The following is a 72089-nucleotide window of genomic DNA, read 5'->3' as shown; positions in this document are numbered from 1 at the left end:
GAGATGGACAGTTAGATCTCTTTCTCCTCTACTTTCTCTATCTCTATATTTCTTCCGTTTTTCTTGCTGAAATTTGTTGTTTTATAGATCTGTTTTTGTATGCCAAATAATAATAAAGATTGATTATGCTGTGAAAATACAGAGAGGACAAAGAATTTGAGTAACGTGGGTATGTGAGAGAAGAGAGTAGAGGTGACAATGGCGGAGAAATAGAGATTTAGGGCGGGAGAAGATTTATGAAACGTAGGTTTGTGGGAGAAGAGGGTAAAGTGTATGGAAGAAGAGAGAGAAAAGCTGGTCAGAGGAGATATACGCTAATTAGGTGAGAGAAAATATAAAAAATGAGAGAAAAATATTTTGTAGCATATATGATTTTAATTGTAGGATGAAACTATATTTAGAATTTTTGCTATAAACTATAAAAGGTATTTATAGGATGTAATATTTTAAAATGGTATTTATTTAATATAAATAAGGTACTAACCTATTCTATAGGTGGTAAAATTTCCTAATTAATATTCTAGTACCTGCCACTACATATGCATTTTCATTGCAGCCATGTATCTTCACGAAAATTTAAATTTCCGACTGCAACTCTCTTCCTTCACCCATTTAAAACTCTTCTTTGTATATCTTTTTACCTCAAATTGGACATCTATTTCACTTAAATAATGCCGAATAATTGTCATCACCATCAGAAGAAACAGCGATTGACAGGCCAACAACTGCAGGGGCGGATTTAGGGGCGGAAGGGTGTTCACCCGAATTCCCTTCACCGAAAAATTATACGGTATATATAAGGTAAAATCTGTTTTTTTATCTCTATGTATCATGTTTTGAATTCCTTAACATAACCTAAAAGCTTAGCTTAGTGGTCAAGGGAGTTCAAAATTTTTGTAATGTCATTGGTTCCGCGTCCAACATAACCTCCCTACTATCTCAGACAAACTTCAAGCATCCTCTCGATAAACCAAAATTAGACCACATTGAGGGTAGAAGCTATTAAACAGGACTAGGGAAACAAATGGCAGATATAAAGTCATGCTATGCTAGAAGATACAACTTTTATCAGTTTAATAGTTGTACGCAAAGTGTTACTTTTTGAATAAAGTTAGAAGATACAACTTCTATTAGTTTAGTAATTTATCCTAGCGTCATTCAGTGAATCGGTTTATTTGAACTGCGGACAGAGGTGATTCCAGGATTTAAATTTTATAGGTTCAAATTTGAAGATTCTTAGCACTGAACCTATTATATTATTTTAATTTTAATAAATTTTACATATATATATATTTATGCTCCGTGTCGGAAATTATGGATTCAATTGAATCCGTATTATATGATTATCACCTCTGAGCAACTAGCAAAGAGGTTCTTTGGGTCTTGAATCTCCTTTCTTACATTTATCGTCTATCATTTAATATAAACTTGAGCATTCTTTTAGCTTACCGCTTGTTTAAATTGATCTTTACTTTGTACAAAACCATCAAATCCTACTTATTTCACGCCTTTTACAAACAATGGACCAAGTGAGACAACCATAGTATGTACTACTAAGTCAATTGGTAGTCTTTTTATTTTATATATATTTTATATATTATTAGGAACACAAAAAAGTAAATTCTCTTAATAATCAAGCATTCCATACAGTCTGCAGTACATCAATTGGTAGTCCTTTTTTTTTTAAAGTCAATAATTTAAAACTCCACGTCAGTGTCAAAAAATATGTATACGTTGCGAATATGACTCAACCCGGCCTTGATTTATTGAATATATGTGCAATTAAACATGGCAGTAGAAAAGGCAGTCGCGTTGCGAATATGACTCAACCCGACCTTGATTTATTGAATATATGTCAGTGCAATTAAACATGGCAATGGTAAAGAGAAAAATAATAACCTCAGAAGCAATAGTACATCAGAAGTGCCCCTCCTCTCCTGAACTGCAACTCTTCAATTTCTCTGTCATTTGTTTAACCATTTTATGCCGCGGAGAAGGCTAACAAACACAAGAACCTGATGCCATAGTCGCACAAGATGGCTCAGGAAACTACAACACAAAAAAGGGTGCGCAATCTCGGCAGCACCAAACAACAATATTGAAAAATACTACATCAAAATTCAAGGAACTTTGAGCTTTCCATAAACTCAACGAATCCTTTTCAATCTATCAAATGGTCGATACAAATTACAAAGTTGCATATACCATTTGATAGATCGAATAATATGGATTAAGTTTAAGGGAGAGTTGTAAGTTCTTTGTTTTATTCTGCAGTATTTTCCTCTACTGTTGTTTGGTGCTGCAAGATTGTACATATTATTGAATTGAAGTTTCCGAGCCATATTGAGAGACTATTTCATGAAGTCAACTTTCTTGTTGCAAGTTGCAATTTACCTGCACAATTATAAATCTGGTTATTCAAGCCAACTTTATACTGTAAATAAAGATTAATTCAGATCAACAACATTGAACAATCAATAATCTCTTGAGAGAGTGGCAATTGATTAAAGACAGAGCTAACCTGGTACGTAGCCTTAATATCACAGCCATAAAACTGCCTTCAGCTTCAGCTTTCAAGAATGAAGTAGTGAAGATTTTAGCTTCAGTATAATGATTTTATAATCTTTAGTTGCCGTGTACATTAGTAAACACTATAACTTTACCAGTTTCGTGTCAATATCAAAATTCCAGGAAAAGCCCAATTTTTCTGTTAGAGAATTATTTCAGCGATTAATTCAAATAGAATTATGTGCAGTGTATAACTCACTTCTGACCGTTAGTTGTCACGTGAGGGACACATGCATATATACCTACCAATTATTGAGACTTGATATACATGTATACGTATTTTCGTTAACGATTTAACTTACACATACTTAATTGTCCACATTACCACTGTATTTAAGCTATAGTATGTTATTTTCACATAGGGGTTTCAATATCTATTTTATATACATAAGAAGAAAAAAATTGCCATTGTACATACAATATGATTTTTCAGCAAAGAAGGTTTGGATGAATCCCTTCCGCCCCTCTAGCTCGACCTCTGTTCTATAACCTGATTTATGTCAAAAATAATTCATTGTCAGTGTATAGAAGTTAAAAGTTTTTCAAAAAGAAGAATACACTTCCTAGAAAATTAGCATCCTTTATTGTTTATTCTAGGAGCTAAATTATCTACTTGTTAAGGGATAATAATGTTCATTCAGAAAGTAGTAAGGTGTTATAAAACGTGAGAAACATAAGAATAAGAGAGGTAAATTTTAAAATTAAATTTATGTTCTGTTCGTAAAAATATTGGTTTTATGCAACTAAAATTTTGCACTACCATAAAATATTGGTTTTACTTCTTTTTCAATATTGGTTATATGACATTTACTTCTTTTGTATGGACAAGAAATTAAACCCATTTGAATTTTATTGCTTTTTTCGTTTATTTTACTATTTTTGCATGGAACATGTATTTATGACATTAACTTTTTCTGTATGTACAAGAAATTAAACCCACTTTAATTCTATTTCTACTTTATGTTTGTTTTACTATTTTTACATGGAACTTCATTATTTAACAGTGTACTAAAATAGTAAAATACTCCATTTTAAGATAAAGTTAATTCTTATGATGGAACTATATCTCCAACCGAAATTTGTTAGGAATAAAAAACTACTTATTCTGCGCTCTTTCTTGTAGTGTTTTGGTGCATTTTTGGATTCATAAATAGCTTCTATTTCAAATTATGAACAAAATCTTCCGCTTGATTTGATAAGTTCACATCAGTCGTTAGATCAATTGCGTTACACTGCTAGAAATCCGGAAAAAAACGACCACAAAAAGCGATCAAAGTTGGTCGCTTACAGGTCAAAAAGCAACCAAAAAACGTCCACAATGGCTTGGTCACTATTTTGCTGGCCCCTTTACCTTAGAGACCAATTATTCCGGGTAAACAATATACCGACCAACTTTGGTCGCTTTAATATTTTAATAATATAAATTTAGCGACCAAAATTGGTCTCTATATTTAAATTACATTTTTATTTATTTATTACTAATCAAAATATAGCGACCAACTTTGATCTATAAACCAAATATTATATTTTAAAATCTAGAAAATAGCGACCAAAGTTGATCATTTTTTTTAAATTTTTTTAAACATAAGCGACCAAAATTGGTCGCTAATTGCAAGAATTTAATTATTTTTTAAACATAAGCGACCAAAATTGGTCGCTATTTTTCAGAAATTATTTTTTTAATAGAATAGCGACCAAAGTTGGTCGCTTTTTAAGAAATCTGGGTTAATTAGAGACCAACCTTGGTTGCTATTGCCCAGAAAATATTTTTTTTATATAGAAAAGCGACCAAAGTTGGTCGCATTTCTGGGTATAATTTTGGCAGAAACTGCCTGTTTTGGCAACTACACCACCTGCTGCCAGCATATCAAATTCCCTATTACAAGCAACAACAACAATAATACTAACAACAACAACACAACAACAACAACACAACAACAACATTAACAACAACATTAAAACCAACAAAGTATAAAGTTCAATAGAACTAACACATTAAGCTAACAAAACTAAGTTAATGCTTATTACAAGCACATTCGAAAACTAGTTCTATTGTCTAGTTCAAAGTATATAAAGTACTCAAGGAGTGTTCTTTCAGCATCCTCGTCCGAAGTTGGATTGCCTCACCCGACTCATTAGGTGGTTGACTGTGTATGAATTGCTCCCGTCAGCTGTGAAGCGACCCTATAAGAAAATTACATTGAATTAGTATTTCAAAATTTATATAAAAGTAAATCAAAATACTTAATGAAAAGTAAAAAACTTATATGTATAGTCGAGGCTCAGCCCTCGACCCACCTTTCTGGATCAGTCTCTTTCTTCTTCTTTACAATACGAGTCTCACTGAATAGCTCATCTTGCTTCATTGGCATCATAAAGCTATCTGGTGGCTTTGGTGATTATCCTCGTAGTACTATTACTTGGGATGAACTTGGATACCGAGAATTACTTGGATACAATACCTGACAGGATGTGTCTTTGATCAATTGTTGTTCTCATTAGCGACAATGTATGAGAAGGCAATGGCATGTGTGTCACGACTCAGATTTTCCACCCTCGGGAGTCGTGATGGCGCCTACTCGTAGAAGCTAGGCAAGCCGCGCAAATGAAGAATCACTAACCCTTTCATTTACCCCTTTTTAATAATTGAGATTGACATGTAACCAATATTGAATATTAATGATAAATAAAACAAGCGGAAGACTTAAACTGATAAAATAACCAAAGCCGGTACTACAATGCCAATATACGTCTCTACCCGAAATCCGGTATCACAATATCACGGACTATATATGAGTACTACATACAGGTGTCTGAAAAAGGAAATACAGTCTGTCTCTGATACAAGTGAAAACAGAGCACATAATAGGATAGAAGAGAACGCCGGACCTGCGGACGCCTGCAGGACTACCTCGGGGTCTCTAGCTGGATTGAAGGCAACACCCAAATGCTATGGTCCAAGAGATGTTCCGGGATCTGCACATAGTGCAGAGTGTAATATCATCACAATCCGACCTCATGTGCTGGTAAGTGCTAGCCTAACCTCGGCGAAGTAGTGACGAGGCTAGGACCAAACTACCACATGATCCTGCACAGTTATATAATATACAACGGAAAATAAAATAGAAATAAACAAATAAAGATGTGAGGGGGGTACATGCTGCGGGGTGTATCAATATCAACAGTAAATTAAGAGTAACGATATAAGGACATCTTAGAATTCACGGAAAAACAACAAGAAACTGGTATCCAATATAAAACACTTTGTATCAACAATTATTGCGGTGCACAAGCCGATCCCAATATATATAACAACACTGTTGCGGCGTGCAACCCGATCCCAAAATATAATATTGTTGCGGCGTGCAACCCGATCCACATATAATATTGTTGCGGCGTGCAATCTGATCCACATATAATATTGTTGCGGCGTGCAATCTGATCCACATATAATATTATTGCGGCGTGCAACCCGATCCACATATAATGTTGTTGCGGCGTGCAACACGATCCATATATACAATTAACAACAATCATAACAAGAGTCCCGGCAAGGGATCGATAAGGAACTATACTATCCCGGCAAGGGAATCGACAGTATAAGTAACTACGTCCCGGTAAGGGAGAAACAGCTATGACCAAACTTGTTTCAACATCTAACTACCTCAGCTAACACCAATACTCAGTCATAATTAATTTCCACGAGAATATTCATAATTCTTGCTCAATACAGAGAATCATCAACTTAAGAGTCCGTAGTATTATTTTAGAACACAATAAATATCAATTTAAGACTCACGGTCATGCTCGACACCAACGTATAGATACTCGTCACCATGCCTATACATCGTGCTCAACAAAACGCAAGTAGCAAATAAGATACAACTCCTAATCCCTCAAGCTAAGGTTAGACCAAACACTTACCTCGAACTTCCACGGCCAACTCAAGCCTCAAACACCGCTTTTCCTATTGAATTTGGCTCCAAATCAATCGTATCTAGACACAATCGACTTAATAACATCAATAAACGCTAAAAAAACCAATTCCAATGCTTAATTATAGCTTTCCCATCATTCTTCCCAAAAAGTCAAAAATTGACCCCGGGCCCGCTTGGTCAAAACACGAGGTTCGGACCAAAACCCGATCACCCATTCACCCATGAGCCCGAATATATAATTAGTTCCAAAATGCGACCCCAAAACAAGGTCTAAATCACAATTATACAAAAAGTCCTAACTCTACCCAAATCCCTAATTTTCTACCCTTAAGAACATGATTTAAGCCTAGAAATCCAATGGGTGTTAATGGAAATTGAAGAAAATGAGTCTAAGATTACATACCTAAGGATTGGTGGTGAAATTCTCTTTCAAAAATCGCCCAATTTGGAGTTGAGAAGAAGAAGTTATGAAACTTTGATTAAGTCCTCAATGTGCTGGTTTCTGCTTAAAATCGCTGGACAGGCCTTCATCGCGTTCGCGATAGGCCTGTCACGTTCGCGATGTGTTAGGCCTCAGCTATCTTCGCGTTCGCGACATTGGGCTCGCGTTCGCAGCTCTTCGACCCCTCGAGCCTTCGCGTTTGCGGGCCAGTGGCCGCGTTCGCGTAGAATAAATGAGAATCCCCTCCCCCAGGCCCATTGTCTTACACATTCGCGAGTGCTTGGATGCGTTAGCGAAGGGTATCCCCCCTCTGCCTCGCGTTCGCATCTCAGGCTTCGCGTTCATGAAGAAGGAATCTGGCACCTGGGAGATTTGCCTTACGCGTTCGCGAGTGGGACCACGCAAACGCGAAGAACAAAACCCTGGGCACTGAATAGCCAAAAACCTGCAACTTTTTATGAGTTGAAAACTTTCCGAAACCCATCCGAAACTCACCCGAGCCCTCAGGGCTCAAGCCAAACATGCGCACTAACTCAAAAACATCATATGAACTTATCCGTGCGATCAAATCGCCAAAATAACCCCTTAAACAACGAATTAAACCTCAAAATCAATGAAATACTTCAAAACTTCTTAAAACATCAAATTTTGCATTTAAGGTCCGAATCACGTCAAATGACATCCGTTTCTTACAAAATTTCACAGACTTATCTTATTGCACATATAAGACTTGTATCGGGCTCCGGAACCAGAATACAGGCCCGATACCATCAATTTCTAAAGTGGGCATAGGCAATGACCTTGCCATCCTGCATCAACATTGCAGCAAGTCCAATACGAGATGCATCACAATAAACCGTATAAGGCCCTGAACCTGTGGGCAAAAGCAACACCGGTGCCGTAGTCAGAGCTGTCTTGAGCTTCTAAAAGCTCGCCTCACACTCGTCCGACCATCTAAATTGGGCACCCTTCTGGGTCAACCTGGTCATCGGGGCTGCGATAGATGAAAACCCCTCCACGAACCAACGATAGTAGCCTGCCAATCCCAAAATAATCCAGATCTCAGTAGCCGATACTGGTCTAGGCCAGTTCTTGACTTCCTCAATCTTCTTCGGATCAACCTGAATACCCTCTGCTGATACAGCATAACCCAGGAAGGCAACTGAACTCAACCAGAACTCACACTTTGAAAACTTAGCATACAACTGACTATCCCTCAGAGTCTGAAGAACCACCCTGAGGTGCTGCTCGTGCTCCTCCCGGCTACGGGAGTATATCAAGATATCATCAATGAAGACTATCACGAACGAATCCAAGTAAGGCCTAAACACACGGTTCATCAAATCCATAAAAGCTGTTGGGGCATTTGTCAACTCGAATGACATCACCAAAAACTCATAATGCCCGTACCAAGTGTGGAAAGCTGTCTTAGGGACATCGGATGCCCTAATTCGCAACTGATGGTAGCCAGCTCTCAAGTCTATCTTTGAGAATACCTTGGCACCCTAAAGCTGATCAAACAAATCATCAATCCTCGGCAACAAATACTTATTCTTGATTGTAACCTTGTTCAGCTATCGATAATCTATACACATTCGCATCGATCCATCCTTCTTCTTAACAAACAACACCGACGCACCTCAAGGCGAAACACTGGGTCTAATGAAACTCTTCTCAAGCAAGTCTTACAACTGCTCCTTCAACTCTTTCAACTCATGCGGGGCCATACGATACAACAGAATAGAAATGGGCTGAGTGCCCGGAGCCAAATCAATGAAAAAGTCAATATCCATGTCGGAAGGCATACCCAGCAGGTCTGAAGGAAATATCTCAGGGAACTCATGAACAACAGGCATAGAATCAATAGAAGGAACCTCGGCACTAGAATCACGAAATATGCCAAATAGGCCAAACACCCCTTCTCGACCATACGCCGAGCCTTCACATAAGAGATGACACTACGGGTATAATTACCAAGAGTCCCTCTCCACTCTAAATGAGGTAAACCCGGTAAGGCTAAGGTCACAATCTTGGCATGACAGTCCAAGATGGTGTGGTAAGGTGTTAACCAGTCCATCCCCAATATGACATCGAAATCAAACATGTCCAGAAGCAACAAATCTACACGAGTCTCAAAACTCCCAATCACAACTATGCAAGAGCGATGGACTAGATCTACCATAATAGAATTACCCACTGGTGTGGACACATATACAAGGGCACTAAGGAATCACTAGAATGACCAGATACGGTGCAAAATAAGATGACACATAGGAGTACGTAGACCCTATATCAAATAAAACTGAAGCATCTCGGCCACAAACCAGAACAGTACCTGTGATAACTGCGTCGGAAGCCTCAGCCTCAGCCTTGTCTAGAAGAGCATAACATCGGGGCTAGGCCCCACCACCCTGGACTACATCTTTGGGATGGCCTGCAGCTGGCTGGCCTCCACCTCTAGCGGTCTGAGCTCCACCTCTGGTACCTCTACCTCCACTTCTAGCACCTCTACCCCCACCTCTAGCTGGATGGGCGGGCTGTGGAACACCTGGTTCCTGAACTATAGCACAGGAACCCTGCTGATGCGACTGAGTACCCACTAATCTCAGACAAGCCCTCCTGATATGACCATACTCACCACACTCAAAACATCCCCCTGAGTGTTGCGGCTGAGGAAATTGAGACTGACCCTGGCGACTTGAATAACCACCCCGAAAACTCTGGAGCGATGGTGCACTGATAGGAGCTGGTGGTGCACTGTAAGACTGCTAATCAGAATACTGCATGTGAGAACCACAACCACCTGAAGGGCTGTGAGAAACCTGAAGTGTTGACTGAAAGGGCCTATGAGGATGACCTCTACTATATGAATCCCTACCTCTAGACGAAGCACCACTGAATCTGCCTGAATGATGAGGCCTCTTGTCCGACCCATGACCACCTCCCTGCAACAGAACCATCTCCACTCTCCTGTCCACATTAGCCGCCTCCTGGAAAGAAATCTCACTCCCTGTCTCCCTAGCCATCTAAAGACGAATCGGTTGAATAAGTCCATCAATGAACCTCCTCACCCTCTCTCTCTCTCGGTGGGAAGTATGATAAGAGCATGACGAGCCAAGTTGATGAATCTGGTCTCATACTGGGTAACAGTCATAGAACCCTGGTGGAGACGCTCAAACTGCCTCCGATAGGCCTCTTTCTGAGTGATGGGGAGAAACTTCTCCAGAAATAGATGAGTAAACCGCTCCTAAGTCAAAGCTGGTGATCCAGCTGGTCTAGCCAAGCAATAATCTCTCCACCAAGTCTTGGCAGATCGAGACAAGCGAAAAGTAGCAAAATTGACCCATTAGTCTCAACTATCCCCATGTTCCTGAGAACCTCGTGACAGTTGTCTAGATAATCCTGGGGATCCTCAGAAGATGCGCCACTGAAAGTAGTAGTGAAGAGCTTGGTGAACCTGTCCAATCTCCACAAAGCATCGGCAGACATAGCTGCTCCATCACTGGTCTAAGATACCACACCCAGCTGAACCGCTCCAACTGGCTGAGCTGCTGGAGTCTGAAACTGGGGATCCATCTGCTCCGGAGTGCGAGTTGCAGGAGTCTGGGCTCCTCCTCCAGCCTGAGAGACGGCTGGTGCTACAGGAAGCAATCCTACCCAAGTGACACTCTCCATAAGGCCCACTACATGGACAAGAGCATCCTGGAGTACCGGGGTAGCAATAAACCCCTCTGGGACCTGACCTGGCCCCACCGGAACTGCTGGGACCGGAACCTAATCATCAAAATCAACCTGAGGCTCCACCGCTGGTGCTGCTGCTCTGGACTGAGCTCTGCCACTACCTCGGCCTCTAGCACGGCCTCGGACTCGCCCTCTACCCCTCATGGGAGCTTCTGTTGGAGGCTCAAATTACTGATCGATGGATGAGGAAGTGCATGTTCTTGCCATCTTCAAAAGAACGGAGTAGAAATTCAATTAACATTGAGAAACCAAACCGCACGACAAGAAAAGAACAAATGTGAAGTTTTCCTAACTCTGTAGCCTTTGGGGGATAAATACAAACATCTCCATATCGATCCCTCAGACTCTACTAAGCTTGACCGTGAATTGTGAGACCTATGTAATCTAGAGCTCTGATACCAACTTATCACGACCCGGATTTCCCACCCTAGGGAGACGTGATGGCGCCTACTCATAGAAGTTAGGCAAGCCACGCAAATGAAGAATCACTAACCCTTTCATTTACCCCTTTTTTAATAATTGAGATTAACAGGTAACCAATATTGAATATTAATGATAAATAAAACAAGTAGAAGATTTAAACTGATAAAATAACCAAAGTCGTTACTACAATGCCAATATACATCTCTACTCGGAATCTGGTGTCACAATATCATAGACTATATATGAGTACTACATATAGGTGTCTGAAAAAGGAAATACAATATACCTCCGATACAAGTGAAAATAGAGCACATAATAGGATATAAGAGAACGCCGGGCCTACGGACGCCTGCAGGACAACCTCGGGATCTCTAGCTGGACTGAAGGCAGCCACCTAAATGCTATGGTCCAAGAGCTGCTCCGGGATCTGCACATAGTGCAGATTGTAGTATCAACACAATCCGACCCCATGTGCTGGTAACTGCCTAGCATAACCTCGGCGAAGTAGTGACGAGGCTAGGACCAGACTACCATATGTTCCTACGCAGTTATATAATATACAGTAGAAAATAAAACAGAAATAAACAAATAAAGATGAGAGGGGGGTACATGCTGCGGGGTGTATCAATATCAACAGTAAATCAAGAGTAACGACATAAGGACAACTTAGAATTCACAACAAAACAACAAGAAACTGGTATCCAATCTATAAACACTTTGTATCAACAATTGTTACGGCACGCAACCCGATCCCAGTATATATAACAACACTGTTGCGGTGTGCAACCCGATCCCAATATATAATATTGTTGCGGCGTGCAACCCGATCCACATATAATATTATTGCGGCGTGCAACCCGATCCACATATAATGTTGTTGCGGCGTGCAACCCGATCCACATATACAATTAACAACAATCATAACAAGAGTCCCGACAAGGGAACGATAAGGAACTACACTATTCCGGCAAGGGAATTGACAGCATAAGTAACTACGTCCCGGCAAGGGAGAAATATCTATGACCAAACTTGTTTCAACATCTAACTACCTCAACTAACACCCATACTAAGTCATAAGTAATTTCCACGAGAATATTCATAATTCTTGCTCAATACAGAGAATCATCAACTTAAGCATCCACATAATAATTTAAGAACACAATAAATATCAATTTAAGGCTCACGGTCATGCTTGACACCAACGTATAGATACTTGTCACCATGCCTATACGTTGTACTCAACAAGAAGCAAGTAGGAAATAGGACACAACTCCTAATCCCTCAAGCTAAGGTTAGACCAAACACTTACCTCGAACTTCCACAGCCAACTCAAGCCTCAAACACCACTTTTCCTTTTGAATTCAGCTCCAAATTAATCGTATCTAGACATAATCGACTTAATAACATCAATAAACGCTAAACAATCCAATTCCAATGCTTAATTATAGCTTTCCCATCATTCTTCCCAAAAAGTCAAAAATTGACCTCGGGCCCTCTTGGTAAAAACATGAGGTTCGGACCAAAACCAGATCACCAATTCACCCACGAGCCCGAATATACAATTAGTTCCAAAATTTGACCCCAAAACGAGGTCTAAATCACAATTATACAAAAGCCCTAACTCTACCCAAATCCCTAATTTTCTACCCTTAAGAACATGATTTAAGCCTAGAAATCTAATGGGTGTTAATGGAAATTTAAGAAAATGAGTCTAAGATTACATACCTAAGGATTGGTGGTGAAATTCTCTTTCAAAAATCGCCCAATTTGGAGTTGAGAAGAAGAAGTTATGAAATTTTGATTAAGAGATGTGCTGGTTTCTAAAATTTTGATTATGAAATTCTCTTAATTTTGATTAAGAGATGTGTGTTAGGCCTCAGTGACCTTCGCATTCGCGACATTGGGCTCGCGTTCGCGGAGCTTTGACCCCTCGGGCCTTTGCGTTCGCGGGCCAGTGGCCGTGTTCGCGTAGAATAAATGAGAATCCCCTCCCCTATGCCCATTGCCTTACGCGTTCGCGAGTGCTTTGACGCGTTCGCGAAGGGTATCCCCCCTCAGCTTCGCGTTCGCGTCTTAGGCTTCGCATTCATGAAGAAGAAATCTGGCACCTGGGATATTTGCCTTACGCGTTCGCAGTGGGACCACGCGAATGCGAAGAACACAATCCTTGTGCACTGAACAACCAAAAACCTGCAACTTTTTATGAGTTCCAAACTTTCTGAAACCGATCTGAAACTCACCCGAGCCCTCCGGGCTCTAAACTAAACATACGTACTAACTCAAAAATATCATATGAATTTATCTATGTGATCAAATCGCCAAAATAACCCCTTAAACAATGAATTAAACCTCAAAATCAATGAAATACTTCAAAACTTCTTAAAACATCAAATTTTGCATTTAAGGTACGAATCACGTCAAATGACATTCGTTTCTTACAAAATTTCATAGATTTATCTTATTGCACATATAAGACATGTACCGGGCTTCGGAATCAGAATACAGACCCGATACCATCAATTTCTAAATGCATTTTATTTCCAAAACTCATAGAAATCTTCAGAAAATATTTTTTTCAAAAAAATTCATTTCTCGGGCTTGGGACCTCGGAATTCGATTCCGGGCATACGCCCAAGTCCCATATTTTCCACGGACCTCTAGGACCATCAAATCATGGGTCCAGGTCCGTTTACCCAGAATTTTGACCGAAGTCAACTTAAATGCATTTTAAGTCAAAATTTCAATATTTATCATAGATTTTTCACATAATAGCTTTCAGGCTACGCGTCCGGACTGCGCACGCAAATTGAGGTGATATTGAAAGAGGTCTTTAAGGCCTCAGAACGCAAAATTCATTTTAAAAACAAGTGATGACCTTTTGGGTCATCACAATGTGTTTCAAACAGTGATGGTGTAGGTAGGAATTTAACATTTCCTAACCAGATAAAAGAAGAGGTTATAGATGAATTCTCTACTTCATTTTCCAAGAGGAAAAGAAGTTTAATTGAGTGTGACACGGTTGATAGTAATGAAAAGTTGTCCGTTGCTCATGACATTCACATAAAACGGGGATCATAAGACTCTGTGATGACAAAGACGAAAGGAAGTTTCATTCTCAACTTTCTTCCAAGTCTGATCAGTACAAGCTTAATGGGATTGATGATATTTCTTCGGATTCAGACAATGATTTGAGTGACAAAAGTATGGAAATGCTAATCAAAAGAATTAAAGGTAAAATGTTTTTCTTGGAAGAGAAGGATGCTGAACTCCGCATGAACGTGATATGTGCACTTTATAGGCAGCAGATTTCTCTAAACTTCTCTTCCTTAGAGAAGCGTTTTACCTTTAATTCTTTTGATTAGCATTTCCATACTTTTGTCACTCAAATCATTGTCTGAATCAGAAGAAATATCACCAATCCCATTAAGCTTGTACAGATCAGACTTGGAAGAAAGTTGAGAATAAAACTTCCTTTCGTCTTTGTCATCACAGATATCCCCGTTTTATGGGAACTGCCATGAGCAACCGACATCTTTCCATTACCATCAACCTTATCACTCTCAATTAAACTTCTTTTCCTCTTGGAAAATGAAGTAAAGAATTCCTCTATAACCTCGTCTTTTATCTTCTTAGGAAATGTTAAATTCCTACCTACATTATCACTGTTTGAAACACATGCCATTGCCTTCTCATCATCATTGTCGCTAATGAGATCAACAATTAAAGACCCACTCTGCTAGGTACTGTATCTAAATTATTCTTGGTGGAAGTTCCATTGCATGTCTAATAAAGTCATCAACCCCTTCTACAAAATCCTCCAGTAATCCTCGCCGATTAGGATAATTCCTATTGTACATCCAAGTATGATGTCCATATATACAAATAAAACAAGAACAAATTAATTTAGTTAATTCATATCCTAATCGTTTTTAGTTAATTAATTCCATATCCTAAAGGTTCAACTCATATCCTAAAAAGTTAAATTCATATCCTAAAATTTCAATTTATAAACTAAAATTCCAATACATAAACTAAAAGTCCAATTCATATCCTAAAAATCCAATTCATATCCTAAAGGCTCAATTCATATCCTAAAAGTTCAATTCGTACACAAAAATTTTAATTCATATCCTAAAGGTTCAATTCATATCCTAAATTTCAATTCATATACACAAAAGTTCAATTCATATCCTAAAATTTCAATTTATAAACTAAAATTCCAATACATAAACTAAAAGTCCAATTCATATCCTAAAGGTTCAATTCATATCCTAAAGGCTCAAGTCATATCCTAAAGGTTCAATTCATATCCTAAAGGCTCAATTCATATCCTAAAAGTTCAATTCATATACAAAAATTTCAATTCATATCCACAAAAGTTCAATTCATATCCTAAAATTATAATTTATAAACTAAAATTCCAATACAAAAACTAAAAGTCCAATTCATATCCTAAAGGTTCAATTCATATCCTAAAAGCTCAATTCATATCCTAAAAGTTCAATTCATACACAAAAATTTCAATTCATATCCTAAAGGCTCAATTCATATCATAAAAGTTCAATTCATACACAAAAATTTCAATTCATATCCTAAAGGTTCAATTCATATCCTAAAATTTGAATTCATATCCATAAAAGTTCAATTCATATCCTAAAATTTCAATTTATAAACTAAAATTCCAATACATAAACTAAAAGTCCAATTCATATCCTAAAGGATCAATTCATTTCCTAAAGGCTCAATTCATATCCTAAAAGTTCAATTCACATATAAAATTTCAATTCATATCCTAAAGGTTCAATTCATATCCTAAATTTCAATTCATATCCACAAAAGTTCTATTCATATCCTAAAAGTTCAATTTATATCCTAAAAGTCCAATTCATATCCTAAAGGTTCAATTCATATCCTAAAATTTCAATTCATATTAACAAAAGTTCATTTCATATCCTAAAACTTCAATTTATAAACTTAAATTTCAATACATAAATTAAAAGTCCAATTCATATCCTAAAGGCTCAATTCATATCCTAAAAGTTCAATTCATATCCTAAAGGCTCAGTTCATATCCCAAAAGTTCAATTCATACACAAACATTTCAATTCATATCCTAAAATTTCAATTCATATCCACAAAAGTTCAATTCATATCCTAAAATTTCAAATCATAAACTAAAATTCCAATACATAAACTAAAAGTCCAATTCATATCCAAAAAGTTCAATTCATAAATTAAAAGTTCAAATCATAAACTAAAATTCCAATGTATAAACTAAAAGTCCAATTCATATCCTAAAAGTCAAATTCATAATCTAAAAGTTCAATTCATATCCTAAAAGTCCAATACATATCCTAAAGGTTCAATTCATATCCTAAACCCTAGATTCTAACTAAACTATCAATATAATACAAAGTATAATTCAAATCTAACTAAACTAAATTCAACACTAATTAAACTAATTAGTTAATAAAATTAATTAACAAAGCTAACTAAAACAAGACCTAAACCCTAATCCTCAATAAAATATAATGTCCAAAGAATTTAAACACTAATTCATATCCTTAAATTACAATATTGAAATAATTGAAACAAAAACTAGAAATAACAAAGATTCAAGGTTATAATTCAAACCTAGGTTTTTTTAAGTGGAGAAGGAGAGAAAGGGGCAGCGGCAGCTCCGGCGGTGGCTCAGGCGATCACAGTGGAGGCGCGGGGTGAGGGGACTGATTTGTGTGAGGGAAATAGAGAAGGGGAGGGGAATGTGTTGAGAGAGAGTTGGGGAAATTTTGTTTTAGAAAATAAGATAATGGGAGGGGGAAACCCGTTTTTGAGTCTGGATTTACGAAAAGTGACCAACGTTGGCCGCTATTTTTGGTAGCTAATTAAGTTTTGATTGTTTAACCAAAATAGCGACCAACGTTGGTCGTTATTTTTTGACTGTTTGACCAAAATAGCGACCAACGTTGGTCGCTATTTCTAAAAAAAAATAACTTTTTTTCTATTTTGGTTTTTAAATATTATAAGCTATAAAAACAATCTTAGTAGCTATAAATATTTATTTTATTTAACTACAATTATTATAAATAATTAAAAACTATAAGCATAATCTTTAAAAAAATTATATTAACTAGGTAATTTCTTTTAATAGATTATAATAGCATGTATGTAAAGGAATTTTTAAGTTATATTTAAGTATATGAGTAATTTCATACACACGCATAAACTATAATGTAATTGATGATCAATCTTATACATTACTACGTACGAATAATTAATGAATTGATAAACCAATATAATATTATTATATATATATATGTATATGTATATATATATATATATATATATATATATATATATATATATATATATATATATATATATATATATATATATATATATATTGTCACGACCCCTGTTCGCCCTCCGTGAACCATCATGACGACACCTAGTCTCTACGACTAGGTAAGCCTAATTTACGGAAGGAAAACCAAAATTTGCGGAAGTAAACAATTTAAAACAGAAATAAAGTAGTAACAATATAAAAATGTGCCGCTCGGCTTACACCATGTTTAACTCTCAATACTAATACATAAATTCAAGACCTGGAAACCCACGAATCACAAGCTAAGATCAATACTACATAGCTCTAACTCCAGAATGTCTAATAAGAACAGAAAAGTACAGAAGGGTTAAGTACTAAAAGCAGGAATGAGAAGGGACTTCTCGGTCTGCGGACGCGACAAATATACCTCAAATCTCTAGAGCAGTCGCCTCCTCAAGGATGATAGGCCTGAGTAGCGGAACCTGGATTTGCACATGAAAAACATGCGCAGAAGGGGCATAAGTACACCACAGCGGTACTCAGTAAGTGCCAAGCCTAACCTCGGTTGGGTAGTGACGAGGAAGGTCAGAGCCCTACTAAGATTAAATAAATATAAAGATGACAGGATAAGATAAGCAGTACAATTGAGAATCTACAGAAAGAATCTACAAAGGATAATAAGAGTACAATAACGAAAATAGAGATGAAGGCAAACCTCAAGGAAGTACCACTCATAACAAGGATGATAACCGGGAATCTCTTGGTATCTTGAGGATCTCTTGGTATCCTCAATATATACTAGGGATCTCTTGGTATCCTCAATATATGGTAGGGATCTCTTGGTATCCCGAGGATCTCTTGGTATCCTCAATATACATGCCAGGGATCTCTTGGTATCCCGCACCTCTGTTCAGATCATAAATATGTACAGGGGATTTCCCGGGATGCTGTCCCGTAGTCCCAAAGTAAAAACACACAGCGACAATACAAGAATACCCAATTAAGCTAAATTTCGTACCGAGTAAACATTTAATTCTAGCCTAACATGCTTCACATAATGCAATTAAGATAGTTTAAGCAAATAGGCAACTAAGTCAACTAAACATGCTTTTCTAAACTAGCAACAAGCTAAATTCACAAGTAGAATAAAACAAGAAAAAGAACTCAATTGAAATACTTAAGGAAAAACTTGATTTTTCAACAATTAGCTCACGTACGCTCTCGTCACCTCACGTACAAGGCATTTTAATTATTAAATATCTTATATCCTAAGGGGAAAGTCCCCCACACAAGGTTAAACAAGCCACTTACCTCGAACCAACTCAAAATCAACCCGACACCACGTCTTTGCCACGAGTACTCGACTCCAAATAGCCCAAATCTATTAAATTCAATTGCATGATGTAAATAACACTTCAAGTAACTGATTCTACAATTAAAGTCTAAGCTAATATGTGAAATTATGTAAAATGACCAAAATGGCCCTCGGGTCCATGTCTCGGAATCGGGTGAAATTTACATTTTCAGAAACCTCATACTCTCACGAGTCTATACATAACAAGAACACTGAAATCGGAGTCCAAATGGCCCCTCAAATCCTCATTTAAAGGCCTCTTAAACTCAAGCCCTAATTAACCATTTTTCCCAAATTTCTCACCACTAATTAGGTCTTTAATCACATAAAAATGAGTTATGAAGTCAAGGATGTTACCTCCAAGCAATTCCCCTTTGGTTTCCTCAAAAATCTCTCTCAAAAGCTTCAAACCCAGATGGAAATGGTGAACGAATAGCTCAAAATCGCAAAGGCAACTATTTATATGTTCTGCCCAACGATTCCTGCATTTGCGGCCCTGTGGTCCCGCTTCTGCGGAAACTACGTCGGATCTGCGACTTTTATTTAAATGCCAGCTTCCACATCTGCGGAACTCTAACTACATGAGCGGTTGCGCTTCTGCGAACATTTCACCGCATCTGCGGCTCCTGAGGAATTCCCAAATTCCGCTTCTATAGTCTCTACGACACTTCTGCAGCTCCGCATCTGCGGTCCCCAAACCACATATGTGAAAATACCAGAAGTAGCAAAAAATACAATAGCTACAACATGTTCCTCAATTTCTCGTTAACCATTCGAAATCACCCCAAGGCCCCTGGGACCTCAACCAAAAGCACAAATGTCACCTAATACCTTATTCAAACTTGTACCAATCCTTAAAATACTTAAAACAACATCAAAACCTCTAAACCTCGAATTAACCAAGGATTTAAGCCTAAGAACTCCAAATTTCCTCAAAATACGCTTTCGATCAAAAAGTTTATCAAACCTCGTCCGAATGACCTGAAATTTTGCACACACGTCGCATTAAACAATACGGAGCTACTACAACTTCCAGAATTCCATTCCGACCCTCGGATCAAAATCTCATTATCGACCCGGAAACTTCAAAAATTCAACTTTCGGCATTTCAAGCCTAATTAGCTACGGACCTCCAAAACACAATCTGAACACGCTCCTAACCCCGGAATCACCCAACAGAGCTAATAGAATCATTAGATTTCCATTCCGAGGTCATCTTCACACTGTTCTGACTACGAACAATTTTCCAACACTTAAGCTCTCATTTAGGGACTAAGTCCCAAAACTCTCCAAAACTCAAAACCGAACATTCCGGCAAATCGAAATAGTAGAAATAAACTTGGGGAAAGCAGTTAATAGGGGATTAGGACGTTAATTCTTAAGACGACCGGCCGGGTCGTCACATCCTCCTACACTTAAACCTTCGTTCGTCCTCGAACGAGCATAGAGACATACCTGAGTAGTGAAAAGATAAGGGTAACGACTGCGCATATCCTGCTTGGTCTCCCAGGTCGCCTCCTCGACCGGCTGGCCCAACACTGAACCTTTACTGATGCAATGTTCTTTGAACTCAACTTTCTAACCTTCCTGTCCAATATTGCCACTGGCTCCTCAACATAAGATAAATCCTTGTCCAATTGGACTGAATTGAAATCCAACGCGTGCGACGGATCACCGTGGTACCTCCGGAGCATCGAAATATGAAACACCGGATGAACTCCTACCAAGCTGGGAGGTAAGGCAAGCTCATAAGCAACCTCCCCAACACGACTCAATATCTCAAAAGGGCCAATAAACCTCGAACTCAACTTCCCTTTCTTCCCAAATCTCATGACGCCCTTCATAGGCGAAACTCGAAGTAGAACCCGCTCTCCAACCATATAGGAAACATCACTAACCTTCCGGTCTGCGTAACTCTTCTGTCTGGACTGGACTGTACGGAGTCTATCCTGAATTACCTTAACCTTCTCCAAAGCATCCTGAACCAAATCTGTGCCCAATAGTCTAGCCTTACCCGACTCAAACCAACCCACCGAAGATCTACACCTTCTACCATATAAATCCTCATACGGTGCCATCTGAATGCTGTACTGATAGCTGTTGTTGTAGGCAAACTCCGCCAATGGCAAGGACTGATCCCAAGACCCTCCAAACTCAATCATACACGCACAGAGCATATCCTTAAGAATCTGAATAGTGCGCTCGGACTGTCCATTCGTCTGAGGGTGGAATGTTGTACTCAACTCCACCCGAGTACCCAACTCATGCTGAATGGCCCTCCAGAAACGTGATGTGAACTGAGTACCCTTATCTGAGATGATGGACACTGGAATACCATGCAGACAAATAATCTCCCAGATATAAATCTCCTCCAACTGCTCCGAAGAATAAGTAGTACACATAGGAATAAAATGAGCGAACCTGGTCAGACGATCCACAATCACCCAAATAGTATCAAACCTTCTCAAAGTCCGTGGGAGCCCAACTACAAAGTCCATGGTGATCCGCTCCCACTTCCACTCCGGAATCTCTATCTGCTGAAGAAACCCCCCCAGCCTCTGGTGCTCATACTTCACCTGCTGGCAGTTGAGGCACCGAGGTACAAATCCAACTATATCTTTATTCATCCGCTTCCACCAATAGTGTTGCCTCAAATCTTGATACATCTTCACGGCACCCGGATGGATGGAATACCGCGAACTATAGGCCTCCCCCAGAATCAACTCTCGAAGCCCATCAACATTGGGGACACAAATTTGGCCCCACATCCTCAATACCCCATCGTCACCAATAGTCACATCTCTGGCATCACCGTGCTGAACCTTGTCCTTGAGGACAAGCAAATGAGGGACATCATACTGCCGCTCCCTGATATGATCAAATAAGGAAGACTGAGAAACCACGCAAGCTAGGACCCGATTGGGCTCTTACAGATCCAATCTCACAAACTGGCTGGCTAAGGTCTGAACATCTATCTCCATAGGCCTCTCCGATACTGGTAAATAAGCCAAACTTCCCAAACTCTCCGCCTGGCGACTTAAGGCATCAGCCACCACATTGGCCTTGCCTGTGTGATATAAAATAGTGATATCATAATCCTTCAACAACTCTAACCACCTCCTGTGGCACAAATTTAGATCTTTTTGCTTGAATAAGTGCTGCAAGCTCTGATGGTCAGTATAAATCTCATAGGGAACCCCGTATAAATAATGGCGCCAAATCTTCAGGGCGTGAACAATGGAAGCTAACTCAAGGTCGTGAACAGGGTAGTTCTTTTCATGTATCTTCAATTGTTTGGACGCGTAGGCAATCACCCTACCGTCCTGCATCAACACCGCTCCGAGGCCAACCCTCGAGGCATCACAATAGATCTATAAGACCTCGAACTTGTAGGCAGTATCAAAATTGGGGTTGTGGTCAAAGCTGTCTTGAGCTTCTGAAAGCTCGCCTCACACTCCTCCATCCACTAGAATGGAGCACCCTTCTGGGTCAATCTAGTCATAGGGGCTGCAATCGATGAAAACCCCTCCATAAAAGGACAGTAGTAGCCCGCCAAGCCAAGGAAACTGCAGATCTCGGTAGCTGAGGATGGTCTGGGCCAACTCTGCACGACCTCTATCTTCTTCAAATCCACCTGAATACCCCTACTCGATACCACGTGGCCTAAGAATGCCACTGAATCTAACCAAAACTCACATTTTGAGAACTTAGCATATAACTTCTTTTCTCTCAGAGTCTGAAGCACAGTCCTCTGGTACTGCTCATAATCTTCCCAACTTCGGGAATACACAAGAATATCATCAATAAACACAATGGCAAATGAGTCAAGATACGGCCGAAACACACTATGCATCAAATGCATAAAGGCTGCTGGAGCATTGGTCAACCCAAATGACATGACAAGGAACTCGTAATGACCATACCGAGTCCTGAAAGCAGTCTTTGGGATATCTGGCTCCCGAATCTTCAAATGATGGTAATCTGAGCGTAAGTCAATCTTAGAAAACACCCGTGCGCCCTGAAGCTGGTCAAACAGATCATCAATACGAGGTAAAGGATAACGGTTCTTCACTGTAACCTTGTTTAACTAGCGATAATCAATACACATATGCATAGAACCATCCTTTTTCTTCACAAACAAGACAGGAGTACCCCAAGGTGAAACACTAGGCCGAATAAAACCCTTATCAAGCAATTCCTGTAACTGATCCTTCAACTCCTTCAACTTAGGAGGAGCTATACGATACAGAGGAATAGAAATGGCCTGAGTGCCCAGCAACAGATCAATGCCAAAATCAATATCTCTATCAAGCGGCATGCCCAGAAGGTCAGCTGGAAACACATCGGGAAAATCCCGTACTACTGGGACTGAATCAACTGAAAGGGTATTAATACTGACATCTCTCACATAAGCTAAGTACGCATCACACCCCTTCTCAACCATACGCTGAGCTTTAAGAAATGAAATGACTCTACTGAGAGTGTGATCTAAAATACACCTCCACTCAACACGTGGTACACCTGGCATAGCCAGCGTCATGGTTTTGGCGTGACAATCAAGAATAAGCATAATGGGGCGACAACCAGTCCATGCCCAATATAATATCAAAATCAACCATGCTAAGTAACAATAGATCGGCTCTGGTCTCAAAATCACTAAGAGCAACCAAACATGACCGATAAACGCAGTCCACAACAAGAGAATCTCCCACAGGAGTAGAAACATAAATAAGGGAACTCAAAGAATCCCAAGATACACCCAAATGCGGAGCAAAATAAGAAGACACATAAGAACAAGTAGAGTCTGGATCGAATAGAACCGATGCATCTCTGTGGCAAACCAATATAATACTTGTGATGACAGAATCAGAGGAAACAACCTCGGTATGGGCATAATATCTGGCCTAGCCTCCCCCTATAGGGCAACCTCTACCTCCCCGACATCCACTGTAGCAGGCTGAGCAGGTGGGGTTGCAACTGGAGCTGTAATCATAGCCTGTGAACTCTGCCGGGCATGCTGTGGCTGAGAAGTCTGTGGAGGTGAACTCCTCCCAAGTCTAGGGCAATCCCTCACCACGTGGCATGTGTCACCATACATAAAACAAGATTTGGGAGGACGTGGTGGCTGTGAATGGTTTGGACCAGGTCTGCTGGACTAACCTCTAAAAGCACCCCGCGTAGGAGGCGCGCTAGAAATCAGAGGTGCATAATATGGCTCTTGAGGCCTAAGAGCAGCTGGAGCACTACTGGCTGCTGGAAGAGCTGAATGAACCGGATGACTCATATAACCCCTACCATGATGACTTACAACTGGGGTACGGGCACCAGAATAATGGCCCGACTCTCGAGACCTCATGGCCTCCCTCTCCTCTCTCTCCCTAACATGCATGCCCTCAATCCTCCTAGCAATGCTCACCACCTGCTGATAAGAAATATCCATCTCCAACTCATAAGCCATGCTAGACCTGATGCTGGGAATAAGGCCCTCAATAAACCGGCGAACTCTCTCGCAAACAGTAGAAACCAAGGCTGGTGCATGCCTAGCCAAACTAGTGTAACAAACAACATAATCTGAGATAGTCATAGCACCCTGGTGCAAATGCTCAAACTCTATGCGCCATGCATCCCTGAGGCTCTGTGGAACATACTCTCTCAGGAACAGATCTGAATACTGAGTCCAAGTCAGTGAAGTAGCCTCATCCGGACTGTCTAACTCATAGGTGCGCCACCACTCATAGGCGACTCCTCGAAGCTGGAAGGTAATGAAGGAAAGCCTGCTCGATCCTGATATACCCATGGTACGGAGAATGCGGTAACTCTCATATAGAAATCCCAGAGCATCCTCTGATGCTAGACCGCTGAATACAGGAGGCTTGTACTTCTTGAACCTCTCAAGTCTCAGCTGCTCATCCCCGAAAGCCACTGCCCTGTCCTCGGGTTGAACTGGCACTGCATGCGGTACAGGAATAATCTCAAGGACCTGCTCAACATGCACTCACTGCTCAGGAGTGCGGGCGGCGGGAGTCTGTGCTCCTCCCCCGGCCTGAGATGTAGCTGAAATAAGGGGAAGTAACCTTGCCTGAGCCAAAGTGGTGTACATGCTTATGAACTGTGCCAGAGTCTCTTGAAGAGCTGGAGTAATAGTAGTAGCAGGTGTGTTAGGTGCCTAGACTCTGTCTGGAACTGCTGGTGGTACCTCGGCAGCAGCTCGCACAGGTGCTCTGGCTGCACCACGTGCGCGTCCTCGGCCTCTACCCTGACCCCGACCTCTGATGGCTGCAGTAGGGGGCGCGAGTGCCTAATCATCTCGGGTAGCGCGTGTCCTCACCATATTGAGAGAATAGAAGACAGAAGTTTAGAATTGTGATGTCAAAATGTCACACGACAAGGAAATCAAATGAAGTGGAATTTTCCTAACAGCTACATAGCCTCTCGTAGATAAGTATAGATGTCTCTGTACCGATCAGCGAGACTCTAGTAAACTGGCTTGTGATCCATGACTCCTATGAACCTAGAGCTCTGATACCAACTGGTCACGACCCCGGTTCACCCTCCGTGAACCATCGTGACGGCACCTAGTCTCTACGACTAGGTAAGCCTAATTTGCAAAAGAAAAACCAAAATTTGCGGAAGTAAATAATTTAAAACAGAAATAAAAGAGTAATAGTATTTAAATGTGCTACTCGGCTTACACCATGTTTAACTCTCAATAATAATACATAAATCCAAGTCCCAAAAACCCACAAATCGCAAGCTAAGATCAATACTACATAACACTAACTCCGAAATATCTCATAAGAACAGAAAAGAACAGAAGGGCTAAATACTAAAAGCAAAAATGGGAAGAGACTTCTCGGTCTATGGATGCGGTAGATATACCTCAAATCTCTAGAGCAGTCGCCTCCTCAAGGATGATAGGCCTGAGTAGTGGAACCTGGATCTGCACATGAAAAACATGCGCAGAAGGGGCATGAGTACACCACAGCGGTACTCAGTAAGTGCCAAGCCTAACCTCGGTTGGGTAGTGACAAGGAAGGTCAGAGCCCTACTGAGATTAAATAAATATAAAGATGATAGGATAAGATAAGCAGTACAATTGATAATCTACAGTAAGAATCTACACAGGATAATAAGAGTACAATAACGAAAATAGAGATGAAGGCAAACCACAAGGAAGTACCACTCATAACAAGGATGATAACCGGGGATCTCTTGGTATCTCTTAGTATCCTCAATATATGCTAGGGATCTCTTGGTATCCTCAATATATGGTAGGTATCTCTTGGTATCCTGAGGATCTCTTGGTATCCTCAATATATGCTAGGGATCTCTCGGTATCCCGAGGATCTCTTGGTATCCTCAATATACGTGCCAGGGATCTCTTGGTATCCCGCACCTTAGTTCAGATCATAAATATGTACAGGGGATCTCCCGGGATACCGTCCCATAGTCCCAAAGAAAAAACACACAACAGTAATACAAGAATACCCAATTAAGCTAAATTTCATACCGAGTAAATAGTTAATTCTAGCCTAACATGCTTCACGTAATGCAATTAAGGCAATTTAAGAAAATAGGTAATTAAGTCAACTAAACATGCTTTTCTAAACTAGCAACATGCTAAATTCACAAGTAGAATAAAACAGGAAAAAGAACTCAATTGAAATACTTAAGAAAAAACCGGATTTTCAACAATTAGCTCAAGTACGTGCTTGTCACCTCACGTGCAAGGCATTTCAATTATCAAATATATCATATCCTAAGGGGAAGGTCCCCCACACAAGGTTAGACAAGCCACTTACCTCGAACCAGCTCAAAATCAACCCGACACCACGTTTTTGCCACGAGTACTCGACTCCAAATGGCCTAAATCTATTCAATTCAATTTCATGATGTAAATAACACTTCAAGTAACTGATTCTACAATTAAAGTCTAAGCTAATACGCGAAATTATGTAAAATGACCAAAATACCCCTCGAGCCCATGTTTCGGAATCGGGTAAAATTTACATTTTCAGAAACCTTGTACTCTGATGAGTCTATACATAATAAGAACACTGAAATCGGAGTCTAAATGACCCCTCAAATCCTCATTTAAAGGTCTCTTAAACTCAAGCCCTAATTAACCATTTTTCCCAAAGTTTTCACCACTAATTAAGTCTTTAATCACATAAAAATGAGTTATGAAGTCAAGGATGTTACCTCCAAGTAATTCCCCTTTGTTTTCCTCAAAAATCTCTCTCAAAAGCTTCAAACCCGGATGACAATGGTGAAAGAATAACTCAAAATCGCAAAGGCAGCTATTTATATGTTCTGCCCAGCGATTCCCGCATTTGTGGCTCTGGGACCGCATCTGCAGAAACTATGTCGCATCTGCGACTTTCATTTAAATGCCAGCTTCCACATCTACAGAACTCTAACCGCAGGAGCGGTTGCACTTCTACGAATATTTCACCGCATCTGCGGTTCTTGAGGAATTCCCAAATTCCGCTTTTGTAGTCTCTACGATGCTTCTGCGGATATGCAGCTGCGGTCCCCAAACTATAGATGTAAATATACCAGAAGCAGCAAAAAATACAGCAGCTGCAACATGTTCCTCAATTTCTCATTAACCATCCGAAATCACCCTGAGGCCCTCGGGACCTCAACCAAACAGTCAATTTTTATGCTTTTGGTTGAGGTCTGGGGGGCCTCGGGATGAATTCGGATGGTTGACAAAAGGATTTAGAGTTTGAAGTTTGCAGCAGCAGCTGGTCTTCTGTCATAACCACACCTGCGGTTTGGGTTCCGCAGGTGCAGAGCCATAAAAGCGTCGTAGAGATCGCAGAAGCAGAATTTTGGGAATTCTTTAGGAACCGCAGAAGCGGTACCACATCTGCGGATGGGGAGTCGCAGATGCGGAAGCTGGAATTTAAGTGGATGTCGCAGATGCGACGAAGTCTCCGCAGAAGCGGGACCGCAAATGTTGTCCCAGGGCCGCAAATGCGGAAATCGCTGGCCAGAACATATAAATAGTTACCTTCACAAATTTGAGCTATTCTTTCACCATTTTCATCCGAGTTTGAAGCTTTTGAGAGAGAATTTCGAGGAAAACAAAGGGGAATCACTCACAAGTAACATCCTTGACTTCATAACTCGTTTTTATGTGATTAAAAACTTAATTAGTGGTGGAAAATTTGGGAAGAATGGGTATTTAGGGCTTGGGTTTAATAGACTTTTAATAGAGGATTTGAGGGGCCATTTGGACTCCGATTTCAGCGTTCTTGTCATGTATAGACTCGTGATAGTATGAGGTTTCTGAAAATATAAATTTCACCTGATTACGAGATGTGGGCCCCAGGGGCATTTTGGTCATTTTACATAATTTCACGTAATAGCTTAGACTTTAATTGTAGAATCAGTTACTTCAAGTGTTATTTGCATTATGCAATTGAATTGAATAGATTTGGGCCATTTGGAGTCGAGTACTCGTGGTAAGAGCGTGGTTTCAGATTGATTATTGAGCTGGTTCGAGGTAAGTAGCTTGTCTAACCTTGTGTGGGGAACCTTCCCCTTAGGATTAGTATATTTGGTAATTGAAATGCCTTGTACGTGAGGTGGAGAGCACAACTTGTACTAATTGTTGGAAATCCGGTTTTCTTTAAGTAATTACTAGTATGTTTCCTTTCCTGCTTCTACTACTTGCACTATTAAGCCTGTTGTTAGCTTAGGAAAGCATGTCTAAGTGACTTAATTGCTTTATTTGATTCAACCTGTCATACTGAATTCTGTGCAGCATGCTAGGCTAGAATCACTTATTACCTTAATATGAAATTTTGCCGTTTCTGTATATCTTTCTGCTGCTGCTGCTGTGTATTTATTTTGGGACTATATGGATGTGGGATTCGGGTAGCTCCCCCCTTGTCTGTTTACTTTGGGACTACGGGTTAGATTCCCGGTAGATCCTCCTACACAATTATATGGAACTACGGGAATGCACCCGGTAGATTCCCCTAGTACTGGTTATTTATATTTGGGACTACAGATCGGGATTTCGGTTGATCCCCGCGCGTTGACAGTTGGACTACGAGACGGGATCCTAGGAGATCCTTTGGACATATATATGAGTTGGACTACAGGACGGGATCCCAGGAGATCTATTGGATATGTATATATGGGACTACATGACGGTATCCTGGGAGATCCCCGATTTGTTATTATTGGTGCTAAGCTGTATTTCCTTTCCGTGTTTACCTTGTTTCTGTATAGTTGTTGCTGTTTTATACACCCTATGTTATTTTACTACTGTACTTATTTATACTGTTCTATTCTATACTGTCGATCTTTATATTTTATTTAACCTCAGTAGGGCCCTGACCTTCCTCGTCACTACCCAACCGAGGTTGGGCTTGGCATTTACTGAGTACCGCTGTGGTGTACTCATGCCTCTTCTGTGCATGTTTTTCATGTGCAGATCCAGGTACCGCTACTCAGGCCTACCATCCTTGAGGGAGGCGACTGCTCTAGAGACTCCGAGGTACATCTGTCGCGTATTCAGACTAAGAAGTGCCTTTCTATTCTAGCTGTTAAACATTGCCCTTCTGTATTTTTCTTTCTTGTTAGATATTCTGGACTTAGAATGTTAGATATTCCAAAGGCTTGTGTTTCCGTGAGTTTCCGGGTTTTGGGATAGTGAACTTGGTTTTGAGAATGTTGTGTTGTATATGCCGAGCAACATTATAACTATTGTTCCATCTAGTTACTTTTGGTTTTTGGTTATTTTCTTCCACAAGTCTCATTTATGTTCCGCATTTGTTAGGCTTACATAGTCGTAGAGACTAGGTACCATCATGACAGTTCACGGATGGCGAACTGGGGTCGTGACAAGTTGGTATCAGAGCTCTAGGTTCATAGGAGTCATGGATCATAAGCCGGTTTATTAGAGTCTTGCTGATCAGTGCGGAGACATCTGTACTCATCTACGAGAGGCTATGTAACTGTTAGGAAGATTCCACTTCATTTGATTCCCTTATCGTGCAACATTTTGACATCACAATTCTAAACTTTTGTCTTCTATTCTCTCACAGAAGGTAAGGACACGCGCTACCCAAGACAATTAGGCACCCGCGCGAGCTGCCGCTGAGGTACCATCAGTAGATCCAGCCGGAGTACAGGCACCTGATATGCCTACCGCTACTACTACTCCAGCTCTTCAGGAGACTTTGGCATAGTTCATGAGCATGTACACCACTCTGGCTCAAGCAGGGTTGATTTCCCTTACTACAACTACATCTCAAGCCGGGGGAGGAGCACAGACTCCCATCGTCTGCACTTCTAAGCAACGAGTGCATGTTGAGTAGGTCCCTGAGATTATTCTTGTGTCGCCTGCAGTGCCGGTTTAGCACGAGGACAGGGCAGCGGCTTTCGAGGATGAGCAGTTGAGGCTTGAGAGGTTCAAGAAGTACAAGCCTCTTGTATTCAACGGTCTATCATCGGAGGATGCTCTGGGATTTTTAGATGAGAGTTACCGCATTCTCCGTACCATGGGTATATTAGGATCGAGCAGGGTTTCCTTCACTACCTTCCAGCTTCGAGGAGTCTCCTATGAGTAGTGGCGCACCTATGAGTTAGACAGTCCGGATGAGGCTTCTTTACTGACTTGGACTCAGTATTCAGATCTGTTCCTGAGAGAGTATGTTCCTTAGAGCCTTAGGGATGCATGACGCGTAGAGTTTGAGTATTTAAGCCAGGGTACTATGACTGTATCAGAGTATGCTATCCGTTACACCAGTTTGGCTAGGCATGCACCAGCTTTGGTTTCTACTATTCGCGAGAGGGTTCGCCGGTTTATTGAGGGCCTTATTCCCAGCATCAAATCTAGCATGGCTCGTGAGTTGGAGATGGATATTTCTTATCAGCAGGTGGTGAGAATTGCTAGGTGGATTTAGGGTATGCATGCAAGGGAGAGAGATGAGAGGGAGGCCAAGAGGTCTCGAGAGTCAGGCCATTATTCTGGTGCCCATACCCCAGCTGCAGGTCGTCATGGTAGAGGTTATATGAGTCGCCCTTTTCATTCAGCTCATCCTAGGCCTCAGGAGCCTTATTATGTACCACTGGTATCTAGTGCGCCTCCTACGCAGGGTGCTTTCAGAGGCCAGTCCAGCAGACTCGGCCCTACCTAGTCACAACCACCACGTCCTCCCAGAGCTTGTTTTGAGTGTGGTGACACACGTCATATGGTGAGGGATTGCCCAAGTCTTGGGAGGGGTGCACCTCCACAGACTTCTCAGCCACAGCGTGCCCTACAGAGTTCTCAGGCTATGGTTACAGCTCCAATTACTACCCCACCTGCTCAGCCAGCTAGAGGTGGAGGTCGAGGAGGTAGAGGTCGCCCTAGAGGTAGAGGCTAGGTCAGATACTATGCCCTTCCTGCCTGTACCGAGGCTGTTGCCTCCAGTTCTGTCATCACAGGTATTATATTGGTTTGCCACAGAGATGTATCGGTTCTATTCGATCTAGGCTCTACTTACTCTTATGTGTCTTCTTATTTTGCTCCGCATTTGGGTGTATCTCGGGATGCTTTGAGTTCTCCTATTTATCTTTCTACTCCTCTAGGAGATTCTGTTGTTGTGGACCGTATTTATCGGTCGTGTTTGGTTTGTCTTAGTGTTTTTGAGACCAGAGCCAATTTATTGTTGCTCAGCATGGTAGATTTTGACATTATCTTGGGCATGGACTGGTTGTCGCCCCATTATGCTATTCTTGATTGTCACGCCAAAACCTTGACGCTGACTATGCCAGGTGTATCGCATGTTGAGTGGAGGGGTACTTTAGATCACACTCCCAGTATAGTTATTTCTGTTCTTAAAGCTCAATGTATGGTTGAGAAGGGGTATGACACGTACTTAGCTTATGTGAGAGATGTCAGTGTTGACACCCCTTCAGTTGATTCAGTCCCAGTAGTACGGGATTTTCCCGATATGTTTCCAGCTGATCTTCCAGGTATACCACCTGATAGAGATATTGATTTTGGCATCGATCTATTGCCGGGTACTAAGCCCATTTCTCTTCCTCCGTATTGTATGGCTTCTCCTGAGTTGAAAGAGTTGAAGGATCAGTTACAGGAATTGCTTGATAAGGGTTTCATTCGTCCTAGTGTATCGCCTTGGGGTGCTCTTGTCTTGTTTGTAAAGAAGAAGGATGGTTCTATGCGTATGTGTATCGATTATCGCCAGTTGAACAAGGTTACCGTCAAGAACCACTATCCTTTGCCTCGTATTGATGATCTGTTTGACCAGCTTCAGGGCGCACAAGTGTTTTCTATGATTAATTTGCGCTCAGGTTACCATCAGTTGAAGATTCGGGAGCCAAATATCCTGAAGACTACTTTCAGGACTCGGTATAGTCATTACGAGTTCCTTGTCATGTCATTGGGCTGACCAATGCCCCAACAACTTTTACGCATTTGATGCACAGTGTGTTCCGGCCATATCTTGACTCATTTGTTATTGTCTTTATTGATGACATTCTGGTGTATTCCCAGAGTTGGGAAGATCATGAGCAGCACCTGATAACTGTGCTTCAGACTCTAAGAGAGAAGAAGTTATATGCTAAGTTCTTGAAATGTGAGTTTTGGTTGGATTCAGTGGCATTCTTAGGCCACGTAGTATCGAGTGAGGGAATTTAGGTGGATCCGAAGAAGATACAGGCCGTGCAGAGTTGGCCCAGACCATCCTCAGCTACAGAGATCTGTAGTTTCCTTGGCTTGGCAGGTTATTACCGTCGGTTTGTTGAGGGGTTTTTATCGATTGCAGCCCCTATGACCAGGCTGAACAAGAAGGGTGATCCGTTCCAATGGATAAAGGAGTGTGAGGCGAGCTTTCAGAAGCTCAAGATAGCTTTGACCACAGCCCCAATTTTGATACTGCCTACAGGTTCAGTGTCTCATACGGCCTATTGTGATGCCTCGAGGGTTGGCCTCGGAGCGGTGTTGATGTAAGACGGTAGGGTGATTGCCTACGTGTCCAGACAATTGAAGATCCATGAGAAGAACTACCTTGTTCGCGACCTTGATTAGCTGCCACAGTTCACAATTGAAGATGCATGGTCGGATTTGTGTACCCAATGTTGATGGGCTTCGAGAGTTGATTCTAGAGGAGGCCCATGGTTCGCGGTATTCCATCCATTTGGGTGCCGCGAAGATGTACCAGGATTTGAGACAACACTATTGGTGGACGCGGATGAAGAAAGATATAGTTGGATTCATAGCTCGGTGTCTCAACTATTAGCAGGTGAAGTATAAGCACCAGAGACCGGGTGGGTTGCTTCAGCAGATAGAGATCCCGGAGTGGAAGTGGGAGCAGATCACCATGGACTTTGTAGTTGGGCTCCCACAGACTTTGAGGAAGTTTGATGCTATTTGGGTGATTGTGGATCGGCTGACCAAGTCCGCTCATTTCATTCCTGTGTGTACTACTTACTCTTTAGAGCGGTTGGCGGAGATTTATATGCAGGATATTGTTCGTCTGCATGGTATTCCAGTTTCCATTATCTCAGATAGTGGTACTTAGTTCATATCACGATTCTGGAGGGTCGTTCAAAATTAGTTGGGCACCCGGGTAGAGTTGAGTACAACATTTCACCCTCAGACGGACGGACAGTCTGAGCGCACTATTCAGATTCTTGAGGATATGCTCCGTGCGTGTGTGATTGAGTTTGGAGGGTCTTGGGATCAGTTCTTTCCATTGGTGGAGTTTGCTTATAACAACAAATGTCAGTCCAACATTCAAATGGCACCGTATGAGGCTTTTTATGGTAGGCGGTGTAGATCCTTGGTGGGTTGGTTTGAGCTAGATGAGGCCAGATTATTGGGCACAGAATTAGTTCAGGATGCTTTTGAGAAAGTTAAGGTGATTTAGGATAGACTCCGCACAGCCCAGTTCAGACAGAAGGGTTACGCAGACCGGAAGGTTCGTGATGTTTCCTATATGGTTGGAGAGCGGGTTCTGCTTTGGGTTTTGCCTATGAAGGGCGTCATGAGATTTGGGAAGAAAGGGAAGTTGAGTCCGAGGTTTATTGGCCCTTTTGAGATATTGAGGCGTGTTGGGGAGGTTGCTTATGAGCTTGCTTTACCTCCCAGCTTGGCAGGAGTTCATCCGGTATTTCATGTTTTGATGCTCCGGAGGTATCACGGCGATCCGTCGCATGTGCTGGATTTCAGTTCAATCCAATTGGACAAGGATCTATCTTATATTGAGGAGCTAGTGGCAATATTAGATAGGCAGGTTAGAAATTTGAGGTCAAAGAATATTGCATTAGTAAAGGTTCAGTGGTGGGGTCAGCCGGTCGAGGAGGCGACTTGGGAGATCGAGCAGGATATGCGTAGGCGTTACTCGCATCTTTTCACTACTTCAAGTATGTCTCTATGCTCGTTCGAGGACAAACGAATGTTTAAGTGTAGGAGGATGTGACGACCCGGCCGGTCGTCTTTAGAATTAATGCCCCAATCCCCTATTAACAACTTTTCCCAAGTTTATTTCTGCTATTTCGATTTTCCAGGATATTCGATTTTGAGTTTCAGAGAGTTTTGGGACACTTAGTCCCTAAATTAGAGCTTAAGTGTTAGAAAGTTGATCGTTGTCGGAACAGTGTGAAGACGACCTCGAAATGGAAGTTCGATGGTTCAATTAGTTCTGTTGGGTGATTTCGGGGTTAGGAGCATGTTCGTAGTGTGTTTTGGAGAACCGTAGCTAAGCTGCGCTTGAAATGCCGAAAGTTGAAATTTTGAAGTTTCCGGTCTGATAGTGAGATTTTGATCCGAGAGTCGGAATGGAATTCCGGAAGTTGGAGTAGCTCCGTAGTGTTGAATGTGATGTGTGTGCAAAATTTTAGGTCATTCGGACGAGGTTCGATAGACTTTTTGATCGAAAACATATTTTAAGAATTTTGGAGTTCTTAGGCTTAAATCCTTGGTTAATTCGAGGCTTTGATGTTGTTGTAGGTGTTTTAAGGATTGGTACAAGTTTGAATAAGGTATTGGGTGACGTTTATGCTTTTGTTTGAGGTCCCGAGGGCCTCGGGATAAATTCAGATGGTTGACGGAAGGATTTGGAGTTTGAAGTTTACTGTAGTAGCTGGTCTTCTATCATAACCGCACCTGCGGTTTGGGTTCCACAGGTGCGGAGCTGCAGAAGCATCGTAGAGACCGCAGAAGCGGAATTTTGGGAATTCTTCAGGATCCGCAGAAGTGGTGCTCGCACCGCAGAAGCGGTACCGCATTTGTGGACGGAGAGTCGCAGATGCGAAAGCTAGCATTTAAGTGGAAGTGGCAGATGCGATGATGTCTCCGCAAAAGCGGGACCGTAGATGCGGTCCCAAGGCCGCAGATGTGGAAATCGCTGGCCAGAACATACAAATAGTTGCCTTCTCGAATTTGAGCTATTCTTTCATCATTTTCATCCGGGTTTGAAGCTTTTGAGAGAGATTTTCGAGGAAAACAAAGGGGAATGACTTGGAGGTAACATCCTTGACTTCATAACTCGTTATTATGTGATTAAAGACCTAATTAGTGGTGGAAAATTTGGGAAGAATGGGTATTTAGGTCTTGAGTTTAAGAGACCTTTAAATGAGGATTTGAGGGGTCATTTGGACTCCGATTTCAGTGTTTTGTTGTGTATAGAATCGTGAGAGTACGAGGCTTTTGAAAATATAAATTTCACCCGATTCCGAGATGTGGACCCGAGGGGCGTTTTGGTCATTTTACATGAAGTGTTATTTATAATATGCAATTGAATTGAATAGATTTGGACCATTTGGAGTCGAGTACTCGTGGCAAGAGCGTGGTTTCGGATTGATTTTTGAGTCGGTTCGAGGTTAATGGCTTGTCTAACCTTGTGTGGGGGACCTTCCTCTTAGGATTGATATATTTGGTAATTGGAATGCCTTGTACGTGAGGTGATGAGCGTGTACTTGTACTAATTGTTGGAAATCCAGTTTTCTTTAAGTAATTACTAGTATGTTTCCTTTCCTGCTTCTATTACTTGTACTGTTAAGCTTTTTGTTAGCTTAGGAAAGCATGTCTAAGTGACTTAATTGTTTTATTTGATTCAACCTGCCTTACTTGAATTCTGTGCAACATGCTAGGCTAGAATCACTTATTACCTTAATATGAAATTTTGCCATTTCTGTATATCTTCCTGCTGCTGCTGTGTATTTATTTTGGGACTACGGATGTGAGATTCCAGTAACTGCCCCCTTGTCTGTTTACTTTGGGACTACGGGTTTGATTCCAGGTAGATCCCCCTGCACAGTTATATGGAACTCCGGGAATGCACCCGGTAGATTCCCCTAGTACTGGGTATTTATATTTGGGACTACGGATCAGGATTCCGGTAGATCCCCGCGCATTGATAGTTGGACTACGGGACGGGATCCCAGGAGATCCTTCGGACATGTACTATGAGTTGGACTACGGGACGGGATCCCGGGAGATCCATTGGATATGTACATATGGGACTACAGAACGGTATCCTGGGAGATCCCAGATTTGTTATTATTGGTGCTGAGCTATATTTCCTTTTCATGTTTACCTTGTTTCTGTATAGTTGTTGCTGTCTTATACACCCTATGTTATTTTACTACTGTACTTATTTATACTGTTCTGTTCTATATTATTGATCTTTATATTTTATTTAACCTCAGTAGGGCCTTGACCTTCCTCGTCACTACCCAACCGAGGTTAGGCTTGGCACTTACTAAGTACCGCTGTGGTGTACTCATGCCTCTTCTGCGCATGTTTTTCATGTGCAGATCCAGGTACCGCTACTCAGGCCTACCATCCTTGAGGGAGGCGACTACTCTAGAGACTTTGAGGTACATCTGTTGCGTCCGCAGACCGAGAAGTCCCTTTCTATTCTAGCTATTAAACATTGCCCTTCTGTGGTTTTCTTTCTTATTAGATATTCTGGAGTTAGACTGTTAGATATTCCAAAGGCTTGTGTTTTCGTGAGTTTTCGGGTTTTGGGATAGTGTACTGGGTTTTTGAGAAAGTTGTGTTGTATATGCCGAGCGGCATTATAACTATTGTTCCATCTAGTTACTTTTGGTTTTTGGTTATTTTCTTCCGCAAGTCTCGTTTATGTTCTGCATTTGTTAGGCTTACCTAGTTGTAGAGACTAGGTGCCGTCACGACAGTTCACGGAGGGCGAACTAGGGTCGTGACAACTAAAATCATCAACCATGATAAGGAAGTATTTTTAATTACCATGTGTTGATGTATGGTAGGGGCCCCACATGTCTACATGGAGTAATTCAAAGATTTTGGTGGATGAAGTGGTTCTTTCAGGGAATGACAGCCTAGTTTGTCTAGCCATAAGGCAAATTGAACAAATAAAAGGCTGTTTGGGAGCAAAATTGGCTGGTATAGTAGATATTTTCTTCATTTTCACAAAAGGTACATGTCCTAGCATTTTATGCCACAAGTAATCAACATTATTTTCAGAAGATGCAGAACATATAGAAGAAGAACTCACAGTAAAAAGATCAGTTTTATTGCATGAATGGATACTATTACATTATTCAATGGGCAAAATGGATCATTTACAGTTGGCAATGAATGAGATGGATGAGTTTGATCCTTTTTATTACTAGCATTGTTATCAGAAATGGAAATATAAGAATGAGACAGACTAGAAATTGAAGCAGTAGATGGCTCAAGTTTGAACAACTATGACACTTTGAACAAAGGAAGTATAATCCACTTCTTGCCTTACCAGTCTCTAGCGGCCTCTTCATTGAAGGGGCTTGCATTAGATAAAGATGCTTATTAAAATTAACCATGTAATCAAGATGCACTATTAGTGAGTGAATTGAAATGAGGTTGTATTTGGGACTAGTTACATGCAAAACTCTAACCAAAGTTAATATAGGACTAAGGAAAGCATCACCAATTTCTGTTACTTTCACATTGTATCCATTAGGCAAGGTGAGAAGGAAGGGATAAGGTAGGGTTATAATGTTGGTAAGAAAGGATTTTCTATATGTCAGGTGGTTTGTAGCTCCACTGTCTAATATCCACAGGTCAGCAATTGAGTTTGAACATTTACATATGGTTGTTTCAGCTATCTCTTTATAAGTACAGCAAGCTAGAATACTACAAAGTTCATAGCTCCACTAGTGATCATGTTTGGATTTTCTCCTCCATTGTTGACTTTTATGTTCTCCAGTAGATTCAACAACTGGTTGTATTGTTCCTATGTCAGGTTCTGAATATTTTGGTTATGGTTCCTGCTATCAGCATCTTCATTACTGCAGACTTGCATCTCTTCACACTGACCATGGACATTTGAAGCAGATCCTGTGTTCCTACCCTTTCTAAACTTGAAGTCTTGTGGAAACCCGTCACCTATAGCATTTTTCCTTGGTATGCCCCTACTTTTTGTAGTAGTCACAATACAACTTAGATCTATTAAGAGGAAATGCAGGTCTATACAAGTTCTGTCCTGCAGTATTGCCTTGTGGAGTATAATTGGTTCTGAATTTGTTGTTTCCTGGCCCATTCACATTCAAAGAGGTGGATTCCATGACTAGGCAATTATTTGGTCTAATTTCTCTGTGTTTTTTCCTCCTGAATAAGGATGGAGAAAGCCTGTGCAATACTAGGCAGGGGATTTATCATTAGAATACTTCCCCTAACAACTATGTAGACTGCATTGAGTCCCATTAAAAATTAAATTAGCCTTTGATCTTGTTCTGCCTTGTACATATTTGCCTTTGCACCACAGGTGCATTAACATCCATATTGGGTGTGTACATTCAAGGTATTAAGCTCCTCTTAAAGCCTTTTTATTTTGGTGTAGTATCCAGTTATGTCTAGGGTTCCTTAATTTAGGTCATTGATTTCCTTTTGTAATTGATAAAGGTTTGCTCCATTTGTTTGATCGTACATGTTCTCAAGCTCTTGCTATAGCTCCTTTGCATCAGTCACATATTGTAAACCATCAACCAAGTCCTTTGAGAGTGAGTTTAGAATCTATAATGCCACCATATCATCTCATCGTTCCCATTGATCATAGGTCGCCTCTCCAGAATTAGGTTTCTTACACTTTTCTGTAATGAATCCGACTTTATTTTTCACAGAGAGGGCTCTAAGAACACCTCTCATCCAGGATCTATAGCCAGTGACATCAAATGCCACCGGTACCAAAACTGTCCCAGCACTTTCTGATGGGTGCATGTATAGCGGATTGGTCAAATCCAAAACTGTGGTGGTATCCTGAGTATCTTTGCGTCCAGCCATGAATTGAAGTAGAGAGTGTCAGAAATTTGGGTTAATTGAGGATTGAGAGTGTGAGTCAATGATTCTTAGAGAAAAAAAATTGTGGATCGAGAACTTCTAATTTGTAATTTCAAATCGAGTGAAAATAACGAAGAAGAAAATAGAATACGAACTGGATGTAGATCGGAGATTATGAGCTAAGCTCTAATACCACGTTGAAGATAGAGATCAGAACAATCTACATTTCTCCATTCATGAACCAGGTCGAGCTTCAGAGAAGGTTCTAGAGATTAGAAGAATCTGGGAAAATGAAATTATGTATTATTTCCATGTTTGAGAAGTGTATATACACGCGTGTCTAAGAGGGAATTAAAACATGACTACTAATTACAAGAATGCCACTCTAACTAACTCAACTACATAGCTAACTATCTCAACTACATTGCTAACTAACTCAACTACATATACACATAAATATTATATCAATTATTCTCAATAAAAATGTCTTATTTTAATTATTCAGATCTCAGTTATCAAATTTATTTATTTTTAGGTTTAAATTTTAATTATTCAGATCTTAATTATTCTCCAACCTTCCCCATGCTAGAAGACAAGTGACTACAATTTATGTGCCAGACTTCCTAGAGCAGGTCCAAGAAGTGTTTTTGCTGCTAAAAAAGGTTTGACAGGAATTATGATTTAATTGTCTCAAAGCTAAAGCAAATGACATATTGTAAACCTTTTATATTTATGCTACCTTTACAAAAATAATTATAGACGTAAAGTAAGGTTTGCTATTACACCTTTGAGATGGGTTAGTGCTTTGTGCTTAATAGTTTATAGTAAGCAATTTGGTTTGTTTTCATTGTCTATCTTAATTTCATATTCATCCTATCTACTTCATCCGTTCCCATTTAGTTATCATGTTTATTAAACATAGTTGTTCAAAAGTACTTTGTATAGGGTAACATATGCTATGATACATAGTCATCTAAAGGAAAGACACGTAGAACCCAAGACGGGAATGGCCAAAAATGGACCACAGCTATTCCACTTGTCACCGGAAGGGATAATGTTCATAAAGGTGTGTTAAATTCCATGCACCCGGTAATATTTAATAAGGAATATTCCACGACATTAAGAGCGACCACCCGTTACAAAGAATTTGGCATTTATGTTCACCATTATACCTTCATCAATGACCCTCATGATTGACATTAAAGGAGGACATGATCCTAGGATCTCCTTCCCTAGACACATAAATAGTGAGCTCAGTTATCATTGCAAAGGACACAAATTTTCTGGCAAACTTACACTACATTCTATACAAAGCTTAATACAATTTTACTTTCCTGCTTTTGATCTCATCGTTGCCATGCCCGGAAATCTTGTTCCCGAAACTGTTATCTTTACTATTTCATCTACATTTTAAGGCTAAGTATTGCATAATTCTTTACTTATTTCATCTTTTTCAGAATCAAATTAGTTCACTTATCTAAAAACCACATATAAATTCAACTATACAATTTTATGGGTAAACAGTTTGGTGCCCACTGTAGGGCATAGACAGTCGGGCAAATAAATAAATCCTTGCCTTTTTTACTAACTAGGTTTGTTTATTTTGTCTTAGAAAAAATATAAGACATGGCAGATAACATTGTTAACAACACACACAACCCCGAGGTTCGAGGAGATCAACCTCACTTCGAGGACTCAATCAGTGACACCCACAATGAGGGGAATGGTGCCACACCGGTGCATGACATGCCGTATCCTCGACATATTAGGGAAACGACTCCCGATGATGCTGATGAGGAGCATATCGTTGACGTGGTAAGGGTCTTGCAAGAGCAACAGATGATCATTCTAGGCCATCTCATGGGACAGGATAACGTTATGATGGATTTGAAACAGGCGCTATCGGGGGCTTCGAATAATGCAAATAAACGTGATCCAATTCCTCCCGGTGTTCCCACAAATCAAACAATGCAGAGGGTCGGCAACAATACTCCTAGGGGTGAAGTTGGCTCCGAGGGTGCTGGGGGGAGGGAGCGGATCTGGTCTCAATAACGAGAATGATACTTTCAAGAGTGAACGTTTACAATTTATGAGGGAAGTAAACGCCTCCATGGACCAAATCCAGAGCGCGGTACCGGTACTAAAGGGCCTGGACTCAAAGAAGTATTCCTTATATTTCCGTACAGATCGAGTGCGACACTAGAATTAATCCCGGAGCGGTTTAAAAGTCTTGAAGTGCCAAAGCATGATGAAACTCTAGACCCTCAGGAGTATATTACCACCTAAACAATGGCGGTAAAAGGAAACGATTTGGCTCCTCACAAAATTGAATTTGTGTTGTTAAAGAAATTTGGAGAAACTCTCACGAGGGGAGATTTGACGTGGTATTTACTGTTACCCGATCATTCCATAGATTCCTTTGAAATGCTCGCGGACTCTTTCATCAAGGACCATGTCGGGGCCAGAAAAGTACAAGGCCAGAAGGCCGATATCTTCAGGATTGCGCAGGGAGAGTCCGAGTTATTGCAAGAGTTCGTTACTCGATTCTAGAAGGACTGAATATTGCTCCCATCTATCCCAGATGAATGGGCAGCTGAAGCATTCACCAAAGGACTGAATCCGAGAAGCTCAGACTCCCCTCAGAAATTGAAGGAAAGCCTGCTTGAGTTTTAAGCAATGACTTGGGCGGATTTCCACAACCGGTATGAGTCAAAAATAAGGATCGAAGATGATCAGGTTGGTTTTCCATCATCGACCAAAGGACAAGATAAGAACAAAGAAAAATAAAAGATGATTACGATGTGGACAAACAGATTTCGAGAGGCCAGTTTTTGCTCTATGAGTGGACTGAAGGCCATGGCAGAGGCTTTCGAATAACAGACAAGTTCACCATTGACAGAAGGATCGATCATGGTCGAAATAACATATCATTTCTGGATAAAGAAATGTCAGGGTCACAGATCTCTCTTACCCCAAGTTATCAGAATACAACTTTAACGTCAATATAGAGGAATTGGTGTCAGCCATGAGAAACATCAAAGAGGCATGGTTCTCGAAACCAATGAGATCTTATCCCAGCCAGAGGGATCCCAACCTATAGTGTGAATACCATGGGACGAATAACCACTGGACGGGAGATTACCGACACATTCGGGAAGAAGTGGAAAACTATTGAAGAATGGTCATCTCAGAGAGTTCTTGAGCGACCGATCTAAGAACAATTATGGTCGTAATTGAGACAATGCAGAACCCTCGAAAGTAGGGGAGGAGCTCTCACGCCAAACGATCAATATGATCTTCGGAGGCAAAGCGATAAACAAAGTTACGTTTGTGGAGGCAAAGGAGACGCAAGTATCAATAACTCATAGCAAAAGGCTCTAGGATGATGAAATCACTTTTATGGAGGAGGACATCGACGAATTGTCGGCACAATGACACACTGGTAATTTCTTTAAATATGTTAGATTTTAAGATTAAACGTGTTCTAGTGGATCTAGGAAGTTTGGCTAATATCATACAATGGAGAGTATTTGAGCAAGCTAAACTCACCGGAAGCATTATTCCTGCCACAAAGCTCCTAGCCAGTTTCAACCTCGTGAGCATGACAACCCGAGGAGAGATTTTATTGCTCACAAACGCTGAAGGTGTAATGAAAACAACCCTTTTTGAAGTAGTAGATTGTGATATGGGTTACGATATCATCCTAGGAAGGCCATGGTTACACGAGATGAAAGTTGTACCCTCAACATATCACTAATTGTTGAAGTTTCCAATGCCTGAAGTAATCAAGTAGATAAGGGGAGATCAATCGGTATCAAGAGAGATGAATGCAATTTTGGTCTCTAGTAGCAAAGGAAAGGAACACATGGCATAGCAATTATCGGAACCGACACCTACTACCGAACCTGAAGAAGTGAGCCCAAAGACAAAGGCATCGGAACATTATCAGGTGTCGAGATATTTCCAAGTTCTAGAATAGACAGATGCAATGAAGTCCATGGCGGAAGAACTGGAACAAGTTGTATTGTTCGAAGAATTCCTAGAAAGGAAATTTCACCCGGGGACGGGACTACCTGGAGCTTAGGTATGATTTTATTGAATTTCTTAAAATTAATGCCAATTGTTTTGCATGGTCGCACGAGGATATGACAGGTATCCCAATGGAGGTAGCCATGCACAAGTTAAGCTTGGATCCCATCATACCTCCAATAAGAAAAAAGAAGCGCCCTATTGTCGAAGTCAGGAACAAATTCGTCAAAGAAGAGGTAGCCAGTTTGCTTAATATCAGATCGGTCCGAGAGGTAAGATATTCTAAATGGCTATCTAATGTAGTAGTAGTACCTAAAAAGAACAACAAATTTCGCATATGTGTAGATTATAAAGATCTTAATAAGGCGTACCCTAACGACTCATTCCCACTACCAAATATTGACCAAATAATTGATGCCACGACCAGGCACTAGTTAATGAGTATCCCCAATGCTTATTCTAGGTACAACCAAATCGAGATGAACCTGGAAGATCAGGAAAATACTTCATTTATAACAAATTTCGGTACATATTGTTACAATATGATGCCCTTCGGGTTGAAAAATACCGGAGCCACTTATCAATGGCTTGTGAACAAGATGTTTGAAAAGAAAATAGGAAGTTTAGATAGACGATATGCTTGTTAAGTCTTTGAATGCAGGTGACCACCTCAAACATCTAGAAGAAACTCCTGACATCATGAGGAAGCATAATATGAAGCTCAACACCGATAAATGCACATTTGGGGTTAGTTTTGGGATTTCTGGTCTCCCAAAGGAAATTGAGGTAAACCCCGATATAATCAAGGTCATAGAAGACATTCCAAACCAACTGTCAAACGTAAAAGAAGCCCAAAGGCTCACGGGAAGGTTGGCAGCTTTGAGTATGTTTATTTCCCAATTATCAGAAAAATGTCATCGCTTCTTCGTGCTACTCAAAAAGAAAAATAATTTCGAATGGATACCAAAGTGCCAGCAGGTTTTGAGGGATTTGAATAAGTACTTATCAAGCCCTCCATTGCTTTCAAAACAAAATGAAGGTGTAATGCTGCTAGTTTACCTCATGGTCTCGGAAGTTGCGGTAAGTGCGGTTTTGGTCCGAGTGGACGAAGGTACACAATCTCCCATTTATTATATTAGTAAAATTTTAACGGGACGAGAAACTCGCTACCCACATTTGGAGAAACTGGCCTTAGCTCTCGTAGTTGCCGCTCAGAAGTTGAGGCACTACTTCCAATGCAACCCGATAGCCGTGGTGACTACTTTCCCTTTGCAAAAGATTCTCTATAAACCCGAACTCTTGGGAAGGTTGGCCAAATGGGCCGTCAAAATGAGTAAATTTGATATAGGATATAGACCAAGGACTGCAACTAAGTCACAAGTTTTGGCCGACTTTGTGGCTGATTTCAGTCCGAGATTAATGCCCCTGGCAACCAAAGTGGTAGTAATGGTGTCGGAATCGATATCGGGAGTTTGGAACTTATACATAGGCGGAGCTTCCAACGTGAAAGGGTCCGGGCTTGGAATAATCTTAATCACGCCTTCGGGGGAAACCATAAGGCAAACCATCAGAATGATCCCTCTAACTAACAATGAAGTTGAGTATGAAGCTTTGATTGCAAGGCTGGAATTGGCCCGGGGACTTACCTTAAAGGTCACAAAATCAAACGTGACTCACAGCTGGTGGTAAATCAGGTGTACGGGATCTTTGACACCAAAGAAGAACTCATGCAACAATACATTATAAAAGTTCAATCTCTATTGGAACAATTCCAGGAGTGGTCAATTAATCACATCCTAAGGGAGGATAACACAGAAGAAGATGCATTGGCGAAATTACGATCATCAACGAAAATAAAGGGATTGGAGTCCGGGACGATAGTACAACTAATGAACTCAGTCCTGGATAAGGATGGTTTCTATGAGGTGAATTTGACTAATATGTTCTGGGAATGGGGGAATGAACTCGTTGATTATCTCGAGCATAGGAAGTTTCCTGAAGACCCTAAAGCATTCCGATTATTGTGTACCAAACCAGTGATTTAGCTTCAAAAGGGGACAATTATATAGAAAATCTTTCCAAGGCACGTTGGCTCGATTCTTAGGGGTATCTGAAGCTAACTATGTTATGAGAGAGGTCCACGAAGGAATATGCGACAACCACTTGGGCGCAGGTTCCTTGGTGCTGAAGTTGGTGCGGGCGGGATATTACTAGCCCCGCAAGGAATAGGATGCCAAAGATTTCATACAAAAATGTGATAAGTGCCAATGCTATGCACCACTAGTGCATCAACTGGCAGAATCTTATCTTTTCGGGAGCCGGTTGCAGCAATTCGATGATGTCCATCCTGCATTCATGAAACGGGGGATGGACATCATCGGACCGCTGCAACCGGCTCCCGAAAAGGTAAGATTTCTTTTAATTTTGACTGACTATTTTTCTATGTGGGTGGAAGTTGGTCTTTATCAGAACATTGGGGAACACGAAGTGGTCAATTTCATGGGGGAGAATATAATTTGCAGGTTCAGAATACTAAAGGAGATTACATGTGAAAATGGGCCAAGTTTATCGGTGCAAAAGTCAAAAGTTCCTCAAATATTTGAAAATAAAGATAATCACATCTTCACCTTATCATTCGAGCGCAAACAGTCAAGCGGAGTCAACAAACAAAGTGATTATTCAAAGCCTCAAGAAAAGGCTGGAAGCGGCAAAAGGCAATTGGCCCGAAGAATTAACAGGAGTTCTATGGGCCTACAGAATGACGGCCAAGTCAAGCATAGGAGAAACTCTTTTTTCCCTTGTATACGATGCATAAGCTCTAATTCCAGTGGAAGTAGGTGAACCCAAATTGAGGTGTTTCTAGGCAGATGAAGAATCCAATAACGAAGCAATGTTAATCAACTTGGAGCTGTTCGAGGAATGCAGTGACTTGTCGCACGTAAGAATGGTAGCTTAAAAGCAGAGAATGGAGCGATATTATAATCAAAGAGCCAACCTTCATTATTTCAAAGTAGGAGATTTAATTTTGAGGAATGTAACTAAAAATACCTAAGAGCTCAACGTGGGGAAGTTGGGTTCAACATGGGAAGGTCCCTACCGAATTTCAGCTATCACCGGGAAAGGTTCATACGAGCTGGAAAACCAGAATGGAGACAAGTCGCCCAGCAATTGGAACGTGGCACACCTCAAAAGATATTATTGCTGATGAATATTATCCAATTCGAAAGCATGTGCTGCACTCTTTTTCCCTTCCTTTAGTTTTTGCCCTAATTAGTTTTTTCTGGCAAGGTTCTTATGAAGCATCGACATAAAGCATACTATGAAGACTACAACAATAAAACCTTTAATAGCAAGGCAAACAAGCAAGTTTCCACTTGGGAATGATTAGATAATATTTGTCTCGATAGAAAATTCTCACTGGAAAGTTAAGTTTGCTACCGAGCAAAGATTACCCAACCGTTTACGAGAACAAACTACTAGAGGGTTGTTAGATAGTCCTTTGCTCGATAGCATAGATTCCTAAAGGGAAAAGTGTGTTACCGAGTAAAGGATTATCTAGCAATTCATTGGTGGAGTTTTTGAAGGTACAAGACTTCTAGTGTTCCAATTCGCATTCTTTGCATTCGAACACCGGGGTGAATAATATGAGGATACGTCAACAATAATTTCCACGTTGACCGAGAAACAAAAATTCAGAAACATAAATGTGTCATCAGGATCGAGGACTGCGCAGCCAGCCCCGTAGAAACAAGTTGTACAAGATAGCCACAAGTAATGGCAATTTCTTTTCAGCATAGCAAATGCTTGTGTATTTTTGAAAATAGAAGAAATTAAATGAAATGAAATCCTTTTGTTTTGATCTTGTTTCTTGTCTGAACGAGAACTAACTTTGTCATTTGAAAGTTAAACAAGTACTTCAAATTCTAGTATCGTAATGAACAAGAGACATCCTCTTCAAAAGCACCGTAAATATAAGAGGGACCTCTCTTATGAAAACCCTTACGTTAAGGAATTGGTTTCGGAAGAATTTATTCCCCAAATCAAAATGCCTTCAAGGAAAAATGCACCCAAAGACGTACACGAAAGGACGCAAAAAGCAAACTTGCGCAAAAACTTATAGAAACCCTCATGTAAAAGAGTTGCTCGAAACCAAAGTGCTTCGAAGAAAGTGCATCCGAGACTACACATAATAAAGCGCGAATAGAAAAATGTGGGCAAAATTCTTAAACAAATGCAAAGGTTAAAGACTTACATGGATATTCTAACAAAAGTAAGACTCAAACAGTACTTGAGCAAAAGATATTTTTTTATTTACAAAACCATGCCAAAATGGCAAAGGTATAAGAACGGGAAAAGGAAAAGAAAAGCAAAACTGCAACATCTCCAGAACCAGGAGGAAGAGAAGTGTCTGCGTCCTTGGGAGAAGTAGATGGATCCACCGATGGCTCGATATTTTCCGCACTTTGGTCTTCAACATCATTATCGTCCGATTCCTCTTCAGTTCCCGATAACTCGGAACCAGAACTAGAAGGATTAGGAGCATCAGACTGCACTGGGAGCCCATTTTTAGCAGTGAACTCAAGCTCACGGGCCTTAGCGATTTTGGTATCAAAATCAATGATACATGTTGTGGCCTCTTCTAAGGTTTTTCTCCTCATGTTGTATATGGCGTAACTTTTTTCATCAATGAGGGAAGCCGCTCAACACTTAAATTCTTCTTTGAGTTGGGATACCTCGGCTTAAAGGCTTTCCCCAAAGGACCTAACAGATCTGAGGCTAATATCAAGGTCATGGATAGTTGAACTAAAAAGCCTATTATGCTCGATAGTTGTCCTACACTTCTCTTCCAACTGGGCATGTTTCGCCCCCACAGCAGCAAGCACTTCAATTTTGGAGTTCAAGGTTGCCTCTAAGTCAGTTACTTTTTAAGCAATGGCAGCATCGCGCTCGGTTGCAGCAAGAAAGGCGTCATGGACTTTAGCCCATTTGGCCTTGGCTTCATCAAATCTAACCCTTAGTGGGCCAATCTTTTGGCTAAGGGTTACTTCTTGCTTGTTTTGCTGCAAACGAGCTTCCAATGCAATGTCATTAGTGTCCTTGGCTTCCAGTTCCGAGAGCCGAGCAACACTTTGCTCTTGCTCTACCAAAAGCTGATCCTGAGCAGAAGTAAGTTCTTCCTTATCATAAATCAACCTTGGAAGGAACTCAGAAGCAACAAAGTTGGCCTACTAAGCAAGAAGGGTAAAAATCAACATATGTTCATACCAAGAATAGAAGAAATAATGAAGGAAGAAAGGAACATACCGCTGCAGCGTTGTGCATGGCGTTATTCAACAGACACACTCCCGAGAGTGACCGAACCTTTTTCCCATCTTTTTCTGAAGCCAAAAGCTCCACCGGTCAGGAAAGCAGGTTACACCCGATAGAGACTGAAAGGGTAACATTCCTCCTCCTTTGTGGATCTTTAGAAGGGGCAACATAATTTTGCACGAAATATCCATGAACTAGGGACTGGGGATGAGGAACACCCTTTTCGTGGGCAGGTACGACTGGCAGAGTTGATATAGTAATTGCTGGTGTTGGTGAAAGCGGAGATGAAGTTGATGGAGTCAAAGGGTGAGAAGCAGCTGCATCAAATGCAGTGCTGGTAGTTGGATGCTCGCCAACTCGGTACTCAGCCTTGTAGTATCGGGAACAACAATTAGGGCCCAAAAATGGAAATTTGCATTTTCCACTAAATCAAACTCCCCCCAAAGTGCCGAGGTGTCGTCTTCGGTTGGTGTAACTAACTCAACAGAGAGAGCATTCTATTGAGTTGTTGATGAACGCCGACTTCTATGTAGAGAAGCCCCATCATCACTAGCTTCTCCATTATCGTCGATCATCATGGTATCTATGACCTGCCCGGGAGCAGGGCTAGTGATCACAGCTTTCAGAGACGAATCGGGGGCATCAGTCTTGTCCCTCTTATTCTTTTCCCTGGCCGTGGAGGAATGACTTCTGTTTGGTTGCTTGTTCTCTAGACGGGGGCTCCGTGGTAAAACATATGTGCCTGAAGTAGGCCCAAAGACACCTGTTCGAGTAAGCGCTTCCTGAAGCAGCCTCGCCGCATCTTAGAAGGGTTCAACCAAGTTCTTCACATAAAAAAATTGAAATAAGCTGAGGTTGAATTACAATGATTTTTGGCCTTCCACCCAAATTTAGGGGCCAGTTCTTTCCATAAATGAGTTTCGGGCGTCATAACGTCCAAAATCTTCTAAACTTACCGGTCCAAACCTTCCATCACCAGTGGGATCCATCGAGTTACTGAAACATGCGAAGGGTGAAGAGTCAATATGACCATAAAGGAATGTTTAGTAATAGGAAATATTAAATGAAGACCTTACGAATGGGGTTCCAAGCGGCCGGAAAGGATGAAGCCGTTATCGGAATGATGTTATTGGTGGAAATTACAATAAATCGTTCCATCCACCCACGGTCGTTATCATCATCCATGCTAGTCAACAGAGCATGGTGTCTACGTTTGCAGAGGTTTATCATTACCCCACGAAAAATCTTGGGAGAGTAGAGATTCATCATGCGAACTAAGGTTAGCTCTTCTCTAGTCTCCTTGCACAAACGCCGAAGGCAGGCGACCGTCCTCCACACAGAAGGACTTACTTGTGCCAAACACACTTGGTAAGAGAGGCAAAATTCCGTAATCACGGCATCAAGCTCTCCACTCACAGAAAATGCGCCCAAAATAAACGGATACGTGTAAAATATCTAAAACCTTTCTTTGGGTAGGGTTCCTTCACAACATCAATAATATCCAAATCATGGCTGCGGCAGTCTTCCTTCACAACAGGAATACTGGAAGGACGAATTGAAGAAGGGTACCTACTAATAGCCCATGTACGAGGGTTATCAGTAGGGAATTTCTCTTCGAAGTCTTTTGTGGTATTGAGATTTCTAGGGATAATGGAACCTACTGTTGGAGGAATAGAATCTTCGGCCTTTTTCTTGTTCTTTGAAGAACTTGTATGCTTTGAGGAAGAAGCCATTTTATGGTAGGAGAAGAAGGTTTTTTGTTTGAAAAAGAATTAGAGAGAAGATGGAAAACAAAGGTGCAAATCAGAAGCTTGGAAAATTATGAAGTGCAAGGGAAAAAGGTGATGCACATAAGTAAAATTTTGGCAGCTAAATTCATGGCTATGATTACCTCGTTAATCGGCAAAAGCTATGCAGAATCGTGGGATGACGCGTGTTCGTGGCATTAAATACAGAGAGACATGCGTCTAATCAACCGTCAGAAGCCTTCAGAAAGAGTTATAGAAATTCTCGCCAAAAGAGTATTTCTACCTACTTTCCGGTAACACAAAGTTATGTCACCGGAAAGCAGGGGGACTATTTATATAGGGTAAAATATGATATGACACGTGGTCATCTAAAGGAAGGACACGTGGAACCCAAGACGAGGATGGCCAAAGATCGAACACAACTATTTCGCTTGTCACCGGAAGGGATAACATTCATAAAGGTGTGTTAAATGCCATGCGCCCGATAGCATTTAATAAGGAATATTCTAGGGCATTAAGAGCGACGACCCGTTACAGGGAATTCGACATTTATGTCCACCATTATACCTTCATCAATGACCTTCATAATTGACATTAAAGGAGGACATGATCCTAGGACCTCCTTTCCTAGACACAACTATAAATAGTGAGCTCAGTTATCATTGTAAAGGACACGAGTTTTCTGGCAAACTTACACTACATTTTATACAAAGCTTAATATAATTTTACTTTCTTGCTTTTTGATCTCATCGTTGCCGTGCCCGGAAATCATATTCCCGAAGCTGTCATCTCTGCTGTTTCATCTATATTTTATAGCTAAGTATTGCATAATTCTTTACTTATTTCATCATTTTCAGGATCAAATGAGTTCACATGTCTAGCTAGAAACCACGTATAAATTCAACTGTACCGTTTTACGAGTAAACATACTTGCCATTTTAGAAAGAGTAAATTTTATTTAACCCCCTTAATTTTTAATTATTGAAAAATAATACCCTATTCAGCTTTTAAATGGAAACATTAACTCCCTTGAACAAGATTTCCCAGTGAGCTTTAGAATTTTAGTACAACAAGAAAGATTGCGCTGTCACTTTTTTATTTTTGGTTCAAGGGGGGTTTCGTCCCATTCAAAAGGTGGAGGGAATATTATTCCCAACCATCAAAGGTTGTGGGTTAAGTAAAATTTATTTCTTAAAAAAATCAAGAAAGAACTATACTGAATTTTTTTTGTTCAGTTTTACCCATGTCATTAGTTGTTAGAAAAAAAAAGTACTTTTCTCGTTTAGTAGAAAATAAAATAAGGATACTTAATCTGACAACTAGACGAGAACAGAGGAAGTACTTATTTGTTATTTCTAATTTTCGTAAGCAGACTTTTAATTAGCTAGTTTTGTCAAACGGTAAAGTGGTTTTTATTATTTATACCATCAACTTGCGGAAGCTAATATTTTGCAAACATTAATTAATGTCATCTAGAAAATAATTGTTGGATGAACTCCAACTTGACGTGATTTAAGCTATTTAATTGTCAGTCTTCATGAAATTAGCAAATTACTTACATAAAAGTTTTATTTGATATGATAGTTTACATGAGTTGAGCTACAATAGAAAAGTGAGGATTCACATAGCCGACCCTGATTTGTTGGGGACTGAGGCATAATTTTTTTTTTTTGGCCAAATTAAAGTCCAATCCATCTTTTGATATTACATCTTATATTTATATACCAAACAATTAATGTCCCCATACAATGAAACTTCTATGTAAATATTAACATGGTTAATACTCTATCGCTATTCTTTTTTTTTTTTTTTGCCCCTTTACAATGGGAGGCAAAGGAGGCCTATAGAGATTTTTGTTTTTGGTTTCCCATTCGGTGTTTGGTATCAACATTGGAACTCGATTATATCTGAATTAGCGCTGCGTAGGGCTCTATTTGGGAGGAAGCGCTCCATACCAAAGTTTTTATCATATTCAGGGATCGAACCCGAAACCTCTGCTTAAGGAAAGAGCAACCTCATCCGCTGCACCACACCCTTTGGTGGTGAGGCCTATAGAGATGGAACCACCGAAGATGAATTTCAACTAGCTCTGAATTTAATATTGTCAATTGCGCTGATGTCTAAGATTATCATTTACTCTAATATCGTTCTGGCTGGACAAAAATGTAAGTCAAGAGTATGAAACCTTTCCGATTATGAGCTAGGAAAGGGAATTAGGGAAAGGGCAAGGAGAGGAGATACGAAAGGGTTGCCGTACAAGGATTAGCAATTCGAGTAAGAAAGTATCTCTTTCAATTAAAAATACAATATTGAAAGAATTATTATCTTTAACAGGGGAGTTGATAACTTAAAATTTAATTAGTAGAAATTCCTTTTTAAGAAAAATACACCCTCTGACGGTTTAAGGGGATATAATTGAGAAACTAATTGAATTAAGGATGTAACAATTATTGAAGTTTGAAGTATTGGAACGTATAAATAAATATATATAATACGGTGAGGTATTGAAAATATTGTGGGTTCTAACACAAAGGATCACAACGATAAAGGAATTAAACAGTTTAAACGTTTGAATTGATAACAACAAATACACACAGCAGCAGAAAGTGCACGACAGCACCCTTCGTGTTTTTACTCTCGTTCTCACCATAAGAATCAATATTCACTTTTATTCTTTCTTGTTGCGGCGTGCAACCCGATCCGAAACATATAATGATGTTGCGGCGTGCAACCCGATCCATTTAATATTTAAACCAATACTAATTACAAAAGAATCCCGGTAAGGGAACAATAAGACAACAACCATATCCCGACAAGGGAGTCAACAACAAGAGTAAACACATCCCGGTAAGGGAACCAACAGTAAGGATTAAATATGTCCCGGCAAGGGAATCAACTATAACCAAACTTGTACCGATTATTATCTTCACAATGAAACCTTAACTATACAACAAGACATAACAAGCACATGATAACTATACCAGTAATCACAACAATTGGACATGTAACATATTTGTACAAAGTCATAGAGGAACTTACAATCAAAAAGTATCAAACCAATAAGGAAAGCAATCACTTCAATTAAGGCAATTAAGGGTCAATGCAACACGTAGGACTTCAAGGAAGTTAGCAATATCATATGGAGCATATAGAGACAATTTAAGCAATTATTAAACTCAATCATAATGGAATATTCTCCACATTTGAACATAAGGACCTAGGAACCCTAGAGCATATTTTTCACAAATAAGTCCGAACACACACTCGTCACCTCGCATGCACGGACTACAATTAGCATAGAAGACTCAATTCCTAAGGGGAAGTCCCCCCCACAAGGTTAGGCAAGTTACTTACCTCAAAGACGACAACTCGGTACTCTAATATGGACTTCTCGGGCGAAAAGACCTCCGGGCAGCTCAAATCCAACTATAACAACTCCAAAACACACATAAATCGAATAAGGAACTATTCTGAATAATAAAGTTTCAATCTTTACGAAGATATAAAAATCAACCCAAAAGTCGACCCCGAGCCCGTACCTCTGAACCCGTCAAATTTTACAAAATCCGATCACTCATTCTAAAATGAGTTCAACCATACAAAATTTACTAAATTCTGATACCATTTGGGCCCTCAAATCACGATTTTCATTTTAGCAATTTTCTTCAAAAAATAACATTTTACTCAACCCAAATCACAAATTAAATGATAAAAATGAAGACAATTTCATGGAATATAATCTGTTCTAGGTAAAGATACTTACCCAATCGTTTTTCTTTAAAAACCCACAAAGTATCGCCCAAAATCGAGCTCTAGAACTCCAAAAATGGTGTAACCCTCGATCTGAAAATTATATTCTGTCCGCCCAGGTTTTGAGCATCGCGAACGCGGAGGAAATATCGTGTTCGCGAAGAAGAAAAAGTGGAGGTGCTCAGATTACTCATCGCGAACGCGACAATGTGTCCGCGAATGCAAAGAAGGGAAATCTGATTGCCCAAGGACTGCCCTTCGCGAATGCGTGAACTATTATGCGAACGCGAAGAGTGGAACGACATAATTACGCGAACGTGAGAGAGGAACGCGAACGCGATGAAGGGACAGACAGAGCTTCGCGAACGCGAGGCTCTAAATGCGAACGCGAAGAAGGATTTCAGGTGGTCAGCAACAAAGCTTCGCGAACGTGAAAAAGGATACCAGAAGCAGAAAACATCAGTTCAAAAAACAAGGGAAAATTATCCGTAGCCCACCGGGAACACACCCGAGGCCCCCGGGACCCCGTCCAAACACACAAACAAGTCATATAACCTATCACAGACTCGCTCCAGGTCTAAAATCATATCAAACAACGTCGGAACATCGAATTACACCAGGAATCGAACTTAGGAACTTTCAACCTTCTAACTTCCAAAACTCATGCCGAAACCTATCAATTCAACCCGGAATGACGCCAAATTTTGCAGACAAGTCCAAAGTGACATGACGGAGCTGTTCCAACTCTCGGAATCATATTCCGACCCCGATATCACAAAAGTCAACTATAGGTCAAACTTCTCCATTTTCCAAACTTCAACTTTTCCAACTTTCGCCGAAACACCTCAAGTTACCCTACGGACCTCCAAATTCGAATCCGAATGCACGCCTAAGTCCAAAATCACTATACGAAGCTGTTGAGATCACCCACGACCCATTCCGGGGCCGTTTACTCAAAAGCCCAATTCCGGTCAAATTTTCGCTATTTAAACTTCCAAAACTAGGTTCTTTCTTCCAGTTCAACTTTGATTCATTGGGAAACTGAATCCAACCATGCACACAAGTCGATATACAAAAAGTGAAGCCGCTCGAGACCTCAAACTACCGAATCGGGCGCAATTGCTCATAACGACCAGTCGGGTCATTAGATCCTCCTCCACTTAAACATATGTTCGTCCTTGAACATGCCTGGAGTCGTTCCAAGCCATCGAACCACTGCATGAGCTCATCATAAATACACCCGGGGGTGATCCTCCCTCATCCAACCTAAGCAGAACTGAAAATGCAATTTAGCTGAAGATCTCATCTCCTCTTTAGTCCATATCCTTATAATATGACCCAAACCTCAACATTTGAATTTCATCATAGGACCCGAATCCCACATCATCACACTGAACACACCTAAACAAGCTGAATCGAGCCAAAAATTCCAATCCTGAATACAATCACCTAATGCTCCACACAACTCAATGGCCGAAGCAATAACCTTTGACCACCATAGTTGTTCAAATAATACTCTAGATGTTGGCAACACACCTCACATTAAATATAACCTTATTCCGGACCTCCACATCACTGTCCATGATAAAGAAACATGCGGGAACTCATAGCCGCCTATGAAGTCAACAAGTCAAGAAACCCTCTCGCCTGCTAGGGCAATTATCCAAATCCTAGCAGAAATACCCACATACTTACAAACACTCCTCACCCCCAATACCATAGTAACACTCTCAGGTTTAAGAACCACATCTCGACCAGTACAAGCAGCCTAACTGATGACTCATCATGGAAACACACAAATTCTCACACTACACAGCTCGTACACTAAACCAACAATAACTCAATTACGTAACACAAGTAAGGAAAAACAAAGTAGAAGAATTTGTTTAACAAGTGTAACATGTGCAACAACAGAATATAGTTTTCATCAAATTATTCCACATAGGAAAAGCAAAACCCCAAATAAGCACAAGGAAAGGGTATCTCATATAACATCCATTGCAGCGTGCAGCCCACTTCCAAATACTCATCAAGCCAGTATACCACATAACATCTGCTGCAGTGTGCAGCCCGCTCCCAAATACTCGTCGAACCAAAATGCTCGGGCTCACTGATCATATGAATACTGATATCAAGTACAACAGAGTGCATAAATAAAACTGTGGAAAAAAGTTAATAGAAGTAATAAGACATAAAAGAAACAAGTAGAGCTGAGGTGCAATGAGAAACTAACATCACGAGGGCTATCTCACCCACATCGCCATAAGGCCTGAACAGAATTACAACATTCATGGAGAATAATCATATCGCCTCACAGCTCATCACAACATAAGAGAGCTGCACATAACATAGGCCAGAGGCACAAATAATATCCATTCTGCCTGTAATATAACCAAAATGGCAACCTCAGAGGAGCACACAAACTTAACCTAATACAAGATACATATCCTCATTGAGCTTTCACATTGCCTTAACCAAATCTTGATCCTTCCCGGTTAGATAAATTGCTTCAAAAGGATCCACAACAACTCGTCAATAATACATGCCTTTAATCATAATATTCTCAATATTTCTTTAAAATCCACAAACAGGAAGTAGTCCATATATAGGGGCATCTAGCCCTAAACCTTAGGAATATCAAAATTTCCATACCCGAACTCAACTACGTAAATCAAATGGCTGATACATCACTCACACCCCATCGTTCTGCTAAAGCACTCGTATAGAGTTTCTGGCCGCGTAACAAAACATGAACCTCAAAGGCCTCAAACCTAGTAATCACCATGCTACCAGCCACGCACCTGCAAACCAACCCTCAAGGTCCTTTCCGAATACACACTCTTTACATATGATATCCAGTAATGACAACACTCTATTAATTTCAGATACTGACTGAGGAGAAAACCGCAATGTACCACATATTCTTTATGCCCATAGAAGACACCCAACTCAAGCCGTAGTCAAACCATCGAGAACCCTCCGAGATCCACCCACACGCAACTAAGCCATCAGGACTGCACCTCCCCATCTCAACTGAGTCACACAAACCGTCCAATCCAAGAGTGCTGCCACAAATGCCAGTAGAGAATTCCCATCCAAAAGGACCATTTACTTCCATTGCTATGCTGACCCAACACTACTGAACTGACTCATTTCTTTGGATAGTCGATATGCAATAACTCCCATCAAAGCCCCACATACAGATGACTCTAGCATGAACCACGTAGCGAGAAACTCATAAACCACTACATTTCCTCTAAAGCAGCCCATTCTACTGAAGCCACGATACCCACGCTGAATAGACCTCCTGCGAATCTGAAGTTGTTCCTCCAACTCCCTTTGATGCTGATATGTAGATCCATTTTTGACGTAGAAATAATGTAAGTCCCAACATCATCTTGTGTAAAATCTTAGACCCTGGTCATACCCCAAGTCCGAGAACCTACCGATACCACATATACTTATACCTCAGCCAAAACTAATATAAATCTGACTCAGCAATCTGAATGCTGCTATTAGACTCCTCCACTTGGCGCAAAGCCATGGGAAACAACGCCTGATAATCCACAAAACTACTCTTCACAGCTCGCACAATAAAAATCACAAGGTACTCCAATACAACTAGCTACTCCTAATCAACACCCACCTCGTGACCTTGCCAAAAATTGCGACGACTAGTCAACCAATTAAACCTCCACAGCTTGCACTCATCAACCAGATGTCGAAAACCGCTGCGCCTCCATACGATCAACTGAATATTCTCTCGATACCTCTAGGTCTTCAGTCTGATCAACATGTCGAGAAAATGCTTGAGCATCCCTGACTCCTTCGTAGCCTGTTCGTAGGATCACGAACCACTAGCGCATGGCGAACGTTGAGAGCGTAATATTATACACGAGTGGATGTAAAGGAACATAAGTTATATACTTTGAGCTGAATCAATATCGCACGATAAGGAATGAAAGAAGGGGAATTTCCTAATAGTTTTGTAGCCTCTCAAAGATAAGTACAGACGTCTCTATACCGATCCGCAAGCCTCTACTAAACCTACTTGTGACTCGTAGCACCTATGAACCTAGAGCTCTGATACCAACTTTTCACGACCCAAAAATCCCTCTGAAGGAGTCGTGATGGCACCTAGTCTCTAAACTAGGTAAGCCTAACATAAACTGAAATAACATTGGTGCTTACTAACTTTAAATTAACCAACTCTGAATAAATCAAAAATTCCCAAAATCGATAGTACAAGTCACAAGCCTATCTAAGAGTAATTTCACAAATTAATACATCACTTCCCCGAAACAAAGGATCAAATGGAAGTAAATACAAATGAAGGTGACTCCGAACCTGCGAAAGCTGTAGCAAGTTTACCTTGAGTCTCCACCGCGACGACCCGCACAGCTACTATCAATCCACCTGGATCTGTACACAAAAATGTACAGAAGTGTAGTATGATCACACCACAGCGGTGCCCAGTAAATACCAAGACTAATCTCGGTGGGGTAGTGACGAGGAACAGTCAAGACACCTACTGTTCAAATAAAGTGAACAAAATATGATAATAAAATATCAAGATAAAGATAACGAAGTAATATCAATCGCGGAGAGAAAATCCAAGTACAAACAATATAAAGGGAGAACACAAATAGTAACAAACGGAAACCAAGTAAATCAGATAACCCAAGAAATTCAACACTAACGTAACAGAGACGGAGAAAAGTAAGAATGTATCCAATTAAAGAAAACAATGTCAACTCAATCAATCACATCATGTTTAATACACCATCTCGACCATTTCAATCCTCGATTTCTAATATCATAATCTCAACTTTCCAACTTTCAACACATATGACACCCCGTGCCCACATATTTTCCATCTCACTCTTAACAATAAAATCCACATGATATACAATACAAAATGTCCTTACAAATGCATTAAGATGTTCGAGAAGTCCTATTTACATGATATAAATTAAATTTTAATTTCTAAATAAGTTTGGAAAATCGGCGAGAAAAGATGAAGTTATTTTTAAAAATCATTGGAGTAAAAAAGTACCCCTTTCAATTTAAAATACAACATCGGAAGAATTATTACCTTTAACAGGTGAGTTGATAACTTAAAACTTAGTAGAAATTTCTTTTTAAGAAAAATACACCCTCAGACGGTTTAAGGGGATATAATTGAGAAACTAATTGAATTAAGGATGTAACAATTATTGAAGTTTGAAGTATTGGAACGTATAAATAAATATATATATATACGGTGAGGTATTAAAAACATTGTGAGTTCTAACACAAAGGATCACATCGATAAAGGAATTAAATAGTTTAAACGTTTGAATTGATAACAACAAATACACACAACAACAGAAAGTGCACGGTATCACCCTTTGTGCTTTCGCTCTCGTTCTCACCGTAAGAATCAATATTCACTTTTATTCTTTCTTCTTACGGCGTGCAACCCGATCCCAATCATATATTACTATTGCGGCGTGCAACCCGATCCAAATCATATAGTGATGTTGCGGTGTGCAACCCGATCCAAATCATATAACACTGTTGCGGCGTGCAACCTGATCCGAATCATATAATGATGTTGCGGCATGCAACCCGATCCATTTAATATTGTTGCGGTATGCAAACCGATCCATACAATATTGTTGTGGCGTATAACCCAATCCATATAATATTATTGCGGCATGCAATCCGATCCATATAATATTATTGCGGCGTGCAACCCGATCCATTTAATATTCAAACCAGCACTAATCACAAAAGAATACCGGCAAGGTAACAATAAGGAAACAACTATATCCCGGCAAGGAAGTCAATAACAAGAGTAAACACATCCCGGCAAGGGAACCAACAGTAAGGATTAAATATGTCCCAGCAAGGGAATCAACTATAACCAAACTTGTACCGATAATTATATTCACAATGAAACCTTAACTAAACAACAAGACGTAACAAGCACATGATAACTATACCGGTAATCACAACAATTGGACATGTAACATATTAGTACAAAGTCATAGAGGAACTCACAATCAAGAAGTATCAAAACAATAAGGAAGGTGATCACTTCAATTAAGGCAATTAAGGGTCAATGCAACACGAAGGACTTCAAGGAAAGTTAGCAATTTCATATGGAGCATATAGAGATAATTTAAGCAATTATTAAACTCAATCATAACGGAATACTCTCCGCATTTGAACATAAGGACCTAGGAACCCTAGAGCATATTTTCCACAAATATATCCGAGCACACACTCGTCACCTCACATGAACGGACAACAATTAGAATAGAAGACTCAATTCCTAAGGGGAAGTCCCCCACACAAGGTTATGCAAGATACTTACCTCAAAGACGATAACTCGGTACCCTAAAATGGACTTCTCGGGCGAAAAGGCCTCCGGGCAGCTCAAATCTAACTATAACAACTCCAAAACACACATAAACCGAATAAGGAACTATTCTAAATAATAAAGTTTCAATCTTTACGAAGATATAAAAATTGACCCAAAAGTCGACCCCGAGCCCGCACTTCGGAACCCGTCAAATTTTACCAAATCCGATCACCCGTTCTAAAATGAGTTCAGCCATACAAAATTTACTAAATTCCGATACCATTTGGCCCCTCAAATCTTGATTTTCATTTTAGGAATTTTCTTCAAAACCCAACGTTTTACTCAACCCAAATCACAAATTAAATGATAGAAATGAAAACAATTTAATGGAATATAATATATTCTAGGTGAAGAACATTTACCCAATCGTTTTGCTTGAAAAACCCACAAAGAATCACCCAAAATCGAGCTCTAGAACTCCATAAATTGTGACAATGGTGTAACCCTCGATCTGGAAATTATATTCTGTCCACCCAGATTTTGAGCATCGCGAACGCGGAGGAAATTTCGTGTTCGCGAAGAAGAAAAAGTGGAGGTGATCAGATTACTCATCACGAACGCGACATTGCATCCGCGAATGTGAAGAAGGGAAATCTAATGGCCCAAGGACTGCCCTTCGTGAGCGCGTGAACTAGTACGCGAACGGGAAGAGTGGAACGTCATAACTACACGAACGTGAGAAGGGAACGCGAACGCGATGAAGGGAGAGACATAGCTTCGCAAACGCGAGGCTCCAAACGCGAATGCGAAGAAGGATTTCAGGTGGTCAGCAACAAAGCTTCGCGAATGCGAAAGACTGCTCGCGAACGTGAAAGAGGATACCAGAAGCAGAAAACAGCACTTCAAAAACAAGGGAAAATGACTCGTAGCCGACTCGAGGCCCCCGGGACCCCGTCCAAACACACAAACAAGTCATATAACCTATCACGGACTCGTTCGAGGTCTCAAATCATATCAAACAATGTCGAAACATCGAATCACACCAGGAATCGAAATTAGGAACTTTCAACCTTCTAACTTCCAAAACTCGTGCCGAAACCTATCAATTCAACCCGGAATGACGCCAAATTTTGCAGACAAGTCCAAAGTGACGGGACGGAGCTGTTCCAACTCTCGAAATCGTATTTCGACCTCGATATAACAAAAGTCAACTATAAGTCAAACTTCTCCATTTTCCAAACTTCAACTTTTCCAACTTTCGCCGAAACACCTCAAGTTACCCTACGGATCCCAAATTCGAATCCGAGCACGCGCCTAAGTCCAAAATTACCATACGAAGTTGTTGAGATCACCCACAACCCATTCCGGGGCTGTTTACTCAAAAGTCCAATTCCGATCAAATTTTCACTGTTTAAAATTCCAAAACTAGGTTCCTTCTTCCAGCTCAACTCTGATTCATACGGAAGCTGAATCCAACCGTGCACACAAGTCGATATACAAAATATGAAGCTGCTCGAGGCCTCAAACTACCGAATCGGGCGCAATTTCTCAAAACGACCAGTCGGGTCGTTACAAGAAATTTCTACTTAGAGTTAAAAAATGAAATAATAATAATATTAACGTATAGCATACGAAAAGAAACTATATGGACGATTAGAGTTTCCAAATATTGTGTGTAAACATTAGATATTCAATGAAGTGGTCAAGCGTTATATGACCTTGATCGGGTAAACGAGTTAGTCTCATTTTAATCTTGTTAGAGTTTTCACACGTTATCTCTAGACATTATATTCGTCTTTTAATTAAGAGAAAGTTCAAGAATAATGTCACATAAACGAGTTGATGGAGGAACATAAGACTTTAAGGCTAAGCAAAAAAAGAAATGACTTTAATGTCCTTATTTTCATAATAGTATCGGTTTGTTTTAGATACTTTCCTTCAAAATGTTATTTTCATCCTTTTAAATTTTAAGCCCTTTTAACCAAAAAAATAATTTAAGCCAAATCGAACGATAAAATTGTTTACCCGTAAAATGGTACAATTGAATTTGGACGTGATTTATAGACAAGCGAATCGATTTGATCCCAAAAAGATAAATAAATTAAATAAAAATGGAATACTTTGCGTCGAAATCAAGATAAGATAGCAGATAGCTTGGTTCTGGGAGTAGAGCTTCCGAAGACAGTAGTAATAACAATAAACAAGAAATAAAATATTATTGAGCTTAGAATATTGTGTATAGCATAAGTTTGACAGAAAATTCGTGCTCTCTAATGGTTATCAAACTCGCTATTTATAGTTGCACCTAAGGAACAAGGTCCTAGAATCGAGCCTCTCTTAAATGACAGTTATGGGAGCCATTGGAGAATGTATAACAATAGGCTATGAATGCCATGTTCTCTATAAAATACTATGTATTTAATACTGCTAAATATTCTCCATTGAATGCTACCGGGTGACAGACATTTATTTATCTTTATGAGAAATATTCTCTTCGGAGACAAGTGAGATTGCTGCCTCTGGGCTTGATTTCCACATGTTTTACTTTTCATCTGTTTCTGGTTCCACGTGTCGCTCTATTATGCGAGTATTTAATATGAACATATTTTTGCCCTATACAAATAGTCCCCCTATTTTCTGGTGGCACATCCTTGTGTCACCGGGAAGTTGGTGAAGATACCTTTCTTGGCGAAAAATTCTTTGACCCCTCTGAAAAGTTTCTGACGCTTGATTAGATGCATGTCTCTACATATCTAATGCCACGAACACGCGTCATCCCACGATTCAGTAATACTTTCGCCGGTTCTCGAGGTAATTGTGATGACTCAATATGTTATCTTCAATATTAAATATTTATTTTTGTGTTCTGAGACCTCGAATAGCACCATCCAATATTCCTCGACTTGCGTGCACAGTCCCTAAATTTTTCCTGAATGTTTTTATTTGAAAAATTAATTAAAATGTGAAATAGAGATTTAAAACTCAATTGAGTTGACTTCGGTCAATGCTTTGAGCAAACAGACTCGGATCTGCATTTTGATAGTTCAGTAATTTCGTATCGTGATTTGGGACTTGGGCGTATGCCCGAAATTTAATTTGGAAGTCCCTAGCTTGAGTTATCGCCATTTATTGAAAATTAGAAGTTTGAAAGCTTAAATATTTCAAAGTTTGACCACAAATTGACTTTTATTGGAAACGGGCTCGGATTTTGATTATAGGAGTTGGAATAGATCCGTTATGTCACTTGGGACTTTCCTACAAAATTTGAAGTCATTCCGAATTTGTTTAATATAGCTTAACATGAGTTTTGTAAATTGGAAAGTTTTAAACTCATAAGTCCGAATCGAGGTGCGATTCATAATTTCGATGTTATTTGACGTGATTTTAGCCCCGAGTAAGTCCGTATTATGTTACGGGACTTGTTTGAATATTAGGACATGTCATTTTTTATGTATATGTGTACAACTATCTCCGCTCTCAATGTGCTTATGATGTAGCGTCTGTTAGGCTGTTAGCTAGTGTGTATCATCTTACGACAATAGAGGATGGTGTGGATCAACTAGAGGAGGTATGCTAAAAGTATTTGCCTCCAGGAGGAATCCTAGAATTCCATCTATTTTCTGGGTTTGGAAAAGTGTGGGGTCCCGATAGTATCAGGTGACTTTCGGTGAGTTTCAGACTATTTTTGTTCAAGAACACAGGTCTGGTTCTAGTACGTCGCACCTGCGCAATTCTGGAAGCAGGTGAATGATCGCTTATGCGAAGGTAGTGTCGCTTCTGTGACTTTGAGACTAGGGGAGAAGCTTTGCTTCTGCGAAGCTTGGGGCGCAGGTGCGATGCCCGCTTCTGCAGTGCCATGATCGCAGATGCGTTCTTTCTCGCTTCTACAACTTTCCTTGTGCTTCTGCGCATTCGCATCTGCGATGTGAAGATCTGCAGATGCGGTCCTCTGCCTGGCTACCTTGGTTCACAGATGCGAGATTTTTCTCGCAAATGCAAGCTCGCAGATGTGGAAAATATGTTCGCAGATGCGAAAATGCTTGACAGAATGCATAAAACCAGAAGTTTGCCATTTTTACTTATTTTTGAGTTTTGAGTCTCTGACTTGGGAGATTCCAAAAGATCTTTTCACGAATTCGACTTGAGTAAGTGTTCTATTATCCGAAAGTGATTATATTTCATAAATCCATATTATATTTATTATTTACTTCGGATTTAAATGGAAGAAATTGAGTTTTTTGTAAAACTTTTCAAAAACAAAAATTTAGGATTTGAAGGGTCATTTGACATCGGAATTTGATAATTTTTGTATGCTTGGAATCATCTCGGATTGGGTGCTCGGATTCGTAAGTTTTTTTGAGATTCAAGACGTGGGTCCCACTATTGATATTTTAGATGAATTTTAGATTTTAATTCGGAAAATTAGTAATTTCATATGGAATTGATTCCTATAATCCGTGTTAAGTATATTGAATTTTTTGTGACTATATTCGAGGCATTCAGACACCAATTCACGCGACAAGGGTTTATTGGAATCTTGAGTTGGTTGTGAACCGAGGTAAGTGTTGTGGTTAACCTTGACTTGAGGGAATAAGACTTGTTTGCTTATTTGCTACGTGATTTAATTGTGCTGGTACAACGTATATGTGAAGTGACGAATACTTATGCATTGCTGTTGAGTCAAAGCATGCGGGTAGAATTCGCTCCTTATGAATAAGCGCCAATGTTTTTTTTGGTAATTAAATTTTTATATACCATGGAAATATTTACAATCAATACAAAACCCTTATAGATATTCCTATACTTTCCTTCCTCCCTCTTACACTCTATTGCTATCCTTCTATTACTCTATCTATTACGTATGATAGTAATCCAATCTACTTATAGCTTTTCCTATTTTACTGTTACTTCTACAATGCACTTCTTGTAGAATTAGCTTGCTAATTATCTCCCAGTTCCTCACATTAGCTTGAAATAATCTTACGTTCCTTTCCTGCCATACAAAGTATACACACTCTGCTAATACAATCTTGAACATCTCCGTTTTTTGCATTCGGGCTTCTTGTCCAGTTTTCTACCCATTTCAGCTCCTCAGACCATCCATATATGTTCCTGCTAATACCTTGCAGTTGAGCATCCTCATCCATAGCTCAGCCACATATTGGCACTCAAAGAATAAAAGTTGTATAGATTCATTTGCTTGTGCACATAGAGGACATGTTTGATCATTGTGAATGCCTCGCTTTAAAAGTCTATCCTTTGTGTACAGTCTGCCATTTGCCATAAGAGTTAGTGTGAATATCCATCTAGAACAAACTGCATTGTTGCATACCAATTTCCTCCAACTCACTTTGCTAAATTCTCCTTGCAGTTTATGGTATATGTGCTTGATAGAGCAAGCATGCATCACCGGTTGAAGTCTCTATCTACGATCAGATCGTTTTCTTTAGATTTCAATATCTTCCTCATAATCCATGATGCTTGGTTCATTTGCACCTCCTATACATATTTGTTCTTTATGTAGTAGCAGTGCACCCATTATATCCACAGCTTGTTCTTTTCTAAACATAGATTCTAGAATTGCTTGCTTGCAGCTGCTTTGTTTCATAAACCAATATCTATTCCATAAGCCTCCTGCTGACCTGGGTTGGCATACTTTCTGTCACGATCCAAAAACCACAAGTCATGATGACGCCTAATTCAACCTGCTAGGTAAACCAACTAACAAAAAACACAACTCAACTGAGATTATAATAGAAAATAGAATAGATAATTGAGCATTTACAATTCACCCAAGGTCTGGTAGTACAAATCACGAGCTTCTACGATTTGGGATTTCAAAATTGATAGAAATAAATACACGTTCTATTTGAAAGTTACATAAACAGATTAGCAATAACCTAAGCTACCGAGGATAAGTGGCAGCTATATCCAAATGCACGAACATCTTCCGAATCAGCACCCGACCCCATTTATTGGTAAGTATTTTGTCTAACCTCATCGAAGTAGTGACGAAGCTTTTAGTTGAGAGATGCTATTTGTTATAGTATGTACATTAGACTAACAGTATAGGCAGTACAAAACATAATAGATAAAAGTACCGTATACAATTCTGTGAGACATCCAATAATTACTGGCAGGAATTACAGTAGAAGGTTTACAATCTTTCCTGGTATAAGAAACGTATCCAAGATATCAAGTCACATAGCCCGGTAACACCCTTCGTGCTTCTATCTCATCCTCACCATGTATAAATAAATTTATGTAGCAATTCAATTAGCTCAGCAACACCCCTCATACGTTCAACTCATCCTTCCAAATATACCATAACAGAACCAACCATATGACAGAAACACAATAACATAAATTACAAAGTAGGAAATACGCAAGTAACAATAATGGACAAGAATATACATATGGGCAACAGTAAAAGGCTAAACGGAAAGCACGTGAATAATAAGAACAATTCGAAAAAAGGGATATCAGCGTCAATTAACTAGTATATTGGAGCCCTAGGTACAAATATGACAATAAGAAGGAAATACATGATCTTTACAAGTTAACAAGTAAGGGCATGAATGACTAGCATGATGGAACGCTTAAACTAAAGTGCGACAGAATAGGTATGACATGAGTATAACAGGAAATAGGCATGGCATATGCAAGTTAAGCAAGTAAAAGACATGAACAACACAACAACAATTGAGATAGAGATCAGGTACGGGACAAAAACAACATATCACTCAGAATATATAATTGCGACAATAACAGCTCAAGGTAAAGGCGGAAATGTATACACGGAAAACAGATATCATATCATAATACATGTCCCTCATCCTCACCTGCACGGAAACACCCTTCGTTCCATGACCTCACAATATTAAAAGCATAACAATATAAATTAAACGGTATGGCATCACCCTTCGTGCTTTACACTCTTCTTCACATGATTAATGTATATGAAATGGTACGGCATCACCCTTCATGCTTTACACTCTTTCTTAGATGATAATGTATATGAAATGGTACGACATAACCTTTCGTGCCTTACACTCTTCCTTACCAATCATATGATATCAATAAAATGACAAGGCAGTAAGTATAAATAACATCGAGGAGAGTATTCAAACGAATATTCCAACAAATTCTCAATCACGGAATTTTTAAGCCAACAATGATTCAATAAACCCGCAAGGCCCATATAATTCAAGTACTTTCACAAATCTCACAATTTATCAGCAACACAAGTATAGAATCCAGCATCTCAAAATATCGACCATAGCAATGTAGTAGTGAATACGCATAGAGATGACCAAACTAGACACATCAATGTATTCTAAGAATTCTATCAAATTTGATCAAGTTATATTAAGCTAAGTCTTGATTACTACCATTTTATACAACAGTTCGACAATTTTATCTAGGGCTTGCTATGTTTTGCACAAATTTTGACATGAAAATCTATTAACCCATTCCCCCTAGATTATTTATCCATTTACCTGTTACATCCCGTACTTTTCTACAAAGGATTTGTGACCGCAAGACTCCGTATGTTTAACAACATTGATACCGTTAGATATTATGTTCATTTGAACTTGATTGCTTAATAAGGAGATGATGTGATTTGAAGCAGCACCGAGTGTTGTGAGGTCCATACAGAACCCATCAAGTGAAAGTATTGGCCAACAATGAATCTATTATTTTATCTCGTTCTTAAACCTTACTATATCAAAATAAATGAATCTGTTATTCAACTTCATTGTGTATGCCAAAATTTCTATATAATAAATACAAGTAGGTCAAAGAGTGAACAGATCTTGGAAATATTTGTAGCAATAAGTTGCTAATCAGGCAGTTAAATTATAACCACTTTGTTACCTTATTAGCCAAATCATAAGGTATTTTATTTCGTATGTCTTCTAGGTGAATGTCGAAAAATCATGTCACATGTTTTTTATTAGGTGATGTATTAAAGAATCATGTCACTACACATTCATGATCTCATTTTGTACCTAAACCCCTTAATTTGCTCAAATTAAATATCAACTAGATAAGTGTTAGCAATAAGCAGTTGTATTTCTTATGTGTAGATGAGTTTGCTTTTATTTTCAAGTCAAAGCTATTGTCTTTTCTTAACCCAATGTATACCATCAAAATAGTTACCAACTTTAGTTAGATTTCAATTTCTTTCATTCAGTTGCTCTTTCTTAATATGTGCGATAAATGTTCGTCCAATGGTTTTCCTTAAAATTAAAAGAAGACATTTATGATTTGTCAATCTTTTCTTGGATTTTAACTGAAATAGATTTTATTGTCAAAAATGTCATTCCTTGCTTTAGTAAACCATCTTTTATTTGTTGCACCTTCCCATATTTTGTGTCTCCAACTCTCCATTAGTTAGGTACTCTTATTCCATTAATTATGTCAAGGCTATCCTTTCTTTATTTTGCCATAATTTATACGACATGAACGAAATGAGAAAATTTACAACTTCCATAAATTACTCTATTCATAGAAATGCTAGAGATGTGTATATTCCTATTCTCCCATATGTCATATTATTCTATCATCTGTTCATGGGCCTAATAAATACGTAAGTTGGTAAAATTTATTTCATGATATTAATCAGAGGCATAATGGTCTTATGACGTTCCGAGAAATTTTTATTGACGTACTTCTCATGCATTGCATTCATTTATATACGCGTATATATGTATATAGGATATGGGAAAAAGGTTACGGTGTTATATACGCATCACCACCTGATCAGCTGGTATACGATGATGATATTGCCCACAGCGGCTGAAATGATATGATGACTGAGTGTGTGTGTGGGTGTATGTATATATATATATATATGTGTGTGTGTGTGCATTTACCCATGACTCAGACGGTGTTATATACGCGTATATATGTATATGGGATATGGGAAAAGGTTACGGTGTTATATACGTATCACCACCTGATCAGCTGGTATACGATGATGATATTGCCCACAACGGCTGAAATGATATGATGACTCAGACGGCGTTATATATATATATGTATGTGTGTATCTATGTATGTATATATATATATATATATATATATTGTCACACCTCCTTTTTGCGCGCCCCGCCCCGAGGGGTAAGATGCGCGGGTGGAGTTTTTCCAATTTAAGTGACAATATTCGAAATGGGATTATTTATGTAATTCAGAGTCGCCACTTGGGAAAGGTTTGGCTTTTGGTGTCCCAAGTCACCGGTTTATCTTGAATCCCAAATCGAGGAAATTTTCGACTTTTCCAAATGAAGTCTGCGAACCAGAAATTCTAAGTAAGGAATTCTGTTGACCCGAGGGAAGGTGTTAGGCACCCTCGAATCCCGTGGTTCTAGCACGGTCGCTTAAATTGTTATAATGGCTAAATATCTGATTTAAATACATGTTGTGACTTATGTGCTTTTATTAAGTTTTAACCGCTTTTATTATTATCATTTACTTTTATAGAATTGCAACGTCGTGAAAATGTATCTCGAACCACGTCACAATCAATGCACCCGTAGTTGTTAACACATTTCGACTCCGTTGAGATTTGAAATTGGGTCACATAAATGCGCACCCGAATTTAAGAATGTGATTTGATTAAGTCGCGCCTAAAGAATCTAACGCGTTATTGTCTTCGGGGAGGGCAGTGGAATTCACTAAACAGCCCGTCCCAAATTCTAAGTATTTATTATGACCAATTATTGAGGGCCCCGCAATTTGCCTTTTGATTTGGCGAGGCTCGTCTCATTATTTTAGAAGGGTACCCTACAAGAACTACATTTTACTACATTTATCTTTTAAGGGAAGGATGATGCCGAATTTTGCTGGTTTAGACAAATACGGACTGAATCCTTATTATGTTTGCCGAACCTAAACTTGTTTGATTACTTGATTGATTGTTCATGAGGTGAGAGCTACGGCATGCTTTGTCTTCAACAAGTGAATATGCTTATTAATTCGCTAAGTGAGATTGCAAACAAACTAACAACATATATTGAGTTATGTTTTAACGACCTCCAAGTTCTATTCTTAACACTCTAACCTATTCGAAATTGATAAAGAAATCGGCTGTTTTATTAGGAAAAATTACTACTAATTGAACTCAAAAATGATTATCAGTTTTTCTCAACAATCATTACATCATTTCGAAATAAAAATCTGTAACGAAACCCAGTATCGAACCTGTATTGGAACGAATGAACTGACAAGAGAACTGGCATTCATAGCCATACTCTTAGTGTGACTGTATGGGAGTTTGTTTGGGGATACATTTATCCCGGACCCCAGTATCGCAGTTTTGTCAATTCAGTGGTCTAGGCAAAATACATACAATGCTTACCATGACTCTATATTATACAGTCATACTAAATCAAACAAGTGTTATACTTGAACTGAATGTATACTAAATCAAAACATGTTGTCCATGTCATACTGTCATTACTATTAAGCCATGCTATCTAACAGTTCATCTTAAACAAAATGTATGCTAGTTCCTACAGAATATTTGCAGTTCACAGTAAGAATACAGGCCCAAACAACATTCGAACTATCTTTTTACACCAATGCTATAACATAAACTGGCGTTCATTCCTTTATTTCTGCTTCAACTTCAAACTTTCAACAATACAAGGTTCAAAGGTTGTGTACCTGAGAATATTTGCAATTGAAGAAAAAGGGCAATCAGTAGAGTAACAATGAACAAATGCAGCAGCAGTAACAGCACCAACAGCAACAGGGCAGAATAGCAACAGGCAAAACAAATAGCAAGAAACAGGCTCGAGTGCAGAGATGCAAATATGGCCAATAGAAGGTAATAGCCAAATAGCAGCAACACCCAGTGGAATAGAAACAGAAATCCAAACAGACCAGACCAGTAGTAAACCAATGAAAACACTCGACTAATAGACACAACTGGAATTTCAAAGAATCAGAATTGATTTGAAACAGGTTTAACAACTGAAACCCAGTAATAATAGGAAAAAAAAGCTTCTGATTGTTGGTTGTATAGCTTCTATCCCTTAACCTCTCTCTATCTGTGTTTTTGTTTTTCCTTTTCAGCTCTTCAAGTTCCCAAACCCCTCATTGTGTGTGTATATTTTCTTTTCAGGTCTGATCCTCTCTCTGTATCTCTTTCTTTTTTTTATTCTCACAGCGTATGTATATCTTTTTTTTTCTTCTGCCTCTAATTCTGTCTCTTTTTATAAGCCTCGACACCATCTCTTTTAACAGCCTCTTTTCCAAATGTCACAGTACCCCTCCCATGTGTCTTTTACCTTTTCAGATCCCAATTAGTTATTTAAGTATATAACCCCATCAATATTCCCTGGCAGGCTTTCCTTTCCTATTTTATTAACTAAAAGCAAGCATGGGTAGTAGAATATATCTGACAGCATATGCTGTCAAACCATTTCTAAATCAAAAGCCCTTTGTACAGGGACCAGGCTGTGCACAATGCACATGCTGTGCACAAGTGCACATGCTATCAACTCAGATTTCAATTACAGATCAAGCCTTAGGTTTCTGAAATCATATTAACAACTATAAGTAACTGAACTTGGTTCTTAATTGATTCAGGCAAATGTTCAACAGAAGCAAATCGATTTATTTTGTTCAGGCAGTTGAAACTAATTGACGACTCATGTCGACTCGACTATATTAGCATTAACATACACAATCGTAGCCAAAAATCAGACATTCAAAGTATAGGGCACATGACTTGAATTGTACTGGCTAAACAAAATTATACTTCAAGGAATCAGTTAATGAATACAAATTTGGAACACGACCAGTACACATGCCTTATCAGAATAGGAGGG

This window comes from Nicotiana tabacum, chromosome 8 (genome assembly GCF_000715075.1).
Source record: "Nicotiana tabacum cultivar K326 chromosome 8, ASM71507v2, whole genome shotgun sequence".
NCBI lineage: Eukaryota > Viridiplantae > Streptophyta > Magnoliopsida > Solanales > Solanaceae > Nicotiana > Nicotiana tabacum.
Note: the sequence above shows the minus strand (reverse complement) of the source record.